Source organism: Emydura macquarii, unplaced genomic scaffold (assembly GCF_026122565.2).
Source record: "Emydura macquarii macquarii isolate MOO-44397 ecotype Brisbane River unplaced genomic scaffold, CSIRO-AGI_Emac_v2 contig_2924, whole genome shotgun sequence".
Taxonomy (NCBI): domain Eukaryota; kingdom Metazoa; phylum Chordata; order Testudines; family Chelidae; genus Emydura; species Emydura macquarii.
In genome coordinates this window covers 5,262,206-5,332,990 of record NW_027133061.1, presented here as the reverse complement: position 1 = coordinate 5,332,990, position 70,785 = coordinate 5,262,206, and the positions used below count along the sequence as shown (strand labels likewise).

At 52.3% G+C, this 70,785-nt stretch overlaps 2 protein-coding genes across 3 annotated transcripts in view; one reads left to right on the top strand and one right to left on the bottom strand.

The window, feature by feature from the left end:
- Positions 1-10,786, bottom strand: part of KCNJ9 (potassium inwardly rectifying channel subfamily J member 9) — a 20,010-nt gene extending 9,224 nt beyond the window's left edge. The window contains exons 1-2 of the mRNA XM_067569666.1: positions 10,662-10,786; positions 2,204-3,182 (exon numbers count right to left, since the gene is read on the bottom strand). Of these exons, the coding sequence (XP_067425767.1) occupies positions 2,204-3,137 (934 nt within the window). The 5' untranslated portion in view covers positions 3,138-3,182; positions 10,662-10,786. The remainder of the gene's footprint in view (positions 1-2,203; positions 3,183-10,661) is intronic.
- Positions 10,787-33,337: 22,551 nt separating this feature from the next.
- Positions 33,338-69,905, top strand: KCNJ10 (potassium inwardly rectifying channel subfamily J member 10). Of its 2 annotated transcripts, none has more exons than XM_067569670.1 (2): positions 33,338-33,458; positions 68,769-69,905. In XM_067569670.1, the coding sequence occupies exon 2, from the start codon at positions 68,769-68,771 to the stop codon at positions 69,903-69,905; it is 1,137 nt and encodes a 378-aa protein (XP_067425771.1). In that variant the 5' UTR covers positions 33,338-33,458. The 2 variants fall into 2 exon arrangements, with proteins under 2 accessions (XP_067425771.1, XP_067425769.1); XM_067569668.1 differs by lacking the exon at positions 33,338-33,458 and adding an exon at positions 68,504-68,527.
- Positions 69,906-70,785: the final 880 nt, after the last annotated feature.

Sequence of the window (70,785 nt, the reverse complement as noted above, 5' to 3'; positions counted from 1 at the left end):
GGCACGATGGTGCCATGACCTTAGTGGGGCTTCTAGGCACTGCCCTACTCTAAATAATAATAATCCCAAATGTAACAGATGGGGAAACTGAGGCGCAGAAAGGCCAGGGCTTACATTTTCAAAAGGGACAAGTGATCTGGAGGAGGAAGGGCCTGAACTTGTAAAAGGAGCTGGTTTTGCAGTTTGTGGGGGCTCAGCGCTCAAAACGATTAGTCACAGCTGAAAACGAAGCCCCAGAAACTGAATCCAGATCTCCTGACTCCCTGTCCAGTGCCTTAACCACACAGCCACTGCCGCACAATGGGCCCTCTTCACTACAGAGCTAGCGTGTTTTATTAAATCGATCTGCAGCCAGTGGAACTGGTGCATGACACTGAAGGGTGTCACCAGCATTGAGGCACAAAAATGCCCTCTTCAGAGCAGAAAGCCTCCGTCGCCCTGAGCAGCACAGATTTAATTTACACAAAGGCTCAAGGTCATTCACAGGGAATTAATGATGCGTTCCTGCCACCAGCGTATGTCATTTGCGTGATGGTTTATTGCCTGTCCTTGACATGAAGCTTTAGAATAAAGGAGAATATTTTACCTCTTCAAAGTAATGGTGATTCATTCCTTATTGATTGAATAAAACAGGAATTACTGTTTATTTAATGATCTCTTAGGGCTCCTATTTCTTCCAGCTGCCCTTTTTTTTTTTTTAATTAACTAAGAGGCAATTCAAATGCACCCAGTATATTATTATTTGGATAAAGATAGTGCCTACAGACCAGAACCCCAGACCAAGATTGGCCCCCATTGTGTCAGGCACAGAACAGTACTTCCCTGAGATCAGAGCCCCATTGCGCCAGGCGCTGCACAGACATACAAAGATAGACAGTCCCTGCTCGAAAGAGCTCACAGTGTAAATAGACAAGGAAGGATCATTATTCCCATTTTACAGATGGGGAACCAGATGCCCAGGGAGAGGAAGTGATCAACCCAACATCACAGGGAGTAAGAGGCAGAGCCAGAATTGAACCCACATCACATACCCTGGAGCCAGGGCAGTACCCACAGATCCATCTGTGTAAGCATTTTACCTCTACCTCCAGGGTTTATCAGAGTGTTTTGAACCAGTGGCCTGGATCCCGTTTTTACCACTGCAGCACAGACCTCGCTCTACCTCTTGAGCTAAAGGACTAATTCCATTAGCTGTCAGGAATAGTAGGTTGTTATCCTTTAAGTGGCTCTATTGCTGCCATTGCTATATGGATGAGATGTGACCATGAATGAGATAGGAGGTAGGCTCCAGGGGAGATCAGGAGTGAGGCTGATGGAGATGGCAGAGCATCAGCAAACCAAAGGCTTTTTCAGCGTTGGATCACAAAGAGTCATACGCAGGAGAGGAAATCAGACAAGCAAAGGGAGGTATGTAACAGGCTGGCACACTCCCCATTGTGGATGCAGCTGGGGAATGGCAAGTGAGCTTTCTTGACTCACCAAGGCTAGGGGGGCACTGCCCACCCAGATACAAGGCAAGTAGGAGCAGGATGTCTGGGGAGAGAGCACCTAGAGTGTGGGCTGAGCGGTCCTGAGGTAGGATCCTAGGTGAGCCCAGCCTGGGGAAAAATCTTGGGCTGGATTCCTGTTGGGAATAAAACACCCTGTCACCAGTAAGGGATGTGTTCTGACCAGGGGTATGCATAAGGGGGGACAAGCAGGGGCACAGGCCCCCCCAATAATTGGTGGGGAAACACAGAACTTCTCCAGCTCTCAGGGCCTGGGGGGTGGGAAACAATGTGCCCCTCCAAAAGTGCTGGAATTTAAATTCTCTGATTTCTGACCCAGTGCAACTGTTCAGGTGCGTGTGTGGAGCAGCCACATGGTTCAGACCCAGGCTAAATGCTGCCCAAAACCTGGACTGGAGCCAGTCTGGGCCTAGGAGGAACTCACTCTGAGCCCTGTCCCTAAACTGGGCTGAGAAAGTGTATGCCTGGGATAGGCCCAAAACCCAGACTGAAGTTAGTGTGAGACTAGAAGGGACTCAGTCTAAACCGGGTCCTAAATCTGAACAAGAATTAGTGGGAGTCTTAAGTCCAAATCTGGACTAGATCCAGAGCGAGACTGGGGCAGACTCAATGTAAATCCTGCCCCCAAACCAGCATTAGCCGAGGTTAGGCCCAAACCCAACCTGGCCCAGGGTGATCCTGGCACAAGCCCTTACCTGTGGCCTCCACCATCCCTTCCAAAATGACGACAATCTCAAACTCGTCCTTCTCCAGCTGCTCCTTGGAGACCTCCCAGAAGGGGCTGTGTTCGTTGATCTCGTGGCTGATGATGAGGGGCGAGACCAGAAAGAGACGGTCGTCGCCCGTCTCGAAGCCCACGTTGATGTCCGTCTGGTTGAGGGGGATAAATTCCCCCTCCTGCGTCTGCTTGGACTTGATCAGCTTGGCCCGGATGGAGGCCTCCACGATGTGGGAGTTGCGCAGGTCCCCGACCCGGAACATGAGGCACAGGCGGTCGTCGCGCAGCGAGACCACGGCGTGGGAGGAGAAGACCAGGGTCTCGGCCCGCTTGTTGGGCTGGGAGATCTTGACAAACATGCAGCCCACCATGAAGGCGTTGACCATGGAGCCCAGGATGGCCTGTAGCAGCAGCAGAATGATGCCCTCAGGGCACTTGTCTGTAATGACCCGGTGACCGTAGCCGATGGTGGTCTCGGTCTCGATGGAGAAGAGGAAGGCCGAGACGAAACCATTGAGGTTGTTGACGCAGGGCGTCCAGGTGTGGTCCTCCAGGTGGTCCAGGTCACCACGGCAATAGGCAATGAACCACCAGATGAGGCCGAAGAAGAGCCAGGTGATGGCGTAGGCCAGGATGAAGACCAGCAGGCTGACGCGCCACTTGAGGTCCACCAGGGTGGTGAAGATGTCCGTGAGGTAGCGGTACGTCTCCCGCACGTTGCCGTGCTGCACGTTGCACTTGCCGTCCTTCTCCACGTACCGCTGGCGCCTCTTCTTCTTCTCGGCCTTCTCGCGCTCATTGGCCCTGTGGGGCCACGCTGGGGCCTTGGATGGGCGGGAGCAGAGGGGGGGCTTCGCCTCATTCACCGGCGTCTCGGGGATGGTGGAGAAGCCAGAGTTCTCCTTCGCCATCTTAGCACCCTGGAGACTAGCTGCCCCGGCCAGGCTCCTTAGAGTCTAAGGGGGCAAGCAGGACAAGGGGGGTAAATAGAGGCAGCCCCTGCCCCAGAGAGACACTTAACCCTTACAGCACTGAGGGCTTACAGACCCACCTGCAGCGCTCCCTCTACCCATCACTACAGTACTCCAGCTCTTCAATCCATTCTTGACTATCCTCCAGTGACCCCAACTCCCCTCAACCCCCCAGCCCTGCCCCCCAGCCCTGCCCTGATTGCTCCTCTGGTGCCCCTCAATCCCAGACCCAACCCAACACCTGACTTTCCCCCAGTAACCCCCAACACCCCTCAACCTTCCCAGACCCAACCCCAACCCCTGATTTCCCCCCAGAGGCCCCAACTCCCCTCAACCCCCTCAGGACCACCCCAAACTCCTGATTGCCTCCCTGGTGCCCCCAACTCCCCTAAGCTCCCTAAACCCCTCCCAAATTCTGTTCTTGCCTTCTCTTACCCACCCAAAATACTCCCCCGCAGAGCCCCAGCCTAACTCCACTCCCCTTCCATGGGCCTGGCTTCATGCCAGCTCCCTTCCCTGAGTTGCACCAATCTCCCTGCACCACCGTTCCTCGGCTACGAGCTGCCAGCCCCCGGCTCTGCCACTGACTGGCTGCCTGACCTTGGGCAAAGTCCCCATGCCTCAGTTTCCCCCCTCGCCTCTGTGCAACAAAGGATGCCAGCACTCACCCTACTGTGCATGGCACTCGGGTGGAGGAAGTGTTAGTAGAGGAGAGGGGGAAGTGCAGAGACATTAGCCGGGTTGAGGCTGCACGGAGCCTTGACGGGAGGGAAGAAGCCAGTGGCAGTCCCCACCTGCCCCTCCCCACCGCCCTTGCTGGGTTTCTGCAGGGCAGTGGCATGCGTCATTTACCCACTTACCCCACCTCACTTCTGAAGAGAGTGGGACTAGAGCCCTCTCTCCACAGAGCAGAGATAGCACGAACAGGGGCAGGGCTGACCTCCTCCAGGGCTGGTGGAGAGGGTCTCCAGGACCCCTGGTGTCCTGCTCTCTGCAGCACAGCATCCCCTAGAGAACTCTGAAGAGCGGGTCATTTGTCACCACAGCTTCTGTGGTGTGGAGATGGACCTGAATGCAACTATGACACCAAGAGGCTCAAATGCATGGAGCTGCAACCATGAACCTCCGTCGCCAAGCTCTGGGGACTGAACCGACACCCCCAACTCTGAACTGCAGAAAAGCAACCAAACCGCATCCATGGTGAACGGTGAATGAGAGAGTTTTCCAATGCTATGGCCTCGATTCTCTTCTGCCCCACACACTGACGAGCTGGTGATGTTTTGCATCCAGTTTGCACAGGTGTGGTAATCAGATCTAGTTCTTATTTAGTGCTTTCCACGACTAGATGCTCCAGATGCTATACAGAAGAGGTCAGTATCATTATCAGGAGGTCAAGTGGCTTGCCCAAGGTGACCCAGCAAGCCAGTGGCAGAGCCAGGAACAAAGCACAGGTCTCCGGAGCGTCAGTCTGGTGCTCTATCCACTAGCCACATGGGGTGCAGAGCAGGGGAGAATTAAGACCTTTCAGTTTTAATAACCACATCTGTCAGTGACACACAGGAATGGGGACACCCAGGCCTGGTTTGGCCCCTCTGAACTGCTGCTGAGTGCAACAAACGGATCCCTATTGAGCTACCCACGTTGTTCTTTGTAGCACGACGTCCCCTGTCACTGCACTGGGAAAGCACGGACTTAGAGGGGCATGTCCCCTACCGTACCACCAGCATCAATTCCTGCAGTTCCTGAGTTTTTCCAGCGGTCTCCCCTCCACACCATGCCGAAGCTGCTTCAGTGGAGAGCTAACAAGGCCACAGCTGGAGGGGTCTCTGGGGCGGCCCGTGAGCTTCCCTAAGGCTCTTACATTTGTCTGGGTTGGGGAAGCTGATCCCACTCACGCTCTGCTGATGCTCCTAAATCCAGGTTTGCAGAACCCCTGCTATTCCAGCCTTGGGCTCCCCCCAACAGCTCTGCCAGTGCCCCTCAATCCCAACTCCATATACAGCTCCATAGACACAGAGTTCTCTCAGGGCCCCTCAACCCTGACCCGCAGCCCTCACTGCTTTTCCAGCCCTGAGCTACCCACTCGCACAGCTCTGCCGATGCCCCTCAATCCTGAGCCGCGGCCCCCTCACTATGCCTGTTCCGGGCTGTCCATTCATGCATCTCAATCCTGACTGTCCCTGCTCTGCCACTGCACCTGATTCACAGCAGCACCCCCTGCCGGGATGTGGAAAGGGGATGGTCACAGGTTCCCCAGCACACTCTGTAGCGCAGCGAACTCAGCTCGGGCCCATAGCATTGAATTCTCAGTCCATGCTTTTCAGAACTAGGACAGTCCAGCTGAGGCAGCTGGAGAAGCTTGGAAATAAATATTGACTTTGCATATTAAGATAACGGGGCAATTTGTGCTTCTTATACAACAAAAGCAACTAGGTGCCGTGCCGCTGCCTCAGCATGTCTGTCCCTACATATTACATATCGCCCTGGGTCATTTCTTCAGGCAGTTCCTGCCACTGGGTTTTCACAGAATTGATTACATGCAGCCAATTCCATCGTGAAAAACCACCGTGGCTGCTACTGGCTCAGCCTAAATAACACCTGGTAACATTTCTAAAGCAGCTCAGGTCCTGACAAAGCCAGCAGAACTCTGCCAAGTGCAGGTTCCATTAGACACACAGCGAGAAAGAGTTGGTTTAGACACACAGAGTAACAGCTAGAACAATTTGCCCAGCACGGACATGTAGCCATCTCTGGGGAGTGCTGCGGAAGCTGCAAAACAGCACACAGCAACGCTGCTGGAAAGCTGGATAGCTGGCAGGAAAACGTTGAGAGGTAACTTCTCCATTTGAAATTCAGAGGTGGCAGGGGCAACAAAGAGGAATCTGAGCAGGCAAACCATCTGCAAAGCCCTAGGGCAATGAGATCTTTTAAGGGGTGGCCCTTTGAGGTGCTGAGACCTGCAACTCCCACTGCGGACAGCACCCCCTAGTGTCAGGGTCTGTGTCCCAGTGTAGCCAGGGCCTCTCATCCAATAGATGGTGCCTTCAGCAGGGAGGCAGCCCGTAGCACTGTGCTGGTCCCTGCTCCTGGCTCAGACACTCACCCGCTCTTGGCGTCGTGCAAGTATCTCAGGGCCAGAGCTAAGTCTGGCATGCTACTGCTCACAACTACTCAGTGCCTCAGTTTACCCACGGGTAAAATATTCAACCCTGTCCTAAATACAGTAGACTTTGCTACCTCTAGGACACACACACTCACAGACACACCACACACACCACACAAAAACAAAACACACACATATAAGCAAAACATACACAAACAAAAATAAACAGACACATACAAAGAAAGACAAAAAATGCCCACACAAACTCACAATAAACACACCACACACAGTGAGCATTCAGGCATACATGTACTCAGACAATAGCACAAACACACACAAGATATGTATACACACACACACACCCAAACACGTACACCCTTACTTGTGAGCATGAACTTTTTTAGCACAAACACCCTGTCACTATTTTTACAGGCTTCCAGGGGGAAAAAGCTCAGCTTCCCCAAATCTCACAAAATAAAGAACTCAACCAATCTGGGTCCCATGAAACGTGCTGGTGACTGATCTCATGCCCAGCTCTGTGGCTCAAGCCCTCCAGCCCAACTCTAGACCTCTGATGGGACTTTCCCTAGGGATGTTTGAGGTTTGCTGTGTTGTATAAATATCATTCACTCCCCCCCCCCCTTGTGTCTTTTTCTGGGGGTTGGCGTTTGGGAAGCAGCGTCTGCCAGAGAGGCTTCTGGCGATTTTACCCATGGGCTCTGAACCAATGATGGTAGCGATGATAAGATTTTACAACACATTCCTGGAGAGTAGCACAGCCCTTCTCTGTACTGTACACAGAGGCAGCCCAGGACCCAGCCCCATGGGAAGGGGAATAGACAGCTGCCAGGGAAACTGACAAATTGGCCACAGAGAAAGACATAAGCCCTTGAGCAAGGACTCTCCTACACACCCTTGGGAGGCACTAGAACCCGGGACCTTTCACTCTAAGGGGGGAGTTTTCAACAGCACGTAGTGCTGGCTCCCTGCCGCTCTCTCTGCAGCCAGGGGGAGTTTTACTCGTAATTTAATGGAGCAGAGCTGGGCCACCACCAGGCACTTCTGAAATTGCCACCCCAGCATCATTGCCCCTTATCACATGAGCTAAAGGAGCAACGCTCCCAGCTAGTAGCAGTAATGGGCTACCCACTGGGGAGACACAGGACAATGGCCCGGTAAGTTTCACTTGTTCCAGATCAGTGCCCCGGTAATGAGCAGGCCTGAGTTCTATTCCTGCTTCTGTCCTTGACTCGCCCTATGACGGCTTCCCCTCTCTGGTGTCTTGGTTCCACCTCCCCTCCTGGGATGCTGATGACAGCCCCCGGTTTGAAAATGACGGGCAGGGGGCGCTCAGGGTTTTGACTGTGACGCACCCGTGGGGATCTTTAATGCTCAGGCCGTGCAGCAAACAGGAGTGGGGAGGCTGATGCCTTACAGGAAAAGGCTCTGATTAGCCTGCCTGGGATGAGTCAGTTTATCTAGCTACTGGCTAGGAAAGAAGGGCAGGATGAGTCAACCCTAGTGAGGGACTCTGAGCTACAACTCCAGGCCCCAATCCTGCAATGGGATCCATGCTCCAGTACGGAGCTCCATGGGGACAGGGGGACACCCCCTGTGTGCACAGACCTGACTGCCGGAGCAGGGCCTGCTATTACCCCACAAAGCCAGGAGGCACCGCCCCACCCTTTGACCTCAGGAAGTTGGGGGGCTTTTTCTGCCCAGTACAGGGTCAGTTGACCCAGAAGGAGCAAAGTCTCCTGGGTAATGAAAGAAAAACGGCAGAGCTGCCCGACGGGCGTTCAGACGTCCATGACTTGTTATGAAGGAAAGTGCAGGATAGAAGGGAGATCATCCAAGGCGTTCAGCATGCCAGGTATTGGGGACTCCTTGTAGGTGCTGACCCTTGGAAAGCTGACCGCATGGGGTTACCCTGCAGTTTCTCTGTGGATTTCAAGAGGCTTTGGACCAGGACTTCCATTTCAGGGAGTCGTTATTCCTAATCATCCATTCGGAAGCAGCCATCCGGGCACAGGGAACTGCCTCAGAAATTTCCGAATCATATAATCCTTAGCTCTTTACATCTGTCGCTCTCAAGGCACTTGGTAAAGGAGGGTGGTTTAGGGTATAGCTCCCAGCTCTGATATGGACACCCTGTGCGACCTTGGGAGAGTCACATGATCCCTCTGTGCCTCGGTTTCCCATCTGTTACATGGGGACCCTTCCTTTCACCACGCCCTTGTCTCTTTCAGTTACAAGCCCTTTGGGGCAGGAACCACGTCTCACTCTGCGCAGTGCCTGGCACATTGCAGCCCTGATCTCAGTTAGGGACGCTAGGCATTGCAGTGTTACAGATAAAGTGCCATTGTCCCCATTTCACAGCAGGGAAAGACTGAGGCAGAGAGAAGTCACTTGCTCAAGAACAGCAGGGAATAGAACCCAGGCCTCCTGACCCCCATGCCAGGCCCAGCACTGCCCCACGGCTGCTTCTGTGTTCTACAGTTTGAGAAAAGGATCTGGGTAATTTAGGGGTACTTAAGGGACTGAAGACATAACTACCTGTGAGTGACAGCACTAGACCTCACTGCACTGTGTTGTGGGAGTCTCCTGCCATCCTCGGCACTTTATCAGGGTTGGGTCTATGCTCCCAGGGCTGGATACTCCCATGTGGGCTGGTTGTTTCACCCTCTCTGTGGCTAGTAGAATCTGACCACCCTCAGGCCATCTTCACTGGCTCAGATCACTCCAGGGTAAGGGTGGTGTAGAGCTAATAAAGGGGCTCTGATATTCCCCTTCCCTGCTGTTAGCGTAGCAACAGAAATGGGGCATGACTGGGATGCTCCTGCACGATGCTGATCTGAGCTGTGTGCAGCCAGCATATATTAGAGCAGCCCCCAGGCTGCTCCAGATCACTGGAGCGAGGGACCAGCCGGGCAGAAAGGCTGTGCCAGGATCAGGGAATTTCAGAGATGAGCTTTTTACCCCATCCCAGCCACACCAAACCTGAGGCCTGGGCACTTTCCTCCTCCACTTGGTCCCAGGAGCTCTACTCTGCATCATCAGGCTGGGATCTGCAACAGCAAATCCTCCCACTGTATGTTGGGCCTGTGAGAGGCAGAAAGCTTCAATTGCCTGCCCAGAGAGCACTCAGCAAAGGCCAAATACCTCATCATCGGGTTCCTACGAGCTGGCTGGTACTTAGCTGGCCCTTGTCACCCAAGTATCTGGGCACCTCACAATCTCTAATGTATTTAGCCTCATTACCCACCCCAGCCCCAGGCAGGGCATGGCTATCACAGCTGGGAAACTGAGGCACCGAGACTTACCCAAGGTCACACGGGAAGTCTGTGGCAGAGGGGGGGGGACCTGAAGCCAGGACGCCCGCAGGCCAGGCTAGCGCCCTCACCGGTGGGCAATCCTGCCCCTCGACAGGCCTGGGGCTCTCAGACAAACCCTGCAGGCAGATCGACCCAGAGGGACGCTGGCACCGTCTGGAATGACCTCCTACCGCCCACCCTCCGTCACCGCCCAGCTGGAGCCATGCGAAGCCATAACTCCGCGGCTCTCCCCCCCCCCCCCCCCACTCCTCCCCAGGGTGATCTGACAGCTATGTCCTTGGGCACCTCTGCCTGATGGAGGCGGGGGGATCCTGGCCGGTGCTTCTGCCAATCCCACTGCCTAGCCCTGAGCGCCCTCCTGGATCCTCTCCCCGAGCCTCCGGGGGGTGGGGGGGATTAAATCCCCCCCCCCCATGGACTCCAAAGTTGGGATCCAGATCAGAGTGTCACTAGATGGGGGGGAGGGGAAGGGCGGAAGCTGGCCCTCCATTGCCCCCTCTTGCGCCGCCGCTTACCCCAGCACGGGGGGGGGGGGGGGGCGGCAAAATGCCACCGTGTTCGAGTTTCACACCCGCCGGTGTAAACGGCAGCGACCGAATCCGGAGTCCGAGTCCGGCCCAGCCGCGGCTGCCCAATCCGCCGGGTGACCCTTCAAGTCGGGGCCAGCCGGGACCGGGGGAAGGGGGGCGGGCGGCGCGTTTGAACAACGAACCAATCCTCCCCACTGATTTCACTGCAGACCCCCCCCCATCCCCAGGGCTCTTCGCCCCCCTCCGTCCCCCGCAGCTCAGCCCTGACCCCCAACCGTGAGCAGAGCCCTGGGGCCAGAGGGGGGAGGGGAGGTGGCCACGGGGGACCCGCGCTTGGGGCCGTGGCTCGCCCCCCCGGGGGGACCCCAGCCCCAGCAGCGCCCGAGGACGCCGGCGCGGGGAGGGCGAAGGGCCGCGCGGCGGGATCGGGCCCCTCCCCCGCAGCCCCAGCCGGCGGTGCACGGAGCTGTCCGTCCCCGCGGTGCTGATCACTTACCGCGGCCGCCCATGGCCCCGCAGCGCAGCCAGCCCGGGAGCGCCCGGCGCCTCCCGAATCCAGCCGCAGCTGCAGCCGGAGCCGCCAGTCTGCGTGTGTGTGTGTGTGTGTGTGTGTCTGTGCGTGTGTGTGTGTGTGTGTCCTCCCCTTCCCAGGCACCCCCGCTTCCCGGCCGTTGCCACGGCAACCGCTCCGGACCTCCCTGAACTGGGCTGGGCTGCCGAATGCTCCGCTCCCCCCCCCCCCACCCCCGGCCCGGGATCTCCGGCCCGCTAGGGCCCGCCGCGCCCCCGAGCCCCGCCGCAGAGCCCCGGGCAGAACCGCGTCCGAGCCCGGGAGAAATTGCTGCAGCCACGGAGCCAGAGACTGACAGACGGGCTGTCCGAACCCATACACCGGCTGCCCTGGCCTCCTTCCACCCAGCCATGCCTCTACCCCATACACCTCCTCCATCCATCCATCCATCCCTCCATCCATCCATCCCCATACACCTCCTCCATCCATCCATCCTGACAGACTGCCATCCATCCCTCCACATACCCTTCCTCCATCCATCCATCCCTCCATCCTGCCATCCAGCCATCCATCCCCATACACCTCCTCCATCCACCCAGCCATCCCTCTACCCCATACACCTCCTCCATCCATCCATCCATCCCTCCATCCATCCCCATACACCTCCTCCATCCATCCATCCTGACAGCCTGCCATCCATCCCTCCATCCATCCATCCATCCCCCGCCCCTTCCTCCATCCATCCATCCCTCCATCCAGCCATCCATCCCCATACACCTCCTCCATCCACCCAGCCATCCCTCTATCCCCATACACCTCCTCCATCCCCATACACCTCCTCCATCCATCCATCCATCCATCCCTCCATCCATCCATGTACCCAAGCCTATATCCCTCCTCCTCTATCCATCCATGAATCTATCCCCATACACCTCCTCTATCTATCCATCCATCCTTCCATGCATCATCTATCTATCTATCTATCTATCTATCTATCTATCTATCTCCAGCATCTCTTTCTATAACCTTCCATCTATCCGTAATTTCTCTCCTTATGCCTCCATCCAACCCAATTTTCTGTGTCCATTTCCCAAGTTCCTCTATGCCTCTTTCTACAAAGTCAAGTGTATGAAAGTGTTTCTAAAAATGACCTTCTGTATCTCCAGTGTGTCCCTCAGTTTCTCTGTCTGTCTTTCCACACACACACACACACACGGATCCCCATATTCCCACTATTTCCAAAGCTTGCTTTCCTCTGTATAGGCTGTGCATTCTCCACACCCTCCTACAGGAGCAGTGACTATTTATAAAACTCTCTTTGTGCTGCTCTCTTCACACAGCATTTGCTACGCAGCCTCTCATTCCAGCAGCAGCTATATATAGAGATGAAGGCAAAATGCTAGAGGCTGGGCCCTTTGGGGTGGTTCCAGGGAAGGCTGGGCAGATGTTGGCCATAGCTGCGGGGTTAGAGGCGTGCTCCCAAGGCGAGGACAGTGCAATTTGGGGGTTGGCAAGGGGAGGGCTCTCCCATTGAACTAACAGTTTGCTAAAGCACCTGTGGATTTGGGAGAGCAGGGCAGGAAGCGGAGTTATCTGCGAGCATGGGACGGTGGGAGCCTCTTAACTCCCACCTGGTGAGAGGGGATGGGCGCCCTTCCTGGTCAACACCAACCCCAATATCATCTTCCTTCTGGCCCGGTTTCTATAAACATCTCCTCAGCGCCAGGCCAAGGTGACAGGGAGGAAAGCGTCGGGGGCTCCGTGAGAGGCAGGCTGGCATGTGCCCATGTGTTTCTGTCATCTGAAGTCAGACCCCCATTGTGCCAGGCGCTGCACAGAGAGAGATGGTCCAAGCCCCCAAAGAGCTTCCAGGCTAAATAGATCAGAGACACCCAGGGTGGGAGAGGAAACAGACACCCACGGTCACCCACCAGGGCCGTGGTGGAGCCAGAAATAGACCCCAGGTGTCCTGAGTCCCCACCCAGGGTCCTGCCCACTAGAGTGAAGCGATCTGATTGTGCTTGCAACACAAGGCTCAAGACAATGGGGAAACTGGCCACATTTGCCACTGGTGTAAGGGAGGGAAACTCCAGCCAGTTGTATAGGGCTGTGTAGGCTGCGGCCAGCTCTGTGCTTCTACTGGGCTCATCGCACTTTTCACCTCTAACTCTCCACACTCTTGGCAGAGAAGGGCCGGTATCCTTAGCCAGGGAAGATTGGAGAAGGGGGCCAGGAAGAACTCAAGGATGATTTGATGCCTGCCCAGCCTGCCTGAGAGCAAGCGCTTCAGTCGATCGAAAAGAAGGCTGTGGAGTGATTTGTTCATGGTTGTCCACCGCTCCACGGGAAGGAGATTTCTGAGTGTGGAGGTCTCTTTAATCTAGCAGGTAAAGGCCAAGCAAGAACCAATGGCTGGAAGCTGACACCCCTACACACCTAGAAATAAGGTGCAGATTTTTAACAGGGAGGGAACAGCTTTCTAAGGGCTGTGGTGGATTCCCCATCACTGGAGTCTTTAAAGCTCAGCTCTAACTCAGCTGGATGTGACGTGCTGGAGGCAGGAATCCCTGCGGGAGGTTCTCTGGCCTGAGTTATACAGGTGCTCAGTCTAGGGGATCAGCACAGGCCCTTCTGGCCTCACAATCTACGAGGCGTTCCCATTTCACAGGTGGGGAAACTGTGTCAGGGTAACTTGCCCAAGGTCCCACAGAGCTTGGAAGAGAACCCAGGTGTCCGGGATCCCCACCCGCTGGGCCGCCCTGCCTAGACTGTGTACAACTCTGGATGGAAACGTTCCCCTTTACCTGTCCTTTGCCTGGCGCTAGCCAGCGGCTTCTCAGCGCAATAATCCAAAGAGCTGGGGGATATGGAGCTGACAGGCACCCGGGGCAGAGCAAGAGAGAAAAGAAAACTCTGTGCACTGCCCAGGGGTCAGAGGGGTGAACAGCAGAGCCAGCCTCTGGCAGCAGGATCCGCTCCCCACGCATTGCTCTAATGGGAAGGAACTTGCTAGCACAGATCACAGGAGACAGGTAAGGAGAGCAGGGGATGAATCCAGCTGCGAAAATAGGCCTGGCCTGGTTAAGGCTGGGTGTATAAATAACCCTTCCCCGCTGCTTCGGCGCTGGCCCAGGGGGATGCAGCCTGCTGGCTGTAGCAGCTTGATTTTCTTGTTGCTGCCTGGCTGGAGGAGCCAGGCCTTGCATAGAGCCACCGTGTTAAATAAACGATGCCCGAGACTTCGGAATCTGTGTGCCACAAAGGAACTTGCCTTAAAGGCTTAAAAAAATTAATAGGCGAGAGAGAAAAGAAAGACAACATTTAAGCAGGTATGCAAAAGGCTGAGAATGAAAAAGAAATAGAATAAGAGAATAAGAAAGACAAAATGAGAAAGAACATTTTTTTTAAAATTACAAAATAGAAAGAAAGAAAGAAAGAAAGAAAGAAAGAAAGAAAGAAAGAAAGCCAGCAGCCTGATTTAATCTGTCAGACGCTGCGCTCCCATGGCTTTGAAAGGGGCGTTTGTTTCTTGCCATTAAAGACCCTTTGATTCTGTTTCGAGAAACAGACCCAGCAAGTTTTGTTGGGGAGAAGTCAGGATAACGCGGACGCTGCATGAGATCTGCATGCTCATGCAGGGGTCTGGGGTGCTGCTGGCGGCTCATTCATAAAAGAAAATAGCTCTCACTCATTGCCCATGCTGTTGCAGACGTTGGGTGTGGGGGAAAAGTGTGGCGTAGCATGGGGGGAATAGGAGCCTGGAGCCTGATTCTCCTCACCTTCTCCATACAGGTGTCCCCCCCCATTGGTTTCGCTGGACATTGGATCCCGCTTGCGCCCTGGGAAGTGAGAATCATGCCCTGGCATTCTGTTCCCAGCTCTGCCACCGCCTGGCTGTGTGACCTTGGGAGTCACTTCCCTTCTCTCTGGGCTGATTAGACCTGCTCTTTCCACAGACACTAAGAATAACCCTCACAGCCTGGCTTGCCCAGCCATCTCCAGAAAGCTCTCTAAAGCTGTTAGCAGTGCGGAGAGGGCACAGGTGACACTGTCCCTCTCCCCCAAACCCCCCATTGCCATGGGCAATGCAAATCCTGATCACAGCCCAATGCCTCGTACCTTTCATTGAGAGTGCAAAGCATTTAATCAGCTGAAAAATGATGGCTCCACAGATGCACCTACCGGGGACGGAGCATGGACTGGTGCACATAGCACTGTGCTGGGCCCTGCTCCACCACCGCCCTGCTGAGTGAAACTGGGGCAAGCCGCTTTTCCGCTTCGCCTCCCTCCCTCTGTCTGATAGCAGAAGCTCTCTGGGGCACAGGCTGTCTCTCACTACGTGCTGTGCCAGCGGGGATGGGGTTCTGCTCCAAAACCTGCTCCCAGATACGGCTGCAATACAAACAATGATGGATAGACGTACAGCACCCAGCACAACGGACCATCATCCCGGCTGGGACCTTTCGCTGACCAAGCACAGTGCGGCCTCTGTGCTCGGCTGGGTGATGTTTGTAACGTGGGAACTTTGGAAAGTCACGTCTGATCAAGCCCAAAATCTCCGGGAATATTCCATGGGCAGGAACCTATTGACGTCTGGGGGAAGTCAGGAAACCGGAAAAGCCTGGTTCCCGCAGAGTGCCCTTGGGTGCTGCAGGCAGAGGAAACCTTCTGATGGCACGTCATGCGGTTATTCCCCCCAGTGCAAAGTGGGTATGAGATGGAGCCCAAACAGGGTGGCAGGCAGGGTGGTGAGGGATGACGTGGGGTGCAGGGCTCTGGGAGCAGAGTCTGTGGGTGGCTGTGGGTGGCTGGAAGAAGCAGGGGAAGGCCGTGCACAGCCCCTCTTGGTCTGGACTGCACAGGCAAATCCAGTGTGACAGAGAGGAAGGAAGCTGGGGTAGGCAGGTGCTGGAACAATTTGTACGGGGGGGCGGAGCTGAGAGCCATTGAACCAAACTGTAAACCCTGTATACAATGGAAACCACTTCAAGCCAGAGGGTGCAGCACCTATGGGGGTAGGTGTGGGGGGGGCGGGGACGGGTGGGGAGGTGAGGGGCAAGTGGGGGAGGGGTGTGGCAGTGAGGGGAGGGACTGAAAGAAGGGGTTGGGGGCGGTTGTGGGAGTAGGGGTGGAGGAGGGGTTTGGGGTGTTTGGAGGATAGATGTGGGGGGGAGGAGCTGTTAGGGTAGGGTGTGGGGGTGGCAAGGCAGGCGAGGGAAATGGGGGCAGGACAGGCACTATCCTGTGTCCATGCCGTAGGAGTTTGTCCCAGTGTCCATTCAAGACCAGCTTTGCCCTGCCTTCTTTTCCGTCCCCTGCTCCCCTCATTCCCTGGCATCCCAGAGGGTTGTACTGGGCCGGGAGAGGAGTAAATCTGGAGCAAAGTAGGAGCAAGTCTCATGCAGCTGCTCAGCTCTGTGTCCATGGGACCTCCAGCAGCTCCAGATGGTCCTGGGGGGCTGCCGGACACCTGGTGCATGGTGCTGGGCGACCGACTGTCCCCTTTCCCAGCAAGCTGCGAGTCCTGGGGAGCCATGCGCAGGTGTACACAATTGCACCTGACCCTGGGGAGCTGGGCCTAGGAGCCTTTGCCTCCCCTTTGCCTCCCCGCAGGCAGCCACCAGAGGGCGACATCCCTCCCTTGCCCAGAGCATTGTGTTGGAGGGTAGCGGAGCCATCTCCTCTGGCAAGGCTCAGTGCAAGGCTGCTGGGAGATTGCCCTGAGTGCAATGAGTTGGGGGGAGGCAGGTCTCAGCCCAGCCACCCGCCTGCCCGTCCTTGCCCAGGGCACAGCCCACAGAACAAGCCCACCCCCTCACTCCAATCTCTGCTTCCCAGCTTCTGAGGCCAGCGTCAGTGAGTGAGCACTGGGTGGACTCGCCCAGCCGATACAGTAATGGGGAAGCCCGGCTGAAAGCACAGGGAGGGCCCGGCAGGGCTCCCCACAGCTCCCCCTCCTCCTTGGCTGATGCGATGAGAACACCCCCTGCTGTGTCCACCTCTTTTTGTCCCTCGGCACCCAGCCCCCTCACCTGGTGGAGGCAGTGACTGCGTGTCGGAGGGGCAGCCCTGGTATCCCAGGGGGCTGTGCTGGGCTTTTCCCCTGTTCCTTTAGAACTGGCTGGATGGAGGTTTGACACCCCATGGCCTGCCCCCCAGCACCTTGCTGCCTCTTCTCATGACCTGTCCCCCCTGAATCTCCTCAGTTCCAACTGGATGGCGTGTTCTCAGCAGCTGTGCAATGTTGCTGTTAAACAATGGCTGTGTCCTGCCCCAGAGGTGGCTGCATTGCAGCCATGTGCTGTGCCCATAGCTAGAAATGGACAATATTTATCATCTCTGGCCTTCCCTCTTCAGTGCTACTTGCAGCCTCAGAGGTCCTAGCTGGTCCTTCTGTCCTTGTGTCCTTCCAGTCTGCCCTCTGCAGCTCCATGGGTGCGTCTAGCCCATTCACATTGCGTCCCCCCGCTCTCCGTTCATCCATTCATATCTAGCAGCCTAGCATGAAAGCACAATGGACAGCTGTCAACACAATGGGCAGACGCTCAGGGGATAGGCTGGGTGGGAGCAGGGAGAATTACATCAGGACAAGAACGAGCCAGGATACACTGAATTGCCCTGCCAGGTGCAACATCGCCTCGCTGGCTATAAGAAAGGAAGAGAATAAGGCTTAAAAAATGAATAGGAGAGCGAGAAAAGAAAGACAAAATGTAAGCAGGAATGCAAAAGGCTGAGAATGAAATAGAATCTGAGAATAAGAAAGACAAAATGAGAGAGAATTTTTTTTTTAAATTACAAAATAGAATAAAAGAAAGAAAGAAAGAAAAAAAACCAAGAAAGAAAGAAACCAAGAAAGAAAGAAAAAGAAAGAAAGCCAGCAGCCTGATTTAATCTGTCGGGCGCTGCGCTCCTATGGTTTTGAAAGGGGCGTTTGTTTCTTGCCATTAAAGCCCCTTTGATTCTGTTTCGAGAAACAGACCCAGCAAGTTTTGTTGGGGAGAAGTCTACGCCCTCGCCTTCGCCCTTACCCTAATCTTTGCCCTCGCCTTCGCCCTCACCATAATCTTCACCCTCGCCTACGCCCTTACTCTAATATTCGCCCTCGCCTTCGCCCTTACCCTAATTTTCGCACTCGCCTTCGCCCTCACTTGAAATCTTGCCCTTGGCTTCGCCCTCACTTGAAATCTCACCCTCGGCTTCGCCCTCACATGAAATCTCGCCCTCGGCTTCGCCCTCACCTAAAATCTCGCCCTCGTCTTCGCCCTCACTCTAATCTTCGCCCTCGCCTTCACTCTCACCTTAAACCTCACCTTCGCCTTCACCCTCACCCTAATCTTCACCCTCGCCTTCGCCCTCACCCTAATCTTCACCCTCACCTTCACCCTTACTCTAATCTTTGCCCTCGCCTTCACCGTCACCCTAATCCTCGCCCTCGCCTTCACCCTCACCCTAATCCTCGCTCTCGCTTTTGGCCTTAACTGAATCCTCGTCCCAACCCTCGCGCTCAACCGAATCCTCGCCCAAACCCTCGCCCTCGCCCCAACCCTCGCCCCCGCCCTAACCCTATCCCTCGCCCTCGCCCTCACCCTAACTCTTGTCCTCGCCCTCGACCTAACCCTAAACCTCGCACTAATCCTCACCCTCACCCTAATCCTAGCCTTGGCCCTCACCCTAAACCCTCAAGCTCACCCTAAACCCTAAGCCCAACCCTAACCCTCACCCACCCAAACCCTAACCCTAAACCCTCAGCCTATTCTATTGATTAAGAGTTCAAAAGGAGCATATGAACATTTTGATGGAACTTTGAATGTAAGAATACTTTTGTTTGTAGTGCTCTTGGAAGTTTAAGTAGTAAATACCTGTGAATGGTTGTAAATGGCCAATTATCTTCTGCTAATATAACTAGTTACCGATGTGCTTAGGACGTAGGAGATGATACTTCAGAATACCCCCCATCGAGAGCGCCACTGAAGCCAATGGTGGATGGGTGCAGGAGCAGGGAGTTTGCCCAGACTGCAGAGGACCAGGGGCTAGACGCAGAGATGCTGGGCATGAACAACACCTGACAGAGAGATGATGGGTGTGCAAGCACAGCCAGGACACCTGCCTTCAGCAGAGGGATGTGTCAGGCTGAGGTTCCCCCTTCCCCCCCCCCCCCCCCACCCACCCCGTGTAGTTACTGCCCAGGATGTGACACCAGGGGGCAGCGCAACCTCAGCAAAGGAAACAGTGTTGAGATCTGTGAAAACTCGTTGTACTGATCATCCTTCGCAAGCTCGTAAATGACTAGCGAAGGGCTTGAATGGGAAGAGCTCAGTGCCTGCCCCTCATCACAGCAGGCGCCGGGCATGTGTGAAACACAGGGCACGTTCTGGCCCTAATTACACTCATTTGCTCATCGACCAACTCAGAGCAGGCTTTGCTGGGCCCATAGATGTGCAGAGCCCAGAGTCAGATGCCTTTTTTTATACCACATTTCAAGGCCTGATACTATAAATAGATAGACAAACAGACAGACAGACAGATAGATAGATAGATGGGGTGTAGGGGAGGTAGGTAGGTAGATAGGTAGATAGATGGGGTGTACGGGGAGGTAGGTAGGTAGATAGGTAGATAGATAGATAAATAGATCCCCTACACAAGGGGTCCAGACCCCACTCTTCCCAAATGGGCACCCAAAGGAGGCAGTAGCTTTGTCCAGAGGCCCCCCCCTCCCCCACACAGGTGCCGGGAGTGGCTGGGAGGTTCCTCTCCCCTCTGAACCGCCATCCCCAGCAGCAGCAAATATCACAGCCGGGTCCCCACCAAAGAACAATGGGGTCCTGATCCTGACAGGTGGCAGGTGTGGGACCGGGTGGCTTCCTCCCCAGCTCTAGCAGCTGCTGCTCCTACCACGGGTGGAGTCTGCCTGCCCACCCAGTCAGCGTTGCTGTGTTATTTACATGTGGGAAAGTCCCTCGCCTCCCAGAGCAATGGGCGCAGGCTCTCTGCAGACTCAGGCAGTGTCACTGTGTCAGTTACACTCAAGGCAGCTCCCCCCTCCCAGAGCGATGGGCTCAGGCAGCAATGCTGCCGCAGTTACACCTGGGCCCTGTTTTGGGGCTTTCCTCCACAGCCAGGAGAACTGGAAACTCACGGAGCATCTGTCCCCTTGGGATTCCTGGAGAGGGCTGTGGAGGAGACACCCCACCCAGGATCTCCATGGAGATGGCACAGCCCTTAGAAGGCGGGGGAGTGGGCGGTCGCCAATCTGGAGTCTCAGCAGGGGCAGGACCTCATGCCCGTACAGCATTGCCTTTTCCATTTAACGCCCTCACCCCAGGGGCAAGTGCCAGCTCTGGAATCCTTTCCCTGAGGGCTGTAGAATTGAATCCTCCAAGATCCGAGAGCTGAGCCTTGAGAGGAGAGTGGAATCGGCCCTCAGGGGCTGGGGAGGGGAGTGACGGGGCTGGGAGAGGGAGGGAAAGGGATGGCTTTTCTGGTCAGCTCCAAAGGGAGCCGATGAGACGGCTGGGGCCGACGGCCTCCTGCCAGGCGTGGGTCCTGGCCAGCTCGCCACACAGAAGGACTGTTTATGTTTCTCGCTTCCCAAGCTGCAGCGGGAGGATGTTTCCCTCCTTTTCAACCCTCTGGATCAAACTAAAAGCTGTCTCGGGTTATTCCGAGACCCTCCTGAGCGGGATGAAAAGCAGCAAGGGCCAGACAAGGCCCTTTCTCAAACGCTCAGGCCCTGGGATCAACCCAAGCACTGGGAACAACAGTGGTTTTGTGTCCACCCGCTAAATTACTAAGGGCCGCTTGTTCGGCGGAGCTCTGGCTCTTCTGCACATAGACAGACTTCTGAAAGCCATTTGATTTGGTACCGCATGACATTTGGATTAAAAAAACCAGAACAATATCAAATTAAATGGATTAAAAGCTGGCTAACTGATAGGTCTCCAAATGCAGCTGTAAGCATGGATGTATCATTGAGCAGGTGCGTTTCTAGGCGGGTCCCACAAGGATCCGTTCTTGGCCCTACGCTACATAACATTTTTAATGAATGACCTGGAAGAACACACAAAACCATCACTGATAAAGTTTGCAGATGACAAAAATTGGGGGAGCTGTAGATAATGAACTTCAGGTTGCCACCTGTCCGAGTTTTACGGGGGCGGTCTGGTTTTTGGCTTCTTTAGGACAGGTCACTGATACAAAGCGATCTGGATCGCTCGGCAAACTGGGCTCAAGCAAACACTACTCATTTTACCATGGCTGTATGTAAATGCATGCATCTAGGAACAAAGAATGGAGCCGTACTTACAGGGTGGGGGCTGTATCCTGGGAAGCAGGGACGCTGAAAAAGATCTAGGGTGTGTGGTGGATCATCACTTGAGCATGAGTGCCAGAGTGACACTGTGGCCAAAAGAGCTGGTGTGATCTGTGGGATGTATAAACAGGAGCATCTCAAGTAGGTGTGGAGAGGTTATTTTACCTGGCATTGGTGCCACTCCTGCTGGACTCCTGGGTCCAGTTCCGGTGCCGACGATTCAAGAAGGCTGGTGATAAATTGGAGAGCCTCACAAATGATAGCAGGACTAGAAATGGGAAGAAAAATGTGATGCTGGGATCTTTGGTCTAGCAGACGATGACGGCGGAACAATTTCAGGCTGCTGGAAGTTGAAGTTAGACTGGAACGAAGGCGTGCATTTTTAACAGCGAGGGGAATTAACCACTGGAGCAAATTCCCAAGGGTCGTGGTGCATTCTTCCTCACTGGCCGCTTGTCCATCAAGATGGGCTGTTTCTCTAGCAGATATGCTCTCGCTCAGTGTTTCTCAATGGCCGGTCCATGGACTGGCACCGGTCCCTGAGATCTCCCTGACACAGTACAGGAAGCTGGTCCCTGGTATCAAAAAGGTGGAGCAATGCTGCTCTATCTCAGCCCAGAATTAATTCAGGGAAGTCCTATGGCTAAGAGCTCTGCTCAGACCTAACGTTTAAACCCGAGCCAGGCCAGAACTGGAGCCAACCCAAGAGGGTGGAGTCATTTTCTGACCTGATTCTTTCTCCCATTTCTGAGTTGGTGCTACCACCTCTTGCCATGGTAGAGCTTGGGAGGCGGACGGGGGAAGGAGGGGGGAGGTTTTGCCCTCCCCCCCCCCCATACTGGATACGTCACAGAGGCAACACATGGGGGTCACCCAGCTTTCTCCCTTCTATTTGGCCCTACTTCCTCCCCAAGGAGGAATGTTTGTGGGGGGGACGAGTGAGGACGCCAGGCGCTCTGTGCACCCAGGTCAGTTTCCCCAGCTGGGCTGCGTCAGGAGAGGGCAGGCGAGCAGCTCCCGACCCTCACACAGGGTGATCAGGGAAGGTTAAATGGGAGTGGAATGTGCTTAGGCAGATGGGTGAAGGGGACAGGCTTTTGCGGTGGATTTGTCTGATGCGTGGGCCTTGCATGTTGATAGAGCACTAAAAAGCAGGGAGACGTGATTCACAGTTACAGGAAAGTGCTCCGGGCTGCTTTTGGTTTCATGGGCGTCTTGATTTTTAAGCGGTCACTGGAAAACATGGCAAATAATTAAGTTAAAACAAAAAATTAAGGGTGATTAAATAATGACCGTAAATGGTATTTGGGATTTTCAAGTGCACTGTACATTTAAGTACCACTAATGCTTGGTAAACCCAGAAGTTAGACCTACACCTAATATTAATTGTATTAAGCCTCTTGCCCGCCCCCCCCAAATATAGAAGTCAAACTTCGCCTATGCCCCCTGCCCGTGGCATCATCTCTTCTCCTCCTGTCTATGGCGTGGGTGGATGCATGCCCTGCTTCTGCCACCTGCTGCCCCCTTGCTGCGCTGCGTGTGCTGTGGGGTGAGAGTCCTAGAGACTCACACTACACCGGCAGGAGCAGGGCACACAGCCATCGCTGTGCTGGCCCCATGGGCAGGAGGAGAGCTGACCTGAGTCCGAGACGGTCCGGCTTTTTTTCCCACCTGACCTGACCCGGAGCCGACACTTGTTGTCGGGTCCCCTTAGGTTGCAGGGCTCTGCTCTGCCTGTGTTCTCCAGGTCAGGCTAGATGATCACAAGGGTCCCTTCTGGCACTGGTTCTTTGTCGCCGGCCCTGGAGGCAGCAGCAGTGGCCACAGATCCAAAAAAAACTACCAGTGCTTGTCGAATGGCACACAGACCAAGCCCTGAACTAGCCCGGGGGCAGCCCTACAAAGGGGCTCAGAGGCGAGAAGGGAATTGAACCCACCGTTCGCGGAGCCATAGCAACTGCCTCAACCACATCACCGTGTTCCCCACACAGCCCCAGCTCCCAGGCTCCCTCCTGTGGGGGGAGGAGGAATCTGTGGGCCCTTTTCCCACTCTCCCCCCGCTGTGGGGGTGGTGAGGGCTCCCCTCCCTCAGTACGCCACTGGTGGACTTCCAGGACCATGGGCGTGGGGCAGAGATTGCACTGTACAAGCGAGGCGGTAGCAGCCTAGGCAGCGGGGGTACTGCTGTGCACAGTGCCCTGGAGATCGCTCTGGCTGTGTCCCTCTTGAATCAGCCCTCACTGCACCTGCCCGGGCCAGGCCTGATGGGCCGCATTGAAAAATCAGGGATAAATGCAAAATACCTTAAACACTTAATGGCAAGCAGTGGGGATGGGAGGAGAAGCAGCACCCGGACATTGTGCTAATGACCCCATTTTATATAACTCCTTAGTATAGTCCCCTGTGTTGTTTAACAGCTGCACACCACTGCCCCGGGGTCACTCACACAGCAATGAAATGCAGCCTCCTCTGGGGGAGAACCGGACTATTGCTTAAAAGCTGCCCAGCAACAGTGCACAATAATTGGGGGAAAGAAAGGATCTTGTATCCAAATGTCCTGCCATGAAAGGTTCTCAGGAAACCAGTTCCCAGCAGACAAAGCTCAGGTGTGATACCTTTGTCCACTTTTTCTCTGGTGAATAATGGCCACTTCTTTGTGTTGTACTGTCGCTTTTCCTACAGGGACTCCTGCTTTTAGGCCATCTCCTTCCATCTCTTTCACTGAAGGGGGCTCGGGTTTCAGGATTGGATCATCTGAAGGGTCCCAGATGGATGCAGCTCTGAAAGCGCCTCCTGCAAATGGGCCGAGAAGCTGCGCCCAGCACAAAGTCACTTGATAGGCCTGTTCGTCTCTGTTATCTCCACTCTGAATTGTGCTATGAGGGTTGGTGGTTTAAAGCCAGAGTGGTAGGCTGTGGTGGTAGTGTGGTCTAGTGGTTAGAACACACTGCTGCTCAGGCAGCGCTCAGAGTGGCTAGATTCTATTCCCGTCTCTACCACTGACCTGCTGCAGCGTGGGACCTTGGGCAAGTGCCTCTCCCTTCCTTAGTAGATAAGCGATGACTGTTGCCACCAGAGAATCTGCCCAGGACTCATGCAATCCCGAGAACAACACCCCCTTAGAAACGTTGCAAGTCGCATAGAAAATTAGGGCCAACGTTTGCAAGGCTAGGTGTCTAAAGTTAAGCACCTCGCTCCAGGAAAAGCCGGGGTTTTCCGAGTCGTTCAGCATCTGCAGCTCCCATGGACCGCGTTGCGGGTGCTCGCCACCTTTGAACGGGAGCGTTATCAGGTGTAGAACAGCAGCACCCTTTGACCCTCTTGGCCTAGCTGCATTGTCCTAGTGCTGACCTGCAGGGGAGGCTACCCCAGATGCCTAAGCCCTTTCCACGTCTGTCTTAGCGACTCCCGCTGGTTAAAAGCACTGTGTCCCTTTCTTCTGTTCAGACAGTAAATTCTTTGGTCCCTGGAATCCTGCAGGAACCCGTTCCCAGGCCCAGCAAAGCCCTTACCTCGCACGCTAACCAGGGCAGCGGTTGCTTAAAGGTGCATGCGTACGCACCCGCCATCCCTATTCCATATGGCACAGGGGAGCCGCGGGCGGTAGGTGGGCGTGGGAACCTCCCTTTAGCAGGAAAGCTGGGCAGGTGGCCTGCGACTCGGCGGAGGTGGCCTCAGTTCCCCACTCACCGCAGCTTCCCCGTGCGGCCTTGGTAAGTCACCTCGGCCCTCTGCACCGCAGGTCTCCGTTTAACACTCCCTGTCTATCCCTCTCTCTTTGTCTGTCGTGTGTAGGTTGATGGGTAGCCCTTGGAGGCTGGGACTGCTTCTCCCTGCGGCCCCAATCTCAGAGGAGGTGGCTAGGAGCGACTGTAATAAAAATCGCCCCATAGCAGCGGTATCCTTTGTGATGCGAACACTTCGTGGTGTCCTGGTTTCTGCAGTGTGAGGCTTGAAACCGTCCCCTTTGAGGAGACCCGATGCGGCGTGAAAAAAGGCACGGGCGCGCAGGAGGACTCCTGTAAGATCCTAGCACTGGCAAGAGGGGGGCCTATGCAACAAGCAGGTGGGATATGAACCATGTGTTATCTCACCTGGGACATGAACCCTCAAGATCTTGCCTGGCCCTGGTGCTTTGCTCTCTGTGCAGCCCGAAGGGCCTGGGCAGAACCAGTGACGAGATTTCCCCTGCCTTTTGTGTTCAGTGTCAGGTCCCTGACCGCCAGCATCACCACCAAGCCCTCACTGCTGTGGCTGAAAAGAAAACTGGTTTGGAAACTGGTTTCATTTCCCTTTCCAGCCTGTTGTGCTACAGCCAAGCTCACTCTGATGCCCGCCGCCTGTCAGGGTGTTGGCATTTCGTTCCTCACAGCCAGGGTCAGATGATTCGCCACTGAAAGGGCTTGAACGTGGTCCTAGCAGGGAGCTGACACAATACTGAGCCAATGCGCCAGCATGCTGCTAGGGGGCGCTGCTGGGGGATACATTTCAGATGAGTTCCAAATCGGGGTCACAGCTATTTTTGGTCACTGAAGATCCCATGGTACTTTCCTCCAAAGAGCCAGAGTTTTACCCTCAGTGCCTCTGCCAATTTGAGGCAGAACCCGACAGACACACGAGGACACAGAATTCTTCACTTACTGCCCTCAACTTGCTGCACACTGTTAAACAGCCGCTGCCTGTCACCTCAGAGGTGGCAGCATTTCAGTGGTGGGTGAAGCGATCCCTTGAGATATAGTGACATCTGAGATAGAAACGTTATCTGGATGAAAGGTACAAAGGTGATCGTTATTGCTGCCTGGTGGTAACAATGCTAAGTTACTTTCCTTAGCAAGAGATGACTGGCTCCTGGAGTTCGGACTAGAAACCAGGTAATAACAGGTGTCTTGAACTTATATTTCATATTTCACCCACCTTGCACCTTTCAGAGTGGAATGAAAACAGAATCCTTCCTCCTTCTGAATCCCTTGGCTCCACTCTGGCAGGGAAATGGGGCCTCGGCTCACATGTAGCTGATAGGATCTGGACTATGGTGTTTTAAAAGAATCAGAAAAATGTTCACCACACTGGTGCAACAGCTGTGCTGGGATTTTCAAAGTGTCAGACTGAGCTGGGCTGAAAACTCCCATGGCTCCTAACGCAGAGGGGCTGCACCAATGAAAAGTAAGGCTCACACCGGTATGTTGTGCGGTAGCAAGTGCCTGGACCCATTCTCCGTCCCCTTGTGCAGTCATCGACACCAGTGCAAAGTCGTGGAAAACCTGCCCTGACTGACTGGTGGCGGTTCATGGAGTTGCTGCTGCATGCTATTAAACAGCTGCTTTCCTTTCCCCTCAGAGGTGGCTGCATTTCAGTGGTGGGTGAAGTGATCCCTTGAGATACTGTGGACAATCAAGGCAGTTACCTAGGTATCGATTCGGATGGAAGGTGTAATGACGATTGTTATTGCTGCCTGGATGTAACCATGCTACGTTCCTTTCCTTAGCAAGGGAGGACTGGCTACTGGAGGCCGGGTTAGAAATCAGGTGCTAACAGTTTAAACTGGCTGGAAATTTTCTAACAAAACTAAGTTTAGCCAGAAAATGTCAATTCGCTGAACTGAACTATTTGCCAGTTCTATTGCAAATTGGACAAAACTTTCACAGAGCCACAGGCAGGTCTCCCATGTGTTCCAGGCTCTGCAGCCCCACAGCAGGGAGCCTGCCACTCCCTGGAGTCCTGGCGAGAGCCAGCCCCCTGGGGCTGATAGGATCCCCACTCAGGAGCAGGCCTGCCAGGTGGACTGCCCCAGAACCAGGCACCCCAGTGCTTCCAGTGTCCAGGGTTCTAGGGCAGCCCTGCCATGCCAGGGTTTCCCTGACTGGAGCTCTCTGGTCTGTGTCGCTGGGAGGGGACACCAGGGTTCCAGGAGATGAAACACTGCTCTTAATGACCGGGAGGCTGGGTTGTTGCAGAGCAGAGCGGTCCCTGCAGTTGCTGAGTGGAACTGACGTTCTTGTCAGTTTCATGGCTGCTGTTCCAAGAGCCTCCATTTCACTCAACAGCTGCCAGTCCCGGGAAGCCAATTTAGCTCTGGAAATATCTCGGGGTGTTTCCCAAATGAATTTCTGGGGAGTTTCTCATTTGGGTGAGAAAACCTGACCTGAACCGAGTTGGGTTTTTTTTGTTCTCGTTTTTCGGTTCGTGCTCTAAACCAAAAAAAAATCAGTTATTTACTCAGCGCTAATACCAGGTACCTTTGACCTGTGTTTCATCACCCCACTGCATCAACGGGAGTGGAGCGAAAACAGAATCTTTCCCCCTTCTGTGCGCTTAGCTGACATAAGCACTGGTCCAAAAGGGGAAGCACTATAAATAATTAGTGGGTATCCTACCTGAGCAGTCCAACCACTGGGCTACAGTTATTCTCTTGGCTGCTTTCTGGACAAACAACTGTTTAACTATTATAGGCAGTGGAACAGCTTCAATAGGAGAGCTTGAGAAAGCCCCTGCATCAGAGACATCCTCTAGGTCAGCCATCAGCGCCCTCAGCCGCACTGTAGAAGAGCTGAGTTCAAAAATACCTTCTCCACGCCAGCTAGAGGGAGGCCATTCAAGGCCAGTCTTTCATAGCCCAAAAAAGTGCTGCTAACTTCTGGGCTGGTGGTTCATACCAGTGACGGCATCATGTCATCCTCCAGCCAGTTGGTGAAAGGTGCCTCGGTCCTTAACAAACACCTTTTCCCGGTTGAAACTATTCGGCCAATAGGTGTGCAATTTGTGAACAGTTTCAGTTCACCCCCAAAACATGCTTTGCGGTGACTTTACTATTTGCCCAGCTCTGGTGGGGACGTTAGGTGCAGGGCAGTAGGAAATCAGGCCCATAGGGAGGTGCCTTACCCCACACCTTGCTATTAAAGGATCTAGCCCTGTGAGGCACCTGGGATAGTCAGTGGGTTGCCAGCCCCGCAGCAGAGCACAGCTGCATGAATTGTGGTTTTCCTTGTTCCTGCAGCTTCGCTCTCTGTTTTCTTTAATTGTCACTGTAACAGGAACCTAAGTACTTAATTATCCTTGAAACAGGAACGGGCCCTTTGGCTCCCATCTCCTTCCTTCTCTGGGTTTCATTACTGTTTCTCCTGCCCTTTTCTATCCTCCCTTTGTCCCCCAACCCATCCTGGGTGTCTTTCTCAATGGGCCAGACTCCATCTCGCATCACTGGTATGTCTCGCAGCTTCATTCCTCCCTTGTCTCCTGGGATTCCTGTGGGTTTGGAGGCTGCCTCGCACCCGTGGCCTTGAGCACCATTTACCTCCAGTGTCGGCGTCCACTAAGCGAGAGGGCAGTCAGCCATCAGACCTGAAGTAGCAGTTGTACAAAATGCCCTCTGGAGCCAGGCTGGTCCTGTGCCTAAGGAATGGTGCTAGGCTGCACAAAACCTGCGTTCTAATCCCAGCTCTCCTGCTGCGTGTTCTCAGGCAGAGCAGGTCACGTGCCTCAGTTTTTCCACCTGTAAAATGGGGGCAGCCTAAGATACTTGGTTGGAGCTTTCTGGATAAAAAGTATTATGTAGGAGATGGTGTTACCGTAATATACCTAATAAATGATGTACAGCACCATGCACCTAGAACCATGAAGTCCTGGTCCATGACTGGGGCTCCTGGGTATACAATTATACTCTAATAAATAATTAGTAATAATAATTAATATAATTAGCGGGATGCGGTTGAGACACAGGCCTCGTCTGTACTAGGGAATGGAGCCATGTTTTATTGGACCAGTTGGCTAGAACTGATTTAAACACAAAGGGCTTCGCACACCCGCACTGCCCTTTGTGGGATTGTGTCCTGCGGTTTGTGCTACACCCCTGCTCAACTGTTTCAGTAGCAATGTAGTCTGGGTACTTATCCCACAGTACCTGCCAGAGGATTCTGGGAGGTTCCAAAAGGCCTTGAGGCACCCAACTTGCAGAAGAAGAGGTCAAACTCCCAATAATCCGCAGGAAACTCCCACAATCCCCCCGTGTTCTGTGCCAGCTCTCATCTGGCCATGTAACGTCCTGCTACAAGAGCATGCACATTGTCAAAGATGACCAGGAATATGGTGCCCAGTAAGGAGGCAGCGTGGCCTGGTGGGTAGGACATGAGGCTGGCACTCCAGATACCTGCCTTCCCTTCCCAGAGCTGCTGTCTGCCTGTCAACTAGCCAGTTTCCCTTCCCAGCCTCTGTGTATCTGGTCGATTTAGACTGTAAGTTCCTTGAGGGCAGGGACTGTCCCTTGGTATATTTGTACCGCCTGACAGGACCTCGATTTCGCTTGGATCCAATGCACTACAGCTAATAGCAACCCTTTGTCTGGGCCTTTGCATCTGTCTTTCTACAAGGAAATAAGCCACGGCTCCAGCCTAGCCCTTTTCTAACCGCTTGGAAGCCATGACAATATGGTGTGTGCAGCTACTGTGACCTGAGTTGGCCTTCTGAGTAGCTCTTCTCCTACCTGCTCCCTTTGAATTTACTACAGGGCTTGCAACACGTCACCTGGATTCCCTGCAGCAGGGGGCCCTTGGAAATGCCAGAGAAATGTCCCGAATCATTATTTCCAATTAATCGGCATTTAATTAGCCCATGATGGGATTTTTCCAAAATACGCCAGATCACTGGCGCCTTCCAACACATTCAGCAAAGATCAATTTGTTCGCAGGCTTCCAATTCATTAACAATTGCTTTGCTGTTGGCTGTGCCAGCCCTGGAGAGCAGCGTGACTACGGGCACGTCTACACTACAGACGTTGCAGCACCACGGCTACAGCACCGCAGCTGTACAGTGCTGAAGCATAGAAACTAGCTACAGTGACAGAAGGGGTTTTCCCTTTGAAGCAGGTATTCCACCTCCCCAACCGGTGGTAGCTAAGTTGATGGAAGAATTCTTCCACTGACCTAGGCGAGTCTATACTGGGGATAAGGTCGGCTTAACTATGGCACTCGGGGATGGGAATTTTTCCCACCCCTGAATGATGTAGCTAGGTCAATCTAAATTTTAAGTGTAGACCAGGCCTGAGAGTCAGGACTGCGGGGTTCTTTTCCTGACTCTGCCCCGCCTCCTCAGGCAATTCTTAGGCAAGTCACTTTCCCGCTTTGTGCCTCAGTTTCCCCATCTGTACAATGAGACTAATAATACCTGCCTCACAGGAGGCTTTGCAGGGGTTAATGAGTGAGTGCTTGTAAAGTGCTTTGAGATCCTCAGATGTAACGGGCTAAGTCAGTGAAAACTATGTATGAAAGAGCATGGAAACCCGAGGTTTTTCCGGTTACTGCTGTGGTGTATTGAAAACTGTGTTAAAACTGTGATTATCGTTTTAAATCTCGAGGCAGAGGGCTCTGTAGGCAAGCGGGCATGTGATTGGACTCAGTCAGCAGCCAACCAGCCTAGAGGGGAGTTGTCCCTCTCTGTTTTAAGGAAGCAGCCTGCGTGTCTCTCTCTGTTTTGGGGTGTGTGTGAGACCATTCTGAATTCTAAGCAATAAAGTCGTGTTACAATGCAAACTTCCTGCAAGATTTGCTGTGAAACACAACACCTGCTTCACAATGCTGGCTGGGAATCCCAGCTGGGTTTTAATTCCCAGTCTGCCCTGGTATTCAATTGTCTGAGAAGGACTAGCAGTCCTTGGGAGGTAGAAAGGGAAAAAGAGGCAGCCGGGGACAAAGCAGTTCTACTGCACCCATAAATCGGTGCAATTCACACCCCCCCCCCTTTCTGTGTAGCACCTGGACATGTGCACGCATGCACGCAAACAAATTATGGGCCAAACGCACCTTTTCCCCAAGTTTTGCCTTTATTCTTACAGTGTGACCAGCCGTGGCAACCGGACCCTCTGTGGCAGGCCGACACCGACTTGCGATGTTGCTGAAAGCGCTGGTGACAATGTGGTTTGGGGAAAGCAAAACAGAGAGAGGCAGAGCCTCCGATGTACTGCGCTTCGCCTAGGGAAAGAGGCACTCAGCCGTGAGCCAGTGCGCAAGCTCCCGTCTTGGGGATAACTAGCCTCGTCCCCATTTCACACCGAAGACAACTGAGAGTTTGCATCAGGTCACCTCCACCAGAACTGAGAATAGAAACCGGGTCTCAGCGGTAACAGTGGCTCTTGTTACGCCCCCTTGTGGTAGAAATATGCCAAATGGGGCGCGTCTGCATCTCCCCCGACACACTCTCCAGCAGCTAGCCCACATCTAGAAGTTTGTGACTCTGCTTCTACTTCTGCACTAAGAGATTTGGTGCTTTGCGTCCTGGAGTAGCGTCTCCTGTCCAGCAGTCCCAGGCCAGGATCAGGGCCACTGAGCGGCGCTGTCTGTAACCGCTGGCCCCTAATCTGCACCCGGAGGCAAGAAGCAAAGCCAAGAATCTCAACACGCGCCCAACAAATACGTGTGTACGCTTTGCCTCCCGGTCTGGGCAGATGCACGTTCAGGCTAAGAGCAGGCTTTCCCTATTGCCCATCACTCCCCACAGAGGATGAGATCTGTGCTGTGGACTGGAGGGTTCTGCGTTCAGACCTGGCTGATGGCAAAAAAAGGTGCTGATTTGTTTAACTGTTGGCATAAGGTCCCTGAAGTCATTGTGGGAATGATTTTATCTTGCAGAGCATAAGCTTTAGAAGTGGTTGGGCTGGTACTGAGAGTTGTTCTGCTGTTGCCCTTCTAATCTTGGTATGTTGGCTAATGGAGACTGTCTCTTTAAGATCAGGGGCAGCCCGGGAAAGGGCAAAACTTGATTTAACCAAGGAATCTTTAACCGCGCTCCTCCCCCCCGCCCCGGCCCCCCCCAGCCCAAAATCAAAGCCGGGCCCCCTTGCTATCCAAGTGCTGATCAGAACTCCTCGCCCTGGGGCTGATTAGTATGAGTGAGAGTCTCTGGCCTGAGTTAGACAGGAGGTCAGACTAGAAGGTGAGAACGGGCCATTCTGGCCTTGGACCCCGTGGGCTTCGTTCTCTGCCCCTTTGGCCATCATTTAGCCCAGTGCCATGTGAATGCGAGATGGCACCAGGTCAGAACAGCAGGGCCTGATTCTTATTTCCACTCACACCACTCTGGCCATGTAGAGGGAGCGTCCGTTGCCAGCTTCCATGATTTTATCACAAGTCTTGCAATAGTTGGTGTTTTATGCAGAGCCCCAGTTCCCAGACTCAGGTGACGACGGGTGATTCTCAGCTGTCTCTTTTTTTGTTTTGTTTTTTGAAAGTAGGTTTCTAGCCCTGCTGGTTGCAGAGAAGAGCCCGAGAACGAGACCTTGGGGGCCTCAGAAACCCGAGAGCCAATGGCCTGAACTCACCAGGTATTCTTTTAAAAATGAATAAATACAAATCTCAAGATGTTGACGCCACTCTCGTGATTTTGGAGCGTGTGGGGCTGTCACAGCGGATCACGCCCACTTTAAGGCCCCTTTGTGCTTCCGGAGCAACACAAGGTGCCATAGTGTAAATGAGACTCAGGCTGGTGGCGTTTCGGATCACCGTGCCCTGGTATAAACCGCTGAGCAAGATGCCAGGACAGAGGAGAGCCAGGCCCTGTGAATGATTCCTAGCCTGTCCCTCCCGCTCTCCCTCCTTGCCCACTGTCAGGTACTTGCCACCAGCCCGGGGACGCTCATCCAAGTGGTTGTCTGGGTGTAACGAACCCGGTGTGAAGCCCCAGAGAGATGGCCCATATTACACCGGTGCGGCACATCTCTGCAGGGGCTTTGTACTGCGTTAACTGACCCCGGTGCGAATAGACAGGGCCTCGCACAGAGACCTGCTAAGCCTGGCTTCGTGTGCCCTTTAAATGCACAAAGCTCCCCGGGGCTGGTAACGAAATCCTGCTCTCCGTCCTGTTGTTCTCCATTCCCCCTTTCCCGGGGAGCGGTAATGTGACCCTATCTGAGTGGGGGATTGATTTCCACCTCATTAACTTTCCTCTCAAACTTTCACTCTCCATCCTCCCTCCCCCGCCCTTTGCTTCCCACCTTTGGCTGCCAGCTCTTTTTTCTTCTTTCTTTCCCTTCTTCTTTCACACTCCCCGGCTCCTCCCATCCTCTGGGCCCCTCCAATCCGTGCCAGCCCCAGCCTTCTCCAATAGGGCCAGCGGGGCCGTCAATCAACTCCCTTTGCCACCCCCTCCTTTTACAAAAATAATCCTTTCATTCAATTGAACTTGGACAAAGTTTTGTAAGAAGGGAAGGAAAAAAATCCGAGGCATAAAATAGATGGGAGACGAGGGCTTTTCCGAGCCTCTTCTATGATCGTGGACACAGCACTTACGAGCCCTTGGCCGCGCTCCGCCGCAGATGAACCTTGGCACTCGGGGGCACCAACTTTACCCGGCTCCGCCAGCAGCGCAAGAAAGTTTTGCACGCCACCGCTCAGACTGGGCGAAGGGGGACGTGAGTCGTTTTCATCTCGGCTTCCACCCTAAGTCCTGCCAACGTGGACCCAGCCTGCGAACCATCCCTCTGGCTCAAGGTAAGGGCAGGATCCATTCCTCGCTGGGGTGAAGGCGGAGTAGGGGACGGTTCTGCATTGCGCTCTGATCTGAAGGCCTGGGCTCCTCACGGGTGCTGCTTCTCAGCTTGCGTCACCCTGACTTTCGCCCCAGCCCTGCACAGAAATCTCTTAAGCTAACCTAGAGCGTCCCTTCAGCCAGATGCCAAGATGATGGGCAGAGAGAGAGAGAAAGAGACAGGTTGCTTCTGATTGCACTTGGGCTGGTTTGACACTGTGGTGCATTTCCATGGGATTTATCCTGCTTTCTACCAGGGTAAATGAGAACAGGATCAGGGCCAGAGAGAGAGGGCGGGGTAGAGGGATGGGAGAGCATAAGAGAGATTATAGCAAAACCTGCAGAGAGACTCAAACTTTTATTTGATATGCAGTCAAAGCGTGGAAAGTCTCTCGTTCCAGAAAAAAAATCTCCTGTAAATCAATATGTCTTTGGGATCCCAGTTCCCAGCTGACCCCTGCCCTGTGCCAGTCAGCTGTGAAGCTCTGTAGCCCGAGTGTTTACTCCTCTGCGTGTCTGTGTGTGAAGGGGTGGGTAGGGTTGGATCCCTCGATACAGCCCTCCCTGACTGCCCTCTGCCAGCCTGGCATTCTGTGCCACTGGAACATCCTCTGGCAGCGGAGAGCAGGCGCTGACTGAGGAGTAGGTGCCCCCGCAGCCGGTGGGGGGATCGGGTCCGGCAGCTGGGAATCCGCAGAACCCGCCTCCTCGGCTCACATCCCCTTCCCCTCTCTGTGCATCTGACATGGGCCGAGGGTCTGCACTTGTCCTGCGGCTTGACTGAGTGACAAGTGCAGGGTTTGGGCCACGGTTCATCAATTGAGATGGGCCCCAAAGAGCTCACAACCCACTTGCAGAGGAGAAGTCCTGATCCCCACTTGGCAGCGATTAAGTAAATTGCCCAAGGCTGTCCCGGAAACCTGTGGCAAAGCCAGGAACTGAACCCAGCTCTCTAGACGCCCTGTTGCCACAAGAGTATCCATTCTCTCCTCGCTCCATGGGGCTCAGCTTCAGGGGAAAGCTCTGCCCCATCAATGCCCCCATGCCCTGCCTCACCGAGGCACGATACCTGGGTGAGTCGGGCTTCCCCGAAGCTCCAGCAGATCTGAATTGCTCAGAAATACGCGCCCCGCTGCGGCTCGCCGTTCGTTAACACCGCCATCCTGTTTGTGTTGAGAAAGGGGAGAGGAAGCAGAAAAGGGCCATACAGACTACTTGAAAATGCCTTCCAGGGAGAGACGCACAGAGCTCCGCTTGTTCAGCTGATCAAAACGGAGATCGAGAGGTGACTTGATTACAGTGTGCAACAGCTTTCACGGGGAGAAAATACTGGGTCCGAGTGGGTTCTTTGATCGAGCAGAGAAAGGGCAAGAGCCAGTGCCTGGAAGCTGAAGCCAGAAAAATTCCAGTTAGAAATTAGTTTCACGTTTCTACCAGGGAGGGTGATTAGGCCTTGGGACAAACTCCAAGGGAAGTGGGGACGCTACATCTCTTGATAGCTTCAAACCGAGCCGGGCTGCCTTTCTGGAGGAGATGCTTTAGCCAGACACAAGTTATTGGGCTCAATACAGGGGGAACCGGGTGAAAGTGAACAGCCTGTGATGTGCAGGGGGTCGGATTAGATGATCTAAAGGTCCTTCTGGCCTGAAATTCTACCAGTCTAGGACCCCATCATGCTGGGAGCCTGTGCTGAATTATACAGACTTGCCAGCGCCTCCATCCCACCCCAGGCTTATTTCTAAAGATATCCCTAAGATGGCAGGACCCATGAACAAATGATTTCTCTTGAGATAATCCCCCAGGTGAAAGGTGATTTGTAACTTTATCGTGGATAGCAGCTTCCCTGCAGACTCTGCTTTCTGTCTGCAGAGCACCAGGCAGGGTTAGACCGTTCCCCCAGTATTATAACTGCACTGATTGTTTTATTGGAGCTGGGTGAGAAGTACAACTCCAGGTCTGGCAATGCCCCTTCAGAGTCCCAGCTGCTCTTTGCTTCCACTCTTTCCTATGCGCTGATCATGCGTGGCAATGGGATTTTGTTTGAACTCGGGTCTGGGGACTGGCTACCCTATGCCTGCATTCCGGGTAGATATGAGCAAACCAGAGAATTCCTGCTCATTATTCTGCCATTAGGCTTCAGTCCCAGAAGGAGGAAGGGATAATCTGTGGTCCAGGCACTAGGTGACAATTCAGGTTTCCTCTGGCTCCCAATGTGACCGTGGGCCAGTTAATTCTCAATGACCCAACACCCAGGGCCAGATTTTTAAATGCAGCATGGTGGGTGCTGAGCACATACAAGGAGCTGTGGCTGACGGGCGATTTTATCCCAAATCCCATATTACTCACTGCTTGTCTTCAAGCCCCATCTCCTGGAGTCAGGTGATCACAAGAGCCTCTCAGCTGTAATCATTCAGAACTCAAGTGTCCAACTCTCACGGCTGTGGAGAGAAGCTGACATCGCGGTCCCACAAGACACAGAACCTGGAAGGCAAAAAATCAGAACCCACAATGTATTTACCTTTTTATTTTTTTAATCGCATACATTTTTAAGCCCATCTAGTGATTTTTGGGAGGGACTGGCTCATGGTTTTTAAAAGCTTTGTGTGGGCAAGATCGTAGTTGGGGGTGCCGCTGAGTTCTTGAGAATCTGCTACTCCATCACGGTGTAAAATGGGAACAACAATAACTCATGACTAATAATTAATCATCAATAACCCTTCCCCTACCTCATAGGCAGCTTGGGAGGAAAAATCCTTAAACACTTGCCAGGTGCCAAGTCCAGAAGAAGATATCTAGTGAAACCCTGATCATGGCCCAGGGCGCTAGGTGCTGTATAAACACAGACTAAAAAGACAGTCCCTGCCCCAAGTTGCTTCCAATTTCACTGTAAGACAAGAGACAACAAATGGGTGGAGTCAGTGACATAATGGAGCCTACAGACACCCAGGCCACATCCAAACAGATAGCAGAAGCAATATCATGTGATTCAATGCACACCTCGTGAATTCCTGGAGGGAAATCAAATCTCTCCCTTCAACAGATAGGGTGACCTTTCTTTTCATAAGCCAGGCATTGAGCACTTGTTTGTGAATCAAAGCATACAAAAAATCTGCATCTGTTTGGGGATCGTTTTCAGGCAGAAAAAAAAAAAAAAAGAGGAAACTCTGGGGTGAAACGATTCACAACACATAACCCAATCTGCCGGGAGAGTCCTTATTACTGGTATTATTTCTGTCTTATGCAACATTGGCAGAGCGCTGTGCATTCACACGGCTCTTCCCAGGCAGTCCCCTGCCTCGAAGTGCTTAAAATTTCAGGGGCTGATCCCACAAAGACTTACACACTAGAGAAACTTGTCACACTCCTGAGCAGAAATAACTCGGGTGTGTCAGTCTCTGGAGTATCGGGGGTGCACAGTAGATAAGAAAGAGAAACAGTAGACAGAGAAAGTCATTAGTCCACTGGCTCCCAGATTTTTCCATGTCAGGATTCCTCCAGGACTCCCTGAACCCAGCCAAGATTTAGCAGGGACACCCCTCCCGTTTAGCAATTTGTGACTGGAAGGCTGTTCATGACCCCCTGAGCCCTTCTCACCCCCACCCCGAGGGCTGTGACACCTGGCTTGAGAAGTCCTGCAGTGGTGGGGATTGTTAGTGGGGAGAAGGCGGGAGGGACGGCAGCACAGAGTTCAATTAAAAAAAAAAAGGTAGGCTGGGGCAGAGGGTCAAGATGCAAAGACAAGAGAGAAAGGGTGTTTCTGATAAAAGTGCAATCGGAGGGAGCCTTGGAGCTTGCTCTGGCTGAGAGCGAATGCAGAGGAGCGAGCTTTTGCCCGGACACAGTTCATACCCGATAACCACACAGGAGCGTCTATCTATCTGTCGCACTGAAACACCACACAGATATTTTACAATCTTCTTTCTTTCCAAGGCTGTACAAAAACCTTGTGTTGTATTGAGTGTTGTGTGAGTTGGTGTGTGTGTGTGTCTGCGTGTAAAAAGTATCGAGAGAAAGCGCATTTGAAGAAGGCAGTTTGCCGGCAGTTCTGAGCAGAGTAAAGCCCAGGGCCTGGTCTTTCCAGTGGCAGCGAGTTCCACAGTCTTGCTCCAGCTCCTCTGGCCATTCTGCTTCCGGCACTCATGAGTCCTGTTCCCCAGCCCACCCCCATTGGCTGACAGCTTCCCGACTCCGTTGTACCATAGCTGTCATGGCAGGTCCTGGTTGTAGGGAGGGGTGTATTCCCACTGGTCCCACAGACGGCTCTTCAGAGCAGGGCAGCTTCAGCTGGACCCTGGGAGCTGGTGCAGCGAGGGCAGACCTGGCGGGACGTGTTCCTGAGCAGAGGGGCTGTATCAGGGTGCGTGGCTTGCTTGCCACCCCTACTCGCTGGAGGCCCCACTCCGTGCTGGTTCCAAGCGGATTGTTGCTATGGGCAGCGTATGTCTCTGCGTCCTTTGGGTTTTCGCTGCCTTCCTCATGCCCCTGGGCTGAGTTTTCCTTGCTTCCTGGGTTTGAGAGCTGTCAGAATCCTCACCCCTGCACCAAAGAAAGGGCAGCATACTGTTAGCCCCTGCACCCCTTCGTCTGCAAAACCCTCACCAGCAAGGGGGCAGCAAAGATGCAGGTGGAAGCAGCGCACAGAAAATTGATGGGGAGTGCGGGGCAGCTTTTCTGGGCGAGAGCTGGCTCCAAAGAGCTAGATGTTGAAAAGAGCTCATTTAGTCTCCCCGTGCCTCAGTTTCTCCATCTATACAGTGGGGATAATGGCCTTCATTGACTCCAGGGGGGCTCTGAGGAGGAATACAGTGAAGATTATAAGGCGCACAGAAACTAGGGTGATAGTGGCCAGATAAGTACCATAGACAGACAGACAACTGACTTGCTTAGCTGCATATATGGACATGTCAGAGGCAAACACATCCACTGCCTTGAAGAGTGTACAGTGAAGGAAAGGCAAGACAGACATTTGGGGAGGGCATGGGGTTATGGATGGGGAAGACGTGGTTATTCTGGTCATTAAATTTGGCACTTAGAATCCTTCACCCTCAGGGAGCTTCAGGATCCCCATGATACAGATGGGGAAACTGAGGCACAGAGCAGGACAGCCCTTGCTCAAGTTCACACCAGAAGGGAATGGAAGAGCTCCCCAGTTCCCCCAGTCCCAGCCCTGTGGCTCTACTCCCTGGAGCACACTGACAAGCTCAGGGGAGGGGCGGGGGGCTGGCGTTTCCAAGCCAAAGTGGGAGAGAGGAAGGGGGAGAAGCAGGAGGAGCGTCAGTATCTCAGGGCGGGGGGGCATGGGCCGAGGAAGGGAGAGCAGAGATGCAGGCAGGGGCAAGATCATACAGGGCTCAGTGGGTGAGGATGAGGCGCCCGAGCCAGCTGGGACCTGAGGCAAAGAGCTGCCGTGGGGGACGGAGGAAGGCCAGAGCAGAGTGGGAACAGGGCAGAGACACCAGCAAGGAGCGGGGACAGTCAGCGACCAAGGGGCAGCCTTCAGCAGCTGCGATGGGGAGCAAAGAGGCCAGATGGCTGCAGGGTGTGTGTGGGCTACAGGGAGAGAAGAGTGGCCACAGGGAACGGCCAGGCTGAGTGAGTAGGAGGCCAGGTAACTCAATAAAGGCTTCAGTTGTTTGGCCGCCCCCTCACCAACACGGGTGGCGCAGCCCCCAGCCCACTTAGGCCACTTTGGCACGTCTCTCTGGTGAACCGAGGTAACTGCAGATCTGGAAAGACCAGCCAGGCGCCACGACGGCCAAGGAGGCCAAAGGGTTTGGGTGACCTTGACCGGGAAGCCCAGATGGGGTCAGACCCTACCTTGCTCTGCTGGCGCCCTCTCCCAGGACAGCCGGGGGAGCTGCAAACACAGGAGTGCAGCATGCACAACTGCAATTTTTGAAAAGGCCAGACCCACTCAGCGCCGGCAGCTCCCCTGGCTATCTCAGAGGAGTTGATCTGCCAGCCGTCACACCGGAGAACAGAGGAATGTCAAAGGACATCCCAGATGGCAGAAACCCGTAGACTCTCATAGGGATGCAACTTACGGGACTCTTATCGAAATGACAGGGAGGTTGGGACACGCCGTGTTGCTCTAGCCGTGTTGGTATTAGCGACACAAGATGGGCGAGGTAATGTCTTTTATTGGTCCGACTTCTGTTGGTGAGAGAGACAAGCTGCCCTGAGCTCTTTTTCAGGGCTTGATACTCTCAAAATCACAGGGGTGCCATCCCGCACACCACTCAGCGTGGGTGTCAAACGCTCCCATTCTGATCTGAGAGTGTCTGACCCCATTTTTGCACTATCTCTGCAGGGGTGAGGAAAGCTGTCCAAGGAGCAGGGCAATGGAGACCCCAGTTCTGGAGATTTCAAGGCAGACGGGTTGAAAATAGTCTCTAGCGCTGAATAGGGCATTTTTATCCCCGCTATAGAATTTTTCCTGTCGATTTGAGAGTTCGACAGAGATTATAGTTACCTCCTTTAGGGTTGTTCACTGAGAGGAAGCGCATGGTTTCGAAAAGTGTCTGTTCAGTCCGACTTTCTGTATTTGCTCAGGATGCTCGGCTCTGCTTTTTAAAACTCTATTTACTCAAGAAAGACTTTTCGCAGACAAGAAGGCTGCCACCATCGTTACAGAACTAGTCAGGGAATCTACGTTTAATTCTCAGCCCCTCCTGAGCTGAGCTAAGTCACATGGCAGCCCTGGGCCTCAGTTTCCCTTCTGTGAAGTCGGGGAGGGTCTTCCTGTCTTGTCTATTTAGATCATCAACTCAGAGTGGTTCTTGGCACTTGCCACTCCCTCTGCCTGGGTGCAAAGGACTCGGAGCAGCGCTGTTAGCCTCAATGGGAGCAGAGTCGAGTCCCTCGTGTGTCCAAAGCTAAACTTTTCTGACAAACAGCCGAACTTTCATGGGTTTATCTGGGAAAAAAAAAATCCCTGGCTGTTTCGAGGTCAGCTTCTTCTGGGATTCCCTCAAGGGCTCCCACATAGCAGTGGCACGAGTCCTAGTAGCATTTCACACCCCTTCCATGTGGACGGGGATGGCGACATCAGCTGCAGGGCAACAGAGAGTGAATCGGGGATCGCGACCCTCCCCTAGCTCGCTGGACAGCATCAATACATTCATGTTTCCAAAGGGCTCCGATAGCATGGCAACAGGGGCCGGTCACCGCTGTTAAGGCCAGAGAGGCCCATTTTGATCATCTCGGGACTCATCCGACCTCCTGCAGAGCACAGGCCAGAGAACCTCCCGCAGGGGGATTCCTACAGCCGGACGGGAACATCTGATGCAGAAATTGCTGGGTGATGGTCTATGGCCAGAGAGAGAGAATGAGATGGGTGTGTACGAGGAGAGAGAGAAAGAGAGACACAGAGAGGGGAGGATGGATAGAGAGATAGATGGGTGTGTATGGGGGTGGATAGATAGCTAGATACATGTCTGTGGTGATAGAGAGATGGGGTTGTATGGGGATGGACAGGGGTGTGTGGGGGCAGAGATCAATCCTTCCGTTTGAAAGATTTCCATGATAGTTCAGCCATAATTTCCCTTTGCTGAGCTTCCTCCCAACCCTTCTGACTCTCACTCTTGGGCCCGCCCCACCCATGGCCGTGTCCCCCCCGGGAGACACCCGTTTACTCCCCAGACAGCTCCCCGTTGCGGCGTGGGTTCGCTCCCGGCAGGGAGCCCTCTGTGCACTCTCAGGGCAGTGGTGTGTGTGTATGTTAGGACGTGGGGCTAGGAACGGTGCTGTCTCTAACATGCAGTTCACCTGCCCACGGATTAGGAGGGGATTAGGGTCAGATCATGTTCTCTGGTTTGCGAGGGGTGGAAACCAGGTACATGAATCAGCAGTCCCCTGCTTCCAGCGACGGAGCATCACAGCCTCTTCAAATAACACAGCAAGGGCAAAGGGATGCATGTGTAAGCCGGCGGTGAGAGTTTGGGACAGGCTCCCCTCTGGGCCGATCTACAGAGCACACGTGTTGTTACAGCCCCAAGCTGCAGCAGCTTGGATCTTTAGTTCAAACTGTAGCAGCTCCTGCTTTTAGTCCAGGAGGTCCCCACTTCACACCATGGGGGGCCAGCTGCATTGGCAGCTGTCGCATACATTTAGGCTGCATTTTCAAGGACTCAGCTCCTACGTAAGGGTCAAATTTTTAAAAGTGCCTGACACACAAACTCCCCCAGTGACACTTCGGCCATCCAATGACTTGAACTCTGGCTGCTTGGGGGTGGCACGAACATTTGATCACATTTGTGGACGCCTCGGTTTTCGACACCTGGGGTGCCCAGTCTGTTAGCACACAGGCCAGAAGCCCGGGCTCTAGAGGTCTGTTCCCAGTGCTTTCAGGGTGTGTCCTTGGACGAGTTATTTCTTCTCTCCGTGCCTTAGTTTTCCACTTTGTAAAATAATCATTGCCTGTGTCATTGGAGGAAGTAGCTGTCAATGGTAATTAACAAGTGGCTGTGGTTTGAAATCCTCAGGCGGGTGGTGATGTAGAAGATGTATTACTGTCTACACTGGTGATGTATTACTGTGATGGATTAGGGTCCCACCTTGTGCTATCCATCAGTGCCTCTGACAGTCTCAAAAGACAGTGTCTGGTGCATCTGGAACGACAGAAAATAATCCTATTTTCCAAACAAAGAGCTGAAATGAGGTTATCTGATTCTGTCACCTAAATGGATTTGTGTCTGAAAACTGATTGATGGCCAAACTACACCATCTCCAAGCAAACAGATCAATAAGCAAAGAGCAGGAAGCTGAGATACCGATTTACGTAAATATAGTTTAGCCAATTTTAGCAACAAGCGTGCTAGTCATTATGGGATTTTTTCCAGATACAAAGAGCAATTGGGATGGATGGCTGCCATTTTGGCCAACACACCAGGGACTGAAGAGGGAATCTCTGGAGCTAAAAGCAAGAAATACCAGAGCTTGAGTTAAAGAACCATTATATCCTAGCTGCGGCTTTAACAGATGCATATCCTCTGTGGATCAGAGACTCGGCTCTCACACATACTCACCAGCGGGTTACACATTGTATTGCTCAGTTTGATTTTCCTTTATTTTAGCATAAAGAAAAACAACATCAATAAAGAACTAAAATCAAGTCTCCCTGAGGAGAGGAGAGTGTATGTGCCTCTTCTCTAACAATCGGCAATAAATGGCAGTGTTCTTTGAACTCTGGTAGGGTTTGTGGCAATGTGAAGGAGCTATGAAACACAAGGTTTCACAGCTACCTAGGACACTGTCGTGAACTCTATAGCTAGGGTTGCAATCTGGTTTTAATTCTCAACCCCTAATAACTTTTTGACAATTGTTTGGTCTATGTTCAAAAGTGATGTTTTGGGGGTTTATTTGTAAGGTTTGCAGACAATCCCTTTTGCTGTTTTTGAGTCGGGTGTGTAGAAAAAAGGCACTTTTCTTGGTGGAAAAAAAGGCAGCCACACTTTTATCTCACACAGCCAAGACACAAATGACCGATCTCTGAAACTTGGTTCCTGATCCTGCAGTGAGCTCAGCACAAGCAGATTTCTGGGTTGACTTCAGTGTGACTTTGCATGGTGCTTATTACAGAATTGGGGCCTTAGTCCCGTTCTCCATTGCCTTGCCCCTTGTGTTATCACGTATACCAACACAAAGCGAGGCCTGAGTTACACTGAGGGTCCTTTACATACATGTGGCCATGCGAAGGAGCCTTAAGGTGAGGGTAAATATAATTTAGATCCATTCTGAAGCCCTCTGTACATAGACTGGAAGTTCTTTGGGGCAAGGACCTTCTCGTAAGTCTGTGTTTGTACAGCATGTAGCACACCAGGGTCCTGCTCCATGCATAGAACTCCTTGGCAATGCAATAATAATAATAATCATAAATAAATAGCCTTAGCATAAATAAGAATCATGCACAATTATGCTGATTTGGTAGAAGTTTAGTGTCGCCGGCTCTCATGATTTTACGGCAACTCTCATAACTTGGTGCTTTTCTTAAAGCTCCAGCACCTGGAGTCATGTGATTAGGTGAGAATCTCAGTTTTGCTTTTAAAAAAAAGTATGTTTCCAGCCCTCCTGGTTGGGGATAAAAGCTGGAAAACGCGACCTCTCCAAAAGACCCAGAAGCCAGCGAGCAAATAAAAAGAACCGCACAGGAGTGTTATATTCTGAAAAATCTCATGAATTTGAAGCCAATCTCACGATTTTTGGGGCCTGACTCCTGAGTTTTGATACCGAGGTAGATGTCTGCACAAAGTGAAGGGCAAAGGCGAACATAACGTTTGAGATGTAAATAATCCAGGCTCACAAATCTGCTACCTGACCAAGTTTGGAAAAAATTGGCTGGAAATGAACAAAGTGATGAATCTTTGACAGTCGCCTGCTGAGCTCATGCAGGAGAAAATGTAATGAAAAGGGACCAGCAAAGGGTGAGGGGAAATGGCATTGCTTTCCTTTTTTGCTTCTTTACTTTGGGCAGTTCTGCATGGAAGTGTTTCCCCTCCTCCCGCAGAAGAAGTGCATTTTGCTTAGGTTTTGGGGGGTTTGTTGTTGTTGTTGTTGTTTTGGTGGGGGTTACAGTAGAAATTCAGGTCTTATTTACCTGTTCTCTGGTCGGTGTTATCCAGGAGGTCAGACTAGCTGATCACAGTGGTCCCATCTGGCCTTGGAATCTATGAATCAATTAATATGAAGCTGGCAGGTGCAGCGAGCGAATCCCGTGTGTGCAACTTGCTAGTTAGTTAACAGCCATGGTAGGGAGTCCCTCAGGCCTTGTCTACAGCAATGTGGTTAAACCGACCTAACACCCAGTGTAGACAGAGCCAGGCGGGCAGAAGAATTCTTCTGTCAACCTAGGTACGGCCTCATGGGGAGGTGGATCAGCGACGGCGCTTGGAGAACCCCTCCCGTCGCTGTCATGAGCGTCTACAACACTGAAACACAGCGGCACAGCTAACGAAGAGCTCTGCGCAGCTCGAAAGCTTGTTGCTCTCACCAACTGAAGTCGGTCCAATAAAAGCTATTGCCCTCACCCACCTCATCTCTCTAACATCCTGGGAACGACCCAGCTACAACAACAACTCTGCGTCCATCCACGGGGTCATCTGAAACTAGCCCAGGAGGGAAGGATTCCAGGTTGGCCTGGATGACCCAACAGGTCCATCTTGTCACTAGTTCGGAGGGTCACTGAGGACTCAGAAAGGATGTTCCAGTCCCAGGCTCCCTCCCCTGGTGTTTCTGGAGACTCCACACGTCCACCGGCTTCTTGAAAGAGGAGTTTCAATTCCTTGATTAGCCCCATTCTGCCTTCGGACCATGCCGAAGGCTCGGTGCCTTTGATGACTCCTCATCCAGGCCCTCTCACTTGGGCTCCGCTGAATGGGGAAGCCGGGTTTTTGTGATGCCCAAATGAGTTTCACCAGATCTCCGTTTTTTCCCCAGCTGAGCTCTGCGACAAGGTGCGTGTAACCTATGGCTGACTCACCACTTTGGGCGAGTGTGTCCAGATGTCCTAATTTTATAGGGACAGTCCCGATATTCAGGGTTTTTTCTTATATAGGCACCCTATTACTCCCCACTCCCGTCCCGATTTTCCACACTTGCTAGCTGGGCCCCCTACTTCAGGCACTCTCTAAACTTCTGGGCAGGGGCCAGACTGGGGAGATACTTGATTACGAACTGTGGGGGAACCTCAGGAAGGGCAAAGACACCCAGGATCTCAGCGCGGTGAGGTCTCTCCCCCACCTCTTGTTCTGTGCCTAGGGGATAGACAGACACTTGGGGACAGCCTTATGCTGTGGGACACAAACCTACACAAGACATTGTCAATAAAGCACAGGGTGTTTGAACCTCTGGGGGAGCATGTGAGGTCTGGTTCATTGGTCTCACTGCTCCGCTTTCTGGTCTCTGGGGGCCACAGTGGGTGTTGGGGGCTACCACTCATGACACACACAATGGTCTGGTCCTGATTTTAATGCTTCTGAACAGCGTGCTGAGGAGCTGCTGGAAACCACCCGGAAGCAGCGCTGAAGTATGCGCCGGCTGCCACAGAAGTTCGATGCAATGTGAACTTTCAAGAAGGATGTTGATAACTGGGAGAGGGTTCAGCAAAGATCACCAGCCATTGGAGATATTTCCTGCTAGCAGCCACAGCTTGGCTACATGCCGCCGTAGGCAGTCACATCATATCATCCCCTCCATAAACGTATCAAGCTCAGTCTTGAAGCCAGCTAGGTGTTTTGCCCCCCTAGTCCTCTTGGAAGGCTGTTCCAAAGTTTCACTCCTCTGATGGTTAGAAACCATCATCTAATTTCAAGCTTAAACTTGTTGATGGCCAGTTTATAGCCATTTGTCCACATTGACACTTAACTTAAATACCTCCTCTGCCTCTGGTATTTATCCCTCTGATGTATTTATAGAGAGCAATCATATCTCACCTCAGCCTTTTTTTGGTTAGGCTAAACGCATCAAGCTCTTTGATTCTCCTCTCATAAGGCAGGTTTTCCAGTCCTCTGATCTTCCTAGTAGCCCTTCTCAGCACCTGTTCCAGTTGAATTAATCTTTCTTAAACATAGGAGACCAGAATTGCACACAGTGCTTTGTATAATGGTACTAACACTTCCCGGTCTCTACTGGAAATACCTCACCTGATTGCATTCGCCTCTTTCACAGCTCATGGTTATCCTGGCTACAGTACAATACACACGGGTCTTTCTCCTCCTCTGTTGCTTCCAACCGATAAATCCCCATTTTATAGCAAAAGTTCTTGTTGTTACTCCCTAAGTGCAGGACCTTGCACTTTGCACTATTACATTTCATCCCATTTCTATTACTCCAGTTTTCAAGGTCATCCAGCTCCTCTTGAATGATAGTCCAGTCCTCCTCCACACTGGCAATACCTCCCAACTTTGTGTCAGCCGCAAATTTTATTAGTACACTTCCACTTTCTGTGCCAAGGTCATTAATAGAAATGTTAAATAGGATTGGTCCCAAAACCAGGCCCTGAGGAACTCCACTAGTAACCTGCGTCTAGCCTGACAGTTCACTTTTCAGTATGACCCACTGTAGTCTCCCCCATTAACCAGTTCCTTATCCACCTTCCAGTTCTCATATTAATCCCCCTCTTCTCCAAGTCAACTAATCATTTCCATGTGAAAATGTATCCAGATAGATTAGATCTACTGCATTTCCTATGTCTAAAAAATCAGTTCTCTTCTCAAAGAAAGCAATCAGGCTGGTCTGGCGCGATCTACCTTCTGTAAAGCCTGAAGCCAGTGTCAATCAGGAGAAAATTCCACGTCAGGAGGGAATCAAGAAACACTTTGGTGGCAATTTGGGTTTGATTGTTTGAAGCTACTCTGGGTGTTGGGTTGAGTGAGGTAGTTCTGGCAGAGATGGGTCAAGCGGGCAGATTGCTGATGAGGAGGTCAGAGGCCCACGGTTAGTGCAATGTGTCTCATGGTTCTGCAGTTCCTCCTGGGGAACCACCACACGTGAGGCATGGAAGGACTCAGCAGAAGATCATGGAGCAAGTTGGTGGCAGAGACAGGCAAAGGACCTGGCGTCTTTTCTCCTGTTCGCCCACGCTCAGTGCACTGTCTGTGCAGAGCACATACTAGTTACAACATGGGAGAAGGGGACTTTTTCTGCTGGGGCCCTCCTTTAAAACACAAGTGGCGATTTAAAATCCCAACGGCCAAACTCGGCGCGGTTTGCTGGGGCCCAGGCCAGGACGGGGAAGGGGCTCTGCCATCTTTCTCCTTCGCTTTCCGCATCATGGAGCTGGAAGCTGGACAGTCACTTCGCCTCTTCTGCTTTCATCCCTTTCCCCGCCTTTGCGCTCCCCGATTCCTTCCCTCGCTCACCTCTGCATAGCACGCTGTGGCGGCCATCAATGGAGGGGGAGACAGAGTGATGGGAGAGGAGGCCGCTAACAGCTCCCTGTGCATACTAACGAGGTCTCCATTGTCAAAGCCCCTTTGTGTAGCTGGAAGCTCATTCAGCCCCTCTCCTACAGGCCGCACAATGGAGCCACTGTCTGGCCTGTTCCCCCCACAAACAGTCAGATACTTTCACAACCTCCCTCCGCTTTCCTCCCCGGTCGCCCAGATCAGTCCCGGCTCGTGGCTTCCTGATTGCTTGGCCCTGAGATCTCCAGAGCCCGCAGAGGCTTTGGGGAGGGATTGTCCTGGCCCCGCCGGACAGATCGCGGGAGAGCTGGGGGTGGGTGGGGGGCAGGATTTGGGAGAGACAGGGTGTTGCTGTGAGGGGACTTGGAGCCTGAGCTACGGGGAAGCTGGCATGGGGGTAGGAGATACAGCGCCAAGCTGGCAAAGGGCTCTCCCTGCTGGGGCTGGCACAGTAGGAGACGGAAACCAGCAGCAGGGGATCAGTGCCACGCTGGGCACTAGCAGCAGGCCGGAGGGGGGGTGGGCACCGGGAAGGGTCCGGGGGAGCAGTGGCGGAAGCAGGTGCTCGTGGAGGTGCTGTGGATGGGCAGTCTGGCCTTGCCAGCTGACAGACTTCTGCCGCCCCGCACTCCCCGCTCTGCTGCCGCCAGCTCCCTGCCAGGGCCTTGTTTGCTTGCGGATTGTGTGTGTGTCACAGTGTGTCACCTGAGAGGGTGTTGCTGCCTGGACTAGGCCCCGCTGCCCACGGGCAGAGCTGGCGCTCCCAGCCTGGCCACACAGGAGCCCAGCCGCTTGGAGACCAGCCCTGGGGGCACAACGCACCAGGAATGCTTAAAACATGCATTGTTCACCTGCCTTCCCCCCCCAGCTCCCACACACAGCTCCTACCACACACACACACACCACACAATCCCACCATACAGCTCCTACCACACACACACACAGCTCCTACCACACGCACACACACCACACAATCCCACCATACAGCTCCTATCACACACACACACACACAGCTCCCACCACACACACACACAGCTCCCACCACACACACACACACCACACAGTCCCACCACACACACACACACACACACACACACACACACACACACACACAGTCCCAACACACACACACACACACACACACACACACACACACACACACAGAGTTCCTACCACATATACAAAGCTCCCACCTCACACACACAAACACACACACACACTCCACAACTCCCGAGTCCCACCACACAAACTGCTACTCATACCACACACACCAGTAACTACATACACCACACAGCTCCCACCATGCACACAACAGCTCCCACTGCTCTCACCACACACCCCTACTCATACCACACACACGCCAGTGGCTACACACACCACATTGCTCACACCACACACACACCACACTGCTCAAACCTTGCACACAATGCTGGGGGTGAGGATTTTTGTGGGTGTGGTGTGAGCAGTCACACAAAATCCTCACCCCCAGCATTCCACACACACACACAAAACCCTCACACCACATACCCCACGACCTTTACACAATCCTCACACCATATATACACCCAACAGTGCCATGCACCACAGGCCTCTCCCCCATATACCGCATTCATCCCTCACCACACACACCCAGACGCCTTCCACATCACACAAAGCGGGCAGGACACCCCTTCCACATGCATGAACGCACACCCGCACACCACACCTAGCTCTCCGTAATCCCCAGTGCCAATGGGCTCTCCTGCCATACGCCCAGTCCCCTTCTTCAGAGGCTTCCCCGCTCCCTTTGGACGCTCCAAGATCTGCTTCCCTGCTGCAGCCTGGATGGACGGGTGGATGGCTCAAGGCACAGATGCCTCGACTCCTCTCAGTGGGCGTCAGCTGTGCCCTTCGTGCCCCGACTCCATTCCCTGCCGCCCGAACACAGGTTTTAACAAGCTGGCTCTTGTTGCCGGTACCAGAATGTTGCCCTGAAGGCGGAAACATGTTTTCAGCTTGGCCTCTTTAATCACCATGCAGGTTACAGTTTAACCATATTCCCCGAAGGCTAGGAACAAAGCATGGCATGGTACAAACACGCAACCAGAGCTCCCTGCTCACGCGGCAGAGAAGCACTCACCCAGCCGGCTGCTCTCCGTTGGGGGGCTAGGGAGTCCCTTCTCTAAGATCAGGGCGCCGGGTGCTGCACAGATACAGAGCACGAGACAGTCCCCGGCCCACAGAGCTCATGATCTAAAAAGACGAAGGCTGGAGGAGAACCAGCGAGGAAACGTGTTGTGCCCAAGGTCACGCAGCAGGTTTGTGACTAGAACCCAGGAGTCCTGAGTCCCATCCCAGCACACTAAAACCACGCGTTCCCCGCCACACTCACGTGTGTGAGATAGAAGCGTCATAAGGATGTCTACACTGCACACTAAGGCCAAACTCTGACTCAGGTTTGAGCCCAATCCCCCCCACCCCCCTTCCATCCACACCCAAATCAGTGACTTGTGTCAACAGGCACTCAGGACCCAGGTGCTACTAGGAGGCCACGTCCTGCTGTGACTCAGATCCAAGCCCTGCCATTCCGCATTGTGGACGCAGCTCAAGCCACAGATCTGAGTCAGAAGGTCTATGCCGTGCAGAGCGGATGCGTTACCACAGCTGCGAGACCCGGGTCCAGCAGTTGTAAGCCCAGGTTTACAATGCAGTTTGGATGCTCAAGGGTGGGCGTGGAAAAGCCACAAGCGCAGGTCCCACAGACCTGGGTTTACCATGCGGTATAGACACACCCATAGCAGGCAACTGTGCCTTAATACCAGTAACTGCCTTTGCTTAGAGAGCTGCCTGCAAGGATGCATAAGGCAGTGCATTGGGACCATGATGTGTACAGTCCAGACATTGATCAAGGGATGCCAGAGAGCAATTCTTACAGGTGATTTGCAAAGGGGAAAAAAATAGCTGGAGGCTTGTGCCTTTTTTTCTCTCTCTGTGATGCCTAATGAGGGTGAGAAGCGGTTTGGATAGGGGTTTCTTTATGCTTGTTTTTACATTATAAGTCTCTGCAATCTCCACGCTCATCTCCACTGCGAAACTTGTTAGCGGCTGCAGAGCTGTGGCTTCCTCGCACCTTTAAGTGAAGGGGCTGAAGCTTTAACAGAGTTATCTGTTCTCGCAGGCGTTTACTGGGCATTGGAGTTAAATAGCTGCTGACAAAAACAAAGGATTGTAAAACCCTGATGAAAAATTGCTTCCCCTCTGGATTGGTCCGGAGCGTGAGGTCATAGTTTCACTGAGTCTCTAGTCACCTACTGGGCACAAAGCAAAGCAAGGATAATGAGAAAAAAGAATAGGAAAAAAGATCTTTAAAAGGACCCTGCTACTTCTTACTGTATTAGAAAGGGCATTCGCTCTACACAGCACAGGTCACCTTGACATCAGCACAGAACTAGGGGAGTGAGGTCTGGTGAGCAGGGGACTGGACATCAAGACACCTGGGTTCTTCTCCTGGCTCTGCCATCAACCTGCCAGGTGGACACTGGGCAAGTCACTTCCACTCTCTGTGCCTCGATTTCCCCATCTTTAAAACTGAGCCATTGATTATTTGTCTTACAGAAGCACCTACCATTGCCCAGACATATGGAGAGATGGGTCTTGTCTGGAAGAGAGTCCAAAATGAATAGACAAGAAAACAGGTGGGAGGGGAAACTGAGGCACAGATAGGCGAACCAACTTGCCCAAGGTGATACAGCAGAGCTGAGAACAGAGCCCATGTTTCCTGAATGCCAGGCCCAGAGGCTACGGACTCAGTACAGTGTTTCTTAATCTAGTGATCCTGCCTGCCACTATAATGCCAACCTATCAAAATAACAATTTTGACCTGCTCCTCAATATTGCCTGGAAGGTGCTTTGTGATCCCTGGGATACGGGGCCCGGAGCTGGGCAAGATTGGCTTGTCCTGGTGATCTGCTGGGTTTAACTCTCCCAGCAGCACGAGAAATCAAATTGCAGTCACTGCTTCCTCCGTAGCCTCACACCAGCCAGCAAAAGCGAGACGGGCACGAGACAGAGACAAACCTGGGCTCTTTCCAGAGCACAGCGTGCGCTTTGAAGACCCCCACTAAGGAAATTAAAAGGAGACAGATCCTGATCCTGGTTATACCTGGAACAACTGTTCTTCAGAGGAGTCACTCTCCATTTCTAGGTCCCTGGCGCTTCCCTGCCTGGGTAAGAACACAAGAACAGGTCAGAGCAAAGGTCCAGCTAGCCCAGCATCCCATCTCTGACACTGGCCAGGCTCCGTATCCCTTTCCAAATAAGACAGCCTACCACGTACCCGCCGCTGAGATAGGCAGAGGTGACACATGGGTGTGGCACATGCCCCCCACCCGCTTTCTGCCTTCCATTTAGCAACAGCTTCTGGAGGTTTTCACACTGTGGGGCATGCCCCCCCTAGGAAGGGTGCAGAGGAACGTCTGTGGGGGAGGGGAGGTGACGGGCGTTTTGAATTCTAATCCTGTCCTCCAAACTCCTTGCGACCCCTCCCAGTTTGGTGTCATCTGCAAATTTGATTAGCTCTACTCATTGGTGCAGACAATAACCTTCCTTCCTGCCCAGGTGGCTTTGCCCCATCCCTGACTATTATACATATAACACGAGCGATGGTTTTACTGGCAAGGAACCGACGCCAGGGCATGATCCCCTCCCAGGCCTTCGAGAGACATTTGGAGTCCCAGCACATCATTTTCACTGGGGCCTCGCCCCCTTCGATTTCACCCCAGACACAGACATTTTGGGGGTAAGCCAAAACTGAAGGACACTGACCGAGCTCAGTCACTTCAGAGGCCTCCGCGCCACTGCTAACGAGCCAGTTTACTGGGCTGGCTTTACAGCTGGGCTGTGCCACCCCTCGTGATCCCTGCTCAGAGGGGGCAGCGCAGCAGCTCTGCCACTTTTAGCAAGGTGCAGGGGGCACCACTCCCTGACGCCAGCTAGCTCCTTGCCCGCTCCCACTCTTGCATCCCTGATTATGGGCCAGTCCCAGAGTCTATAGCTCCCATGAGTAATAATTTGCACTTCCACAGACCCCGCCAGGGCAGGACCCCATGGCAGTTTATGAGCTTAAAGACAGGGGATGTAGATTTGTACCATGACATAAACACCAGAGTTCATGTGGAAAAGGTGCAGAAAGGGGAAGTCACTTGCCTAAGGCAGAATAGTGAGTCAGGACCAGAACCCAGGAGTCCGGGCACCTGGCCGGCTGCTCTAACCACTAGACCACATCTCTTCCCAGAGCCAACACTGGAACGCTGGATCCTGATGTGCATCCCCCCTACTCTAACCACTAGGTATGAATAGAACCTGGAGTTCTGACTCCACATGCTTTACTCTAACCACTACATCATACTCCCTTCCCAGAACCAGGAACAGAACCTGGGGTCCTGCTCTAGCCACTAGAACCCATTCCCCTTCCATAGCTGGAAATAAAACCCTGGGATCCTAAATCCCAGCCCCCCTGTTCTACCCCACTAGATCCCTTCCAAGCAGGCATAGAGTGAGCGCCCGTTCTAACAAGGTCTCACTGATCTCATTTCAGACCCCAGTTTCTCTCTGCGCCACACCAGCCTGCTTCTCTCCCTGTTTTCCCTGTCAATTATTGACACCACTATTTGCAAATTCCTGGACGGGAGGTTAGAGCTAATGCTGCCCGTGATACAGCAAAGAGCCGTGCGTCATTCCAAGCACGGCTGTTGCGTGCCGGAGCCTCTGCACTCTGTCTGGGGACTGAACAGTACAGGGCACTAGCCAGGGGCTACCCCTAAGGGTCTCCATGACCTGTGGGAAATGACTCAGTGGGTCTCGGTACAGCTCTATCACCCCCTCTATTATGACACTAGCACATACAGGCCCTAGTGGAGATCAAGGTTGGCCGCTGCTCAGACTCAGAGTGAGCGACAGTCCCTGCCCCAGCTCAGCTCAGGCCATCCTTGTGCTGGACGCTGCAGAGACACAGACAGTCCTGGCCCAACAAGCTCACAGGCTAAACAGACAAAAGGCAGGAGGGGAAATGGGCGTAGGGAAGCAAAGTGAGTTGCCCAGGGTCACACGGGAGTCAGTGGCAGAGTGGGGAATACAGTATCACCAACCCTGAGCACTTGCAAATCATGAGCCGTGTCCCCCCAAAAATGAGATTTTACCAATTTATAAACGTTCTTTGCCTCCTGGTTTCTGACCTTTCTGACCTGGGTCACATTCTCAAGCTTCTCCCTGCAAGCAAGGTATCTAGAACCTTCCTTCTATTTTTAAATGGAAGCTGAGATTCTCACACCTTCCCATGACTCCAGGAGCTGGAGATTGAAGTAATAAAATGATCCTTGGAGCTGGCAGCGCCAGGCACAGAACCCGGTGCGCTCTAGAGCTCTCTCCAAGGGCAGATGCTTGTGTTTCACCTTGTAGAGTAGCCTGGCGTGCTGGAAGCTTCGGGAATATGTGTGTGCTGCCATAGCAGTCTCTGCGCCAAAGCTCACATTCCCATCACAGCCTCCAGCATAGACACTAACCCCCGGTCCCTTGCCCTTCCTCTCCCATTGCCCCGGTGGCAGCAGGAGGGGCGAGGACCCAGATCTTTCTATGGTTCTTACACAGCCCCATAGCATAATATCTGAGCAGCTCACAACCTTCAGTCCCACCCCCTCCGTGAGAGAAGCTAGTGCGATTATCTTCATTTCACAGGGTCCGTCTGCACTGGAGGTGTAATTTCCAGCTGGGGCGAACATACCTGCGTTAGCTCTGAGCAAAGCTGGTGTGCAAAGGACAGAAGCGTAGCCACGGCACAATGGGCAGGTGGGAGGGGCTGAAAGAAACAAAACAAGAATATTTCTGAAAAAGTCAAGCTGTCCCATTTTGAGTTTTCATTTTGAAATGGTGTTTCGTTTTCAAATCTGGCCATTAAAAAAAAAAAAAAAAACCACACACACAAAAAACGATTTTTCACACCCCTGAGTGATGGAGCTGGGTCTATCTCATTTTTTGGTGTCAGCCAGCCCTTCTGAGTGTTGCTCTGCTTTATCTAGTCCAGCACAGTTAAATCAGTACAACTTGAGTGTGTAGACAAGGCCTTAAGGAATGATCCTGCCCTGCCCGTGAGGTATGGGGCGGCAGAGTAGGAGAGGGGTGCGTCTAGCTGGAAACCACCGGGACTTTTTCCATCTTTCGTTTCCACGAACTTGTGTTTTGTTTGTTTGTTTTTGCTTTTGTTGAAGCTTTTTATTAAGCCAAAGTTACAATAAAACATTAACACCCTACATCCTATGTTACTTATTCAGGATCAAGTTAATATTCAAAGAACCTGGCTAGATTCTGGTTTGCTAGCTGGGGAACCCTCCTCCTCTGAGAACGCTAGAAAGGAGGACCAAATTTCTAAATACCTGTCCTCTCTTTGGAGCGTCTCTTGTGCAGGTTCTTGGTGTGAAAGCCTTTCCATTACAAGGACAGTCCATATTTTATTATGCCACAATTCCAGAGGAGGAGTCACAGTTTTCCAACACAGAGTCTAGCTGTTAACAATTAAAAAGAGAAATTAATTTGTTGTTCTGTTTAGAATGCAGATCCTTCCCGGGATCATTAAGTAAGCGGGTCAGGAGATGGCAGGAAGCTAGCATTTTGTCAGAAGATCAATCTGTTTAATAATTTCCTCTCAGAACCATTGGATTCCTATGTTCCCCGTTCCCCTAAACCCTCCAACCAAGCACCTCCCTAGTAGCAAAAATAACTGGAGTCAAAATGCTATCTACACAGTAATAAATAAAAATGTTCCTCGTGTGAATGTGTTTAAGAGGCAGCTTTGTGTGCCTCTCAGTAACAATCAGATACCCTCCTCCCCGCTCCCTGCGCCTGCACCCTCCCATTAGCTTTTATCTCTTTAGGGTTTTATTCTCATAGATTTAGTGGAACAATGGACCATTAAGATACTGCCAGGAGCACTGGGATGTTAAACTGCAGGCAAGCATGCTGAATGCCATTACAGGGGTGTGTGTGGCTCAGTGCCATTCTTAGAGGGTGTGTGTGTGAGTTTTTGTGATTTAACTCTTTGAACGCTGACATTATCCACACAGCCACCTAGACCAAATCAGTGCTTAGGAAAGAGCGATTGAACAAAGGAAGTCAGCAAGGTTGTGAGCTTGGTGTTTTGGGCAGTCAGGGTGTTATAAAAGTTTTTCATTTGGACTGGAGGGGGGAGATTCATAGATTCCAAGACCAGAAGGGACCACTCTGTGCTCATCTGTCTGACCTCCTGGACAACACAGGCCAGAGAACTTGCCCAAAGTAATGCCTAGAGCAGATCTGTTAGAAAAACATCCAAGCTTGATTTAAAAATGGTCAGTGATGGAGAATCTACCACGACCCCTTCGTAAGTTGTTCCAGTGGTTAATTACTCTCACTGCTAAAAGTTTACACCTTATTTCCAGTCTGACTTTGTCGAGCTTCATATTGTATGAATGGATCATATTGTACGTTTCTCTGCTAGATTGAAGAGCCCATGATTAAATATTTGTCCCCCATGTAGGTACTTCCAGACTGTGATCAAGTCACCCCTTGACTTTCTCTTTGCTAAGCTACATAGATTGAGCTCCTTGTTTTCTATTCCTTTAACCATTCCCAGGGCTTTTCTCTGAACCCTCTCGAGTTTATCAACATCCTTCTTGACTTGTGGACACCAGACCTGGATACAGGATTCCAGCAGAGGTTGCACCAGTGCCGAATGCAGAAGTAAAATAACCTCTCTGCTCCTACCTGAGATTCCCCTGTTTCTGCAGCTCAGAATCGCATTAGCCCTTTTGGCTCAGCGTCGCACTGCGAGCTCATGTTCAGCTGATTGTTCCCCATGACCTCCTAATCTTTTTTCAGAGTCACTGCGTCCTATGATAGAGTCTCCCACCCTGTAAATATGGCCTGCGTTCTTTGTTCCTAGATGTATACGTTTACATTTAGCCATATTAAAATGCACATTATTTACTTGCCTTCAGTTTACCAAGCGATCCAGATCGCTCTATATCAGTGATCTGTCCTCGTCATTTTTTACCAGTCCCCCAGCTTTTGTGTCATCTGCAAACTTTTATCAGTGACGATTTTATGTTTTCTTCCGGGTCATTAATAAAACTGTTAAATACTGTAGGGCCAAGAACTGATTCCTGCAGGAACCCATTGGAAACAAACCTGCTTGATGATGAGTCCCCATTTACAATTAGATTTTGAGATCTATTAGTTAGCCAGTTTTTAATTCCCTTAATGTGGGCCATGTGCATTTTATAGCTTTCTAGTTTTTTAATCAAAATGTCATGCGGTACCAAGTGAAATGGGAGATACTGCAGCAGGTATGGGTCAGGGTTTTGTGCTCTTAACTCTTTGCTGCTCAGAGCTGGCTCAGAATCAAATGCCACCTGTCTCCACTTGAGCTCCCCCTGGTGGAGCCACACTGATGTGAGAACCATTTAGAGCCACTCCCCATTTTTCATGCAAAAAGTGGGTTTGGGGGTGTTTTAACTGAAAAATCTAAATTTTCCATTTTTTACAGGCATTTCAATCAAAACCATTTGGGGTTTTTGGTAAACGGGAAAACGGCCCAAATTATTTTCATCAAAACGTCGATAAAATGAAAAATATAGCAGGGGAATTCCTCTGAAAACGGCTCAGATCTGAAGCCACCGAAATGGTCACAGTGTTTAGCAGTCACCATCCCGTTTCCAGCCAGGCCAAGGGACATTTGGCAAGAGAACCGAAAGCGCTGCCGGGGGCGCCTCCTTGCTGGTTTGCCAAGGCACTGCCTTTCAGCGTCAGGCACCCTCTCAGAGCAATGGGCGTAGGCTCTCTGCAGACTCAGGCAGATTCCCCTGTGTCAGTTACACTTGGTTCAGGGTTTCAAGTTTTTCTTTGCAGCCACAAGGGCTAGAAACACATTTTTTTGAATGAAAGCTGTAATTCTGACACCACCTCATTGCTCCAGGAGTTGGAGCTCTTGGCACAAACCTCTAGTGCTACTGCTTGCACCTAGGGCTGTTCACACTCACTTGGTGTCAATGAGAATCAGGGGCAGTATCTTTTACAATATTAATTCACCCGAGGCTCAGACAGGGAATAACATGCGGTGAAAGCCAATTTTACACAGCACCTGAGATTTGGTGCCACAAAAAGTTGCTTTTTATTTCCTTTGTTATTCAAACCACAAGCCGGGGCCCCTTGTGCCTTCAAAGAGTTTATCATCTAAAACAAGAGAAGGGCTTTTAGCCCCATTTTTACAGCAAGCAACGGAAGCATCAAGGGTACGTCTACACAGCCACTAGACGCTCGCGGCTGGTCTGTGCCAGCCGCGTTGGGCTCACGGGGCTGTTTCACTGCTGTGTAGACTTCCAGGCTCAGGCGGGAGCCCAGGCTCTAGGGCCCTGCGAGGCGGGAGAGTCCCAGCTCTTGGGCTCCAGCTTGATCCTGGAAGTCTACACAGCCCTGAAATAGCCCCACAGCCCGAGCCCCACGAGCCCTCGTCTGCTGGCACAGGACAGCCGCAGGTGTCTCGTTGCTGCGTAGACATACGCATAGTGACTTGCCAAGGGAAGATACAGTGGAGCTGGGAGTTGAGCCAAGATCTTCTATTTCTCAGGACGGTTCCTTAACCCTAAGGTCACCCAGCCCCCTTCTTTGCAAGCGTCTCTACCATCCGACTTGCAGCCTCAGTTCTGCGACGCAGTCGTCTCTTGCCCCCCTACGTTTCGGATGCAGGCGCGGCTGTTCCCCGGCCCTCCAAGCCCCCAAGGACTACCGGAGATGGGCCCCTACTGCTCAGCGCACACACTCACCTTTTGTGACTCTAAAAGCTCTGAGGCCCTTCCAGAAAATTGCTTGGAGAAGGTCCCAGGAGTGAGGTTACAATACCTGGAACCAGAGCTGCCAGCTATTCACCACGGAGGCAGATTGTCCGCTCAGATTTTTCACAGGGCGCTTTTGGAGGATGAATGAATGATGGCGGGTGGAACAGAGGCTGCTGCTGGGGAGGGGAGCACAGCTCCGGCTGATCCAAGGTCACCTGTGGGACTGTGTTACCTGAAGTGTGATGGGTGACATCCCCCCCACCCTCTGGTGGGCTCAGACAAGCCTCTAGATTGCCCTCCAGTGTCTCAGCATCCATTTAAACAAGGAACAAGCCAAGTATCTCACGGCTGTGGTTGTGAAGAACCCCTTAAAAATGGGAGCTGAGCGTAATCTGCGCACAGGCGCTTGCTTGAGTTTGCAGAGAGCCTGAAACAATCCCTCCAAGGTGAGAGTTACCCCATGAATCTCTATGGGCGCGGCAGACTCAGGGGCCCTTGAGGGAGCTTTAAATGTCAGCATTTTTAACTCTTCCACTGTATGCTGGGTGAGAAACCAGAGTGGAGACCGGAGCATGATGCACGCCAACATTTCTCTTTGTGTGTTTGTTGGGGGGGATGGAGGTGTGTGAAGAGGCCTAGCAGTGCAAAGGGACAGCAGATGTATGCATTAAGAGGTATAAGCCTTCAAAAGCATATGCCAGGGCGCAGGGGGTAACAGTTGCTTTCATTTTCTTGACGTGAGGGCCAGCTGCCAAAGATCAGAGCAATGCTACTTTAGGGGAGCAGTTACTGTTGGGAGCTCCCAGCTACTCCAGTCATGGTCTGACCCAGCAAGAGCATTGTAGGGAATGGGGCAGGAGCGCTGGCCATGGGGGAGCGCTCTGGGTTACTCCAGCCCCAGTCTCTCCAGCAGGGGGCGTGTGGGGAGTGGGGCAGGAGTGCTGGCTGTGGGGGGAGTTCCTGGGTGCTCCAGTCCCGGTCTCTCCCAGCAGGAGGCGCTGTGGGCAAGAGTATAAAGTGCCCAGCTGTTGGAGAGCCCGGGGCCACTCCTGTCATGTGATTTGCTGCAAGTATTTTAACAGGAGGCTCCTACACAAACATCCACCCTTCTGCCACAACCAGCCCTTGTCCCAGAGGAGTGTGTGCGGCCAAGGGTGTGTTTGTGTTGATTCCTCTGTGGCTCCAGCAGCTCACAGCCTCCGAAGGAGGGAGGCATGGCTAGAGGAGAGGGGATGCGGCTAAAGCTCCATGGCACTTTGGCTAGTCCTGGTTGCTGGACTGGCCCCTTGGGGCTGCAGAGGTTAGAGCAGCCCTGAGACAGCGGCAATTTGTGTTGCAGCGGGACCAGGGACAAACTGTAAATCTGCTCCCCAGCCTGGGGTTCTGTGCTGGGCACAGCTTGGTTGGACCTAAGAATCAGGGCCACAGAGGAGTGTGAGAGCACAGCAGAGAGAGATGGGTCTGAAGCAGTGTGGTAGGAGGAAGGAGGGTATAGTGGTTAGGGGTCCAGGTCTGCAACATGGGCAACCTGTGTTCAAGTCCCTCCTGTGTTGCTGACTGAGGGTGACTTTGGCCATGTTGCTTCTTTTCTCTGTGCCACATCTTCCCAATCTATAAACCAGGGATGACACTTCGCTAATTCATTAGGTGCTGTGCAGAAGCCTGTGGGGTAACGTAACTTCTGTAAATCATGCACTGCCCGCTCCAAGCATTCAAAAATCATGAGCTGGCCCCCTCAGAAACCCCAAGGTTGGGTTAAAAAAGCAGGTGCTAATAAATAGTGGGGTCTTCAGAGCTCACATTTCCCAGTTTTTCTGTTCAGCCTGGAGGCGTATAATCCCATGGCTCCAGGAGTTGGTCCTTTAAGGAAAATCCGCAAATATTATAGACTCATAAACTCTAAGGTCAGAAGGGACCATTATGATCATCTAGTCTGACCTCCTGCACAATGCAGGCCACAGAACCTCACCCACCCACTCCTGTGATAAACCTCTAACCTATGACTGAGTTATTGAAGTCCTCAAATCATGGTTTAAAGACTTTAAGGTACAAAGAATCCACCAGCAAGGGCTCACAATAAGATCACAAGAGCTAGCAATACTGGAAGAGGGGCTTGGGAGGGAGATATTTTTTTAAAAATCTGTCACTGTGGGTGCAATCTGATCCACCTCGAAGGCCAAAAATAAAGGACGTCTGCTTGTCAGCACTCTTTTTTGGTGAGGGGGCGAGAGAGGTGTCTGGCAGGATCAGACAGCGGAGGCAGGGAATATAGCCTAACCCTTTGTGTGAATATTAACACAGGGCTTCCCTGGGGCCTGGCCAGCCAATCAATGCTCCAGCCTCTCTCTTTCTTTCTTGGTCAGCTGCATTAGTAATTTGAGGGGACACTCAAAAGGAAAGAGATGTCATCCTTTGGGGAGAGTGGCTATTTTTGATGACTCGCTCAAAGATGAGGCCAAGTCTGACAAAAGGGACCCAAAATGCAACCTAGCGTCCCTCACCCTGAGATCTATCTCAACACTGCATCCCATCTGAATTATAACAAAGGGAGATTTAGCCTCATACCAGCCTGACCCCTAGCACTTGGCACCGCTTCTCCTGGCCAGGCCTGAGGAGCGGAACCCTGTGGTGCCAACCGCAGGCATATGACGGGCAAGGAACGTTCTGCCCTCTTTCTAGCAGACGGAGAGATGGACAGATGCACAAACAGCCTGACAGGAGAGAGGTGGTGGGTGATCAGGTGAATAGGGTGGATGCACAGAAAGACACTTCCTGGACTTTCTGGTCCCCAACTCCATGCTGCCGCCGCCCCTTTCACCAGCCACCGGAAAATTCAATCAATCAAGAAAGGCAGGCGTGGGGGCCATGTGACATTGATGGGGAGGAGGGCAGCCAAGCTCTTCGCTTCCAGGACAAGTTTCCAAACCTTGACGCAAAAATGAAAAGGGCCTTTCTTGTTCCCTCCCAGCTTCTTTTCTGTTTGCAGGGAAGGAGCTCGGCCGGGGCTGGGAGAAGCAAGGGAGGGGGCCCTGGCCGTGGCTCAGAAACACTCAGAAACACACATCGCTTTCTTCCCTGGCAGGTTTTGTCTCTGTCTGACTGGTTCCATTTATCTCCAAAGAGGGGGATTAGCAAGGGAAGAGAAAACCCAGCTCTTGGGCCCTTATGTAACAAGGTGACAAATCTGAGGAACTGTCCCAGATTGAGGTATCAGTAAAGGAGGTTTTGGAACAAATTGATAAATTAACCAGTAATAAGCCACCAGGACCAGATGGTGTTCACCCAAGAGTTCTGAAGGAGCTCAAATATAAAATTGCAGAACTACCAACTATGGTATGTAATCTATCATTTAAATCAGCTTCTGTACCAGATGACTGGAGGATAGCTAATGTCATGCCAATTTTTATAAAAGACTCCAGAGGCAATCCCAGCAATTACAGGCCAGTACCCCTAACTTCAGTTCCAGGCACATTGGTTGAAACTATAGCAAAGAACAGAATTATCAGACACACAGATGAACACAATTTGCTGGGGACGAGTCAACATGGTTTTTGTAAAGGGAAATCATGCCTTACCAATCTACTAGAATTCTTTGAGAGGGTCAACAAGCGTGTGGACAAGGGTGATCGAGTGGATATAGTGTACTTAGATTTTCAAAAAGCCTTTGACAAGATCCCTCACCAAAGGCTCTTAAGAAAAGTAAGCTGTCATGGGATAAGAAGGAAGGTCCTCTCCTAGATCAGTAACTGGTTAAAGGATAGGAAACAAAGGGTAGGAATAAATGGTCAGTTTTCAGAATGGAGAGAGGTAAATTGTGGTGTCCTCCAAGGGTCTGTGATGGCACCAGTGCTGTTCAGCATATTCATAAATGATCTGGAAAAGGGGTAAATGGTGAAGTGTCAAAATTTGTAGATGATACAAAACTACTCAAGATAGCTAAGTCCAAAGCAGACTGTGAAGAGTTACCAAGGAATCTCACAAAACTGGGTGACTGGTCAACAAAATGGCAAATGAGATTCAATGTTGATAAATGCAAATTAATGCACATTAGAAAACATAATCCCAACTGTACATATAAAATGATGGGGTCTAAATTAGCTGCTACCACTCAAGAAAGAGATCTTGGAATCATTGTGGATAGTTCTCTGAAAATGTGCAGCGGCAGTCAAAAAAGCTAACAAAACATTGGGAACCATTAGAACAGGGATGGAATAAGACAGAAAATATCAAATTGCCTCTTTATACATCCATGGCACGCCCACATCTTAAATACTGCATGCAGGTCTGGTCACCCCATCTCAAAAAAGATATATGGGATTTGGAAAAGGTGCATAGAAGGGCAACTAAAATGATTAAGGGTATGGAACAGCTTCCACATGAGGAGAGATTAATAAGACTGGGACTTTTCAGCTTGGAAAAGAGATGACTAAAATATGATAGAGATCTATAAAATCATGGCTGGTGTGGAGAAAGTCAATACAGAAGTGTTATTTACTCCTTCCCATAACACAAGAACTAGGGGTCACCAAATGAAATGAATAGGCAGCAGGTTTAAAATGAACAAAAGGAAGTTATTCCTTCCCACAACGCACAGTCAACCTGTGGAACTCGTTGCCAGAGAATGTTACAAGGGCCAAGACGATAACAGAGTTCTAAAAAGAACTAGATACGTTCATGGAGGGTAGGTCCATCAATGGCTATCAGCCAGGATGGGCTGGGATGCAAAACCATGCTCTGAAGTGTCCCTAGCCTCTGTTTGCCAGAAGCTGGGAATGGGCGACAGGGAATGAATCACTTGATGATTGCCTGTTCTGTTCATTCCCTCTGGAGCACCTGGCATGGGCCACTGTCAGAAGACAGGATACTTGGTTAGCTGGACCATTGGTCTGACCCAGTCTGGCTGTTCTTATGTTTTAACATGGTAGGGCCCCTCTCCTCCTCTTGCTGGATTTTCACTTTCCATCCTCGCTCTCTCCCTTCACGCATTTGCGTCCCATCCCACCCCAGTCTACGGAATGGGAAGACTTGATCTTTGATGGGGCTCTCCAGCCACACCGAGGCAAGCGGGGGGCAGATGGGTGTCCCCCCCTTTCAGGCATGTGGGCATAGTCACTCTCAAGATTGCTTCAAGAAAAGAGTTGCAGGTGACTCCAGGAGAGTAGCATGTGGCGTGCTCCTGCAGACGAACAAGAAATTGTCCAATTTCTGCTGACTCAAAATAGACTTGTTGGCTTTTAAGGAATACTTGAGTCTCTGTACAAAGCGTTCCGCTAGTCCATTTGTAGCAGGATGGATCGAGCAGAGCGTACCTCTGAAATTCTTCAGAAAATAATCGAGGTTCATTGTCCATTGTCCAACTGTAATGGCAAACCAGATTGGCTAAACAAGGTACAAAGATGCCCTGTGGTCTTGGTAGCAGTAGTAGAAGTCATCCTGAAAACTTCTGGCCATTTCCAATAGGCATCAACTACAACCAAGAACATATAACTTGCTAACGGGCCGTCAAAGTCCGCATGAATACATGTCCTGGGCGGCTGAGGCCACAACCAGGGGTGTAGACGGGCTGGGCCATGATCATGCTGAATTCGCTGGCACATAAGACAGCATTTGCCTTCCTCTCATTAACTTTGTCAATCCTCGGCCACCAGACATGACCCCAGGCTATGGCCTTCCTCCGTACAATGCCAAAATGACCTTTGTGAAGGCTTCTATAGTCTGAGATTCAACTGATTTCGAAATGATCACTCACTTTCCCCATAAGATGCAACCATGGTTCACAGATAATTCATGTTGATGTGACACATAGTGTGTAAACTGAGGATTCTTTTGATCCGACACCGTACCTTGTGGTACCTTTCCCTTCACAAGAGAAAGAACATCATCCTCAGTGGTTTCTCTGCTGATGTCTGAGCTAGTGATGGGCAATCTATCCATCAGACTGAGACAGAACACTTTGTCCAAGTTTCTTTGGGTTGATGGGAGCTTGGGCATGGCATCATCAGCAAATCCAGCTGAGGATGACGGGGGAGTCCATTTTCAAAAGTGTCTGTTGATTTGGGGTGTCTGACTTCCCCCATGAAACAGAAGCACCCAGCGTTAGCAGCCACTTTTGACGAACGCGTCAATGTTTATGACAGACTGGTGGCTTCAGTGAAATGCGTCTTGATTCCCTTCCCTCGTGATTAAACTGTGGTCACAACGGCACTAACTGGCTCCGTCCCCCTACGCGTGAGACGCACAGAGTCTAGAACATGGGCTGTAGATTCCCCGGAAACACTCGGCAGGTCATAAGCCTCAGGGACCCACACACAACAGGACATGCCACCCACAGAGGGGCCAGTTGACAGGACTTCCCTGATTCCTGACTGGCTCAGACATGCTATTTAAGCCTGGGGAGGATCCAGGCATTTTTTGTAGCTAGGTGGAACACCAGCTACTGCTTCTACAGACCCTGCTTCCTTGTCCTGCCTCTGATCCCTGCTTCACCGCCCGGCACTGCCTCTGGCTGTAGGCACTAGGCTGGCTGCACACGCTAAGTCCTGGTGGTGCCCAACACCAGAACGTCTGAGCCCTGCTGTTGGCGGCCTCAGGACTGACTGGGTCACTGGGACTGAGCTCTCCTCTCTGCTCCAGGGGGATCTGTCCAGCACGGACTGAGGCTCGATTTGGTAGCAATTCAGGGCAGGGAGTGCGATGTCATATGGGCCCCCGGCCTGGCTGGGTTCCAGGCAATATCACCTCCAGGGTAAATAACACCCTTAGACCAGGCACTGCATAGGGAGCTTTCCCTGCCACTGTCCCAGCTCCTTATGGGGGGTCTCCAGCGCTGTCACTCCGGCCCCGTGCAGAAGCATTTCACCCGCATCAATCACCGAGCAGCCCTTGTTTATTCAAAGGAAGATGCGCTGAGCTGGAGAAAGACACGAAAGCAGGAAAAGCAGTCACCTAAGGGAAGCGTTGTTTGGGTGACGTGGAGGACAGATCAGATTAGACACATGGCCCATCTAGCCTGGTATCCCGTCTCTGGCAGTGGTCAAAGCCAGCTATTTCTGGGGAAGGTGCAAGAAACGCAGAGATTTAGTTTCTCCCCCCACCACCCAGCACCAGGTTGCCCAGTGCCCTGATTTTAGTCTGAATGAAGGACCACAGGACCTTCTCTAGACACAGAAAGCTGCGCTGGATTCACTAATTTGGGTTCTAATTTTTTTTAAGTGGGGAATTAGTCAAAAACATATTTTGGGGGCAAATCTTCATTTTTGACCAAAATATTCTGGTTTCCATAGAAAAAAAATGAAAATTTTCAGTATTCCATGGCCGAAAACAGAAAAAATTGCAGGGTGGTTTGGTTTTGTTTGTTAGGTTTTTGCTTTTCAGTGAAAACCTGAAATGTTCATAGGGGGAAAAAAATCATCTCCAAACCAAGCTCTAGTTTCAAAACTGTTCGAGTTTAAACCCTTGTGTGGACGTTAAATCAGTTTAATGACTGGCTTATAATTGTCCAGAAACTTGGGTTTGAACTTCAGGGTGAAAAGTTCAAGGAGCCAGATTAAATCCCTAGTGTAACCCACTTAGTTCTACGGAATAATAGTAGGGATGGAACTGCCTTTATATCACATTACATCCATCCTTCCTTTGGTCGCTTCCACTGATCACCCAGGTCTTGCAATTTACATAGATCCCAGTGATCCTGTCAATTACAAGTGGTCATGTGGATTTCCGTAGCTGGCAGAACCGCTGGATAGTCCACAAAACTGGACACTGATGGACTAGAGTTTTGCAAACAATTCTCCCCACCAGCAGGAAATGAACATTTATGTAGATTAGCGGAGGTGGGGGTGAGAGAAAAAAGCAAAACATTTTCATTTCACTGCAAATTTCCGTGCCAGCAAAATGGCATCAAGCTGCGGCTGGGAATCTGTCAGCACTTCACAGCCAAGTACCTGCTTTTCCTGCAACGAAAATCCCCTGACAAATTTCCATGGGGGACTTCGGAGTGTGCAAAATTCAGCATGGAAAAAGGCAGGGTCTGGGTTCTGCACTGGACTCACCAGTCTTTGGGACGGATGGGTTGTAAAGCTGCAGACTTTTGCTTGAGCATGCTCCCCGGGAGGGGGGGAGGAGGGAGAGGAAATTCACCCTATGCAGAGTCGCTTAATTACCACTTAAACTGCTCGTGCTTAAGTGGTGAATAGGTCCTGGAAGTGCTGATGACTTCACACCTCTCTGGGAGCATGAGCCACCTTCTTTTGGTGGCTGACACTTGTGGGCTGCAAGATTTGTGAGGCCCCACCAAAATGCTAGTCCTGGGGGTCATCATGCAGATGCAACTTCCTAACTAGGGTGACCAGATGCCCTGATTTTATGGGGACAGTCCCAATATTCAGGGCTTGGTCTTATATAGGTGCCTATTACTCCCCACCCCCATCCCAATTTTTCACACTTTCAGGGATGTGCACAAGGGGGGAGCAAGCAGGGGCACATAACCCCCCCTGCCCCCCAAATCTCCCTGTGTCCCTGCAGTCCAGGGAGGAAAGACGCAGCAGGGCGGGTGGCTGCCAGCTGAGCTCCTCCTCTCCCCAGCCCTACAGCTGCAGCCTGCTGCGTCTATTTCTCTGCTTCTGGAGTCCCACCTGTTTCCTCAGCCGCCACCCCTCACCTCAGCTTCCTCCCTCCCCGGGCTGCAGGGACAGGGAGAGTGCTGGTGCCAGGGGGAGCCGCTGCCTCCTCTGTGCATGTTTAACGTGCCCCACCAAAAGGGGTCAACTTTAAATTCCTGTGCATGCCCCTGCACACCTGCCAGCTGATCACAACGAACCCTAACTGATACCTGCAGGCCAGGGCTGCCAAATGACCCTCTGCTGATCCTCGTGGGGGTTGTTTAATTGCCTTGCAAAAAACGTATTGACTTCAATGGGCTTTGGATCAGCTCCATAGTGTGTTCACCCTTCCGGGGGCCTCCCAAAGGGCAGGCAGCCTGGTTTAATGAACTGGGAATTGAACCGGGGCTCAAGAGACCTGGGTTAAATTCCTGCCTCAGCTGTAGATTACCAAGTGGTTGAGGCTAGTCACTTACTCCGCTCTGTCCGTCTGTAAAATGGGATGACACGTCCCCTAGTGTTGGGAATATAAAGCCCATTAGTCGGTGTAAGGTGCCTAGACCCTGTAGTGAAGACAGCTGCCCGGAGTCACTGGTGGATGAAAGCAAAGTCCATTCAGTGAGAGTAGTTGAGGCCTATTCACAACCATTGATTAGGAGGTGAGAATGTGTGACCAGTGACAATTACTTCTTGTAATGAGAGAACCATCCCAAGTCCGGATTCAGACCCAGTTTGATTGTGTCAAGTTTGCAGATGATTTCAAGGTCATCCACCTTCCCCATTGTTGTTACTCCCCTTGGATATGTATATATATACCCCCAATCTGATTTCTATTCCTTACATCCGACGAAGTGGGTTACAGCCCACGAAAGCTTATGCCTGCAGAAATTAAATTTGTTAGTCTTTAAAGTGCTACAGAACTCTCGTTGTTTACCTAGTTAGCATATAACAGCAAAGCCACGTATCACGGTCCCTGTGCTCTGGCTAGGTTAGAGTGACACCTTCTGGGAAAAATGGGGAAAGGCCGTTTGGAGTGTCTATTATTATGACATGAGAACCACCTGATTTTTTTCCTAGCCGTTCGTGGAGAGTTTAAGGGGCCATTCGATCACCTACTGTGACTGCCTGTATATCACAGTCCTTACATTTCACCCAGTTGCTCCTGAACTGAGCCCAGTAACTTGTGTTTGGCTAATGCATATCATCCAGAAAGGCACCATCTGAAGTCCTCAAGAGATGGAGAGCCCATCACTGCTCTTGTTCCAGGGCTTAATGACCTTCACTGTTACAAACATGCATTATTTCGAATTTGAATGTGTCTGGCTCACCATGTTGGCTCTGGTTATGGTTTGCTAGCTTAAAGAGTCCTTTAGTACCTGAGATTTTCTCCCTGTGAAGATACCTTATAGGCAGCCATCAAGTCACGTCTCACTCTTCTTTTTGACAAGCTAAACAGGTGGCATTTTTTAAATCCCTGTCCAGGAAGAGGCCTAGGTAACTCGCCATCAAAGCGTCTCGGGACCTCATGTCTCCCTTTGTTGCTAGCACAGTGGAGCAGATCTTATAGTAGCAACAAAGAAAATTTGTAGGAGAAAATAGACTAGGAATTAAACCTAGCGGGAGGCAGAGGAAAGGATCTCAATAACAGAAATCGCAGAGTGATCATAGAATGAAACATTTAACACTCCTAGTGGTAACAGTGAATAGATCCCGCCCCTTGTCTCCATCCACACAGTTGGCTAAAGTGGCAAACATTAGTTAGTTTCAATAATAAATTACTTAGTAATACATTATCCACTACAGCAATCCTCATAAAAGCTGTCTGTCTGTCTATCTCTCTAGCTCATCCAGCCGCTGTCCATGTCCGTGTCTGATCTCAGCCCACCCTGAGGTGGCTCCTAACCACGTCCCATCCCTTTTGCCCTCTCTTCCAGATGACTTCCTCCACCAAGGTGTACTACAGCCAGACCACCCAGACTGACAGCCGCCCCCTGATCAGCTCTGGCCTGCGCAAGCGGCGCGTGATGACCAAGGATGGCCGGAGCAACGTGAGGATGGAGCACATCGCTGACAAGCGGTTCCTCTATCTCAAGGACCTGTGGACCACCTTCATTGACATGCAGTGGCGCTACAAGCTGTTGCTCTTCTCTGCCACCTTTGCCGGCACCTGGTTCATCTTCGGGGTGTTCTGGTACCTGGTGGCTTTGTTGCATGGGGACCTGCTGGAATTCAACCCCCCGGCCAACCACACCCCATGTGTCATGCAGGTGCACACACTGACTGGAGCGTTCCTCTTCTCCCTGGAGTCCCAGACCACCATTGGCTATGGCTTCCGCTACATCAGCGAGGAATGCCCCTTGGCCATTGTGCTGCTCATCACCCAGCTGGTCCTCACCACCATCATGGAGATCTTCATCACCGGCACTTTCCTGGCCAAGATCGCCCGTCCCAAGAAGAGAGCCGAGACCATCAAGTTCAGCCAGAACGCGGTGGTGGCCCCGCACAACGGGAAGACCTGCCTGATGATCCGGGTGGCCAACATGCGCAAGAGCCTGCTGATTGGCTGCCAGGTGACCGGCAAACTGCTGCACACCTACCTCACCAAGGAAGGGGAATGCATCCGGCTCAACCAGGTCAACGTAGACTTCCAGGTGGACACGTCCTCTGACAGCCCCTTCCTCATCCTGCCCCTCACCTTTTACCATGTGGTGGATGACTCCAGTCCCTTGCGAGACACAGCCCTGCGCACAGGCGAAGGAGACTATGAGCTGGTGGTGATCCTGAGCGGCACGGTGGAGTCGACCAGTGCCACCTGCCAGGTACGCACCTCCTACCTGCCCGAGGAGATCCTGTGGGGCTACGAGTTCACCCCGGTCATCTCCCTCTCGGCCAGTGGCAAGTACGTGGCCGACTTCAGCCTGTTCGACCATGTGGTCAAGGTGTCGCCCCTGTGCTGCGTCCACGAGACGGGGCGGTTTGGGGACCCCGAGAAGCTGAAGCTGGAGGAGTCTTTCCGGGATAAATCAGAGCGGGAGGGCAGCCCCCTGAGCGTCCGCATCAGCAACGTCTGATTCCCCCCCTGCATGCCACACTGAGCTCAAAGGAGAATCACTTCAGCCTCTTTTTAGCTGGCTTTTTCCCTGGTCTCTCTTTCTTTAGCCTCCCTCCCTTTTCTTTCTTTCTTTCATTTTTCTCCCTGTCCACCCTTTCATTCTTTTTTTTTCCCCTTCTCCTTTCCTTCCATGTCTCACAGGGCAACTCCAGTCGTCCGCTCTCTTTAGGAACACACCGGAGGATGGCAACGTTAGTTCCCCCCGAAAATGTCATTCCTCCTCTCGTCGGGTCCAGGAGCACCTGTGACCAAAGGGAGCAGCCGGGATGGAACTTTTCCTTCCTCCATGCCAAAGCCTTTTCTGTCTCCTCCTTTTCAGTAGCGTGATGGTGGCAGTATGACTGTCTGGGAGTGCCAGGGCTTCCTGGGCGGGGGCAGCTGGTCACCAACCAGGAGGACTGCATCCTCCCACTGCAGAGCACAGACTTTGGAGGGTGGAGAGGAGGGGGTAACTCTGCCTTCGAACTGACCCCATTCTCACCACGTAGACTCAAGCCTGCTGCCCAGCTAACCTGCCAGCGAGAGATGGAGACGGTGCCAGATGGCCCCAAGGGAATTCAGTGCTGCTCAGCCACTGCAAGCTGCTGGTGCCTCCTTCCACTGAGCAGGACCTAGGAACGTAGGAATGGCCACACGGGATCCAACCAAGGGCCCATCTAGTTCAGTAGCCCCTCACCAACAGTGGCCAGCACCAGCTTCCTCAGAGATTGAAACTCTGTAGCAGCGAGATAAGCTGTCCCCAGGGAAATTTCCTCCTGACCCCCACTAGCCCTGAAGCAGGTGGGTGGATAGCGCCTTCCAAAGCTTTTGGTTGTTTTCTTAAACCCTACTCGTCTAAC

Excerpts from the sequence above, each read along its gene's own strand:
- KCNJ10 (XM_067569668.1), top strand. The coding sequence starts at position 68,504 with ATGAAACATTTAACACTCCTAGTG. Across the intron at positions 68,528-68,768 it reads AACATTTAACACTCCTAGTG|ATGACTTCCTCCACCAAGGT; the intron begins GTAACAGTGAAT and ends CCTCTCTTCCAG.